The 72,089-nt window shown below is 32.4% G+C and overlaps 4 protein-coding genes across 5 annotated transcripts in view; 2 read left to right on the top strand and 2 right to left on the bottom strand.

Annotated features, from left to right (window-relative positions):
* Positions 1 to 848: 848 nt before the first annotated feature.
* On the bottom strand, positions 849 to 21,161 carry LOC143071904 (MAU2 chromatid cohesion factor homolog). Of its 2 annotated transcripts, none has more exons than XM_076246576.1 (18): positions 20,888 to 21,161; positions 20,081 to 20,098; positions 18,343 to 18,408; positions 17,791 to 17,886; positions 16,971 to 17,093; positions 15,926 to 16,405; positions 14,733 to 14,808; positions 13,698 to 13,771; positions 12,105 to 12,195; positions 11,552 to 11,655; positions 10,278 to 10,355; positions 9,454 to 9,519; positions 8,573 to 8,700; positions 7,437 to 7,514; positions 5,890 to 6,001; positions 4,742 to 4,832; positions 3,820 to 3,947; positions 849 to 3,242 (listed from the first exon to the last, which is right to left on the bottom strand). In XM_076246576.1, exons 1-18 carry the CDS (start codon positions 21,122 to 21,124, stop codon positions 3,201 to 3,203), a joined length of 2,088 nt encoding a protein of 695 aa, XP_076102691.1. In that variant the 5' UTR covers positions 21,125 to 21,161; the 3' UTR covers positions 849 to 3,200. The 2 variants fall into 2 exon arrangements, with proteins under 2 accessions (XP_076102691.1, XP_076102692.1); XM_076246577.1 differs by having other exon boundaries at positions 16,034 to 16,405; positions 20,888 to 21,160.
* A 19,632-nt stretch (positions 21,162 to 40,793) lies between these two features.
* On the top strand, positions 40,794 to 51,749 carry LOC143071905 (epoxide hydrolase 4-like). The gene is made up of 6 exons (XM_076246578.1): positions 40,794 to 41,131; positions 46,791 to 46,915; positions 47,478 to 47,590; positions 47,975 to 48,143; positions 49,321 to 49,484; positions 51,181 to 51,749. Exons 1-6 carry the CDS (start codon positions 40,925 to 40,927, stop codon positions 51,438 to 51,440), a joined length of 1,038 nt encoding a protein of 345 aa, XP_076102693.1. The 5' UTR covers positions 40,794 to 40,924; the 3' UTR covers positions 51,441 to 51,749.
* Positions 51,750 to 58,361: 6,612 nt separating this feature from the next.
* LOC143071906 (epoxide hydrolase 4-like) lies at positions 58,362 to 66,925 on the top strand. Its single transcript, XM_076246579.1, has 6 exons — positions 58,362 to 58,813; positions 61,534 to 61,658; positions 63,071 to 63,183; positions 64,566 to 64,734; positions 65,802 to 65,956; positions 66,492 to 66,925. The coding sequence occupies exons 1-6, from the start codon at positions 58,619 to 58,621 to the stop codon at positions 66,752 to 66,754; spliced, it is 1,020 nt and encodes a 339-aa protein (XP_076102694.1). The 5' UTR covers positions 58,362 to 58,618; the 3' UTR covers positions 66,755 to 66,925.
* LOC143071907 (protein Star-like) overlaps positions 66,762 to 72,089 on the bottom strand; it is a 12,746-nt gene continuing 7,418 nt past the window's right edge. Inside the window, exons 2-4 of the mRNA XM_076246580.1 lie at positions 71,769 to 72,089; positions 70,228 to 70,422; positions 66,762 to 69,570 (exon numbers count right to left, since the gene is read on the bottom strand). The exon at positions 71,769 to 72,089 is cut by the window's right edge and continues 99 nt beyond it. Coding sequence (XP_076102695.1) covers positions 69,208 to 69,570; positions 70,228 to 70,422; positions 71,769 to 72,089 — 879 coding nt within the window. The 3' untranslated portion in view covers positions 66,762 to 69,207. The remainder of the gene's footprint in view (positions 69,571 to 70,227; positions 70,423 to 71,768) is intronic.

A 72,089-nucleotide genomic window follows, 5' to 3' on the forward strand; every position in this document is an offset into this window, starting at 1 on the left:
ATGGTTTATCTGACCTTGACCCCATTTTTATGGTTTACTGGTAAAATTTTAAGCTTTCTTGGTTAATATAAGAAAGAAGATGTGGCAATCATTGCCAATGAGACAAATCTCCACAAGAGATTTCAGGGTCAGACCACTGCTGTTTCAAATTGCTTCCTGATGAGCATTTTATTCTATTAAGATTATCAGGTTAATCGAGATCCACTCATAGGATATGACAAGATTGTGTCCATAGTGAAGTTCCCCACACACAATTTTATTTTATATGTTCAGTGGACCTAGAAATTGGGGTCAAAACTATTAATTTGGCATTAAAACCAGAAAGATCATATCATAGGAAACATGTGAACTAAGTTTCAATTTGATTGGACTTTCAATTTCAAACTTTCATCAAATACTACCATGATCTAATACTTTAACCTGAAGTGGGTACTATCATTTTCTATGAAAAGTGGACCTTACTATTTTTAGCACACAGCCATTGTGTATGTTTATGATCAGGCTCCTATGATTAATAAATTAAATACCCCAAAGAAAAGTTTGATTTAATCAGTGGCTTGTGATGAGATTATTGTAATAATTTGACATTGATGATGGATGCCAGATGCTAAGGGATGGTAAAGGTGAGCTTATAATATAAAAAAGATGTGGTATGACTGCCAATGAGATAACTCGCCATAGAAGACCCTTGGTGTCAAGTCATTATAGTGAAAATTGACACAAATTTCACGATACAACCCTTTTTTACAAAGCACAGTTAAACTGATCAAGATTTTTTTAAACCATTACACAACCTTAAACTAGTGTTCTCCCACCTATGGATAAGAAGTTAAACAAACAACTGGAAATGATTTTTAAATTGTTTTTATTTTCATGTTTGTTTTTTTTATCAACAACACGTTTATAGAAAACATCTAAAATAATTGACAACATGCATTATTTGATGCATTCTATCAAAACTAAAGATACATTTCATTACAAAACTACACTATAATGTAGTCGTACATTGCACATATCAGAAGCAAACTTGACATATGTCTGAGTTAACAGTTCTGCTAGGATGATTTGCTGGAAGTAACACTTCTCAGAATATATTTCTCTTGTATCATGATCATTTTATACTAATTTATATGTTCACGAAAACAATTTGAAATCATTGTTCACAAAACTTATTGACAAATAATAGCAAAATAAACGTCCTTCCTCCTTGAGTTTTGGTGATAAAAAATTGAAATGAACTTTATTGTCATGATTGGTTACTTTATGCTAGTTTTAAAAAAAATATGGTTTCAATGTACTTTCAAAAATTACATGAAATCAATGAAAATTTGCAGTTTACCAAAGATCACTTCCAATTAACCTATTTCAAAGTCATATATTGTACATTCTTTGCATCTTGACCTATTCTTATCCATTTCTTTTTTGTCTACCTCACACAGTATTAGTGGAATAGGCATAACAAGATAAGATTTAAGCTCTCAACATGTAAGGTACCATCATACAGCTTATTTAAAATATTGAAGGGAAAATCTCAAGCCAGATGATTTATCCAAATTCAGTGATGTAGAATCCTTTTACCTTTTACAGTTTCTTGGATTATGAATGACAAGCAAAATCTAAATTTAAAATATGACCGTGACCTCAATTTTCTGCTAATGGACAAAGTACCACATATGTTATAAAATTAATAACAAATACTCTAAGCCCATGTACCTTTTACAGTTTCTCAGATTATGAACAACAAGCAAAATCAAATACCCCTAAGCCTATGAGTCACATTGATATGCATTTTTGTCAAACACAAAAATAACTTTTATCAGATATCACCAAATTGATTTGATGAAATTTAATGAATATATTAAGGATTGCTGAAGATAGGTGATTACAATAAAAATCATTTAATAGGGAGATAACTCACATAGGGAAAAAGTTTCGTCAAACAGGTTCAGTTTAAAAAGTACAGTGACTATTTGACATCATATACCAAATAGCTTATCTACTCGCTGGAAAACAAAAGCGATATTACAAGTCATTAAAATATTTATTAGAACAACACCTTGTTTGTAGACATAAGTTTCAGAAGTGTCAGAAAAAAATATTTCTTTTCAAATATGCTTGGATGAAAATCTAATTTCAAACATTTGTGTACCATTTAACTTGTTGACAGACATCACTCTTTACGAAAACAAATTAAAATCAAACAATAAAATGTTAAGGAAATAAAAGTGTATGTAAATGTTAACTTTCTTTTCTATACATGCTACAATTGTATAAAATAGAAATACAAGAATGTACAATTGTAAAATACTATACATAAAAAATATAATTATCAAATCTTCTATAATAATTCTTTCAAAATGTTTATTTTTCATCATGGACGATGTTTCTAAACCCATTTAATTCTTATCCAAAACTGTTTCTTAAACAAAATATTTTTACTAATCTATAATAGTGTACATATATTTTAAAGCATTTCCATCCACACAAAAAAAAACGGGGTATATATAACTGGTTTTATTTAAAAATTTATCAGTAATATATTTTTTTGGCTTTCAAGCTAAAAATAAAATTTTTTTTTGCAATAACCAAAACATTATTTTCTTAAATATTTGAAATATATTCATAGTAATCCAATAAAGTCGAGTTCTATTTTTAAGTTATCCTAATACATATAACTACTGATGAACTATCAAATATTGTTTTATAGTTCGCAAGTTGTCATGGACTTTAAAATTTAATAAAAGAAAAATAAATCAATATCATATATTGTTTGACTATATTTACAGTCTATTTAAAAACTTATGTCAGAATGTTTGCTTCATTGATTTTAAAAAGCACAATTCACTGTTCACATATTTCCTAATTTATCCCTGTAAAGAAATACAACTTTTAAAATGACTGTTCAAACAACTTTTAGACTTATGTTCAAAACTCAGTGAAAAATTTTCTTCATAGAATAACAAAGTTTTAGAACATATAATTTGTCAGACGAAAAATAAATCTTAAGATTAAATTGTTGACAACAAAAACCTAAATTGAACCAACTTCAACATCATTACTTCTTTATTATCCATGTTAACAACACATGTTGGGGAGTCATATCAATATATTTCACAGCAAGATATATTTTTTTAACACCTCATTTTTCTGTATGCTGCCCATGTTAAATTTACACTGATTCTGTGATTCCCTCTATATGGTTATGTTGTATTGAGATGGAACGGACATGCTCCTTCAGTCCACTGAAAAATATAGAACAACATTTTAATTTAAATATCAAAATATTCCATTTCAAAATAAAAGTAATAATAGCAAAATTAATCAAACATATTGAATACATTGTGATATTCTTGGCTGCAGTCCCTACTTGGGTTTAATCGACTAAAGGCAAAAGTACCAAAAATGAAAACACACTAAAATAACAAAATTTTCTCAGAACGATTAAATAATGACAATGTTAATCATTTAACAATAAAATAAGCACATTCATCATTTCATTTAACTTTACATGACTGTTGATTCATTTATATTTGTGCTTATCAATTTTCATGGATTAAGGAAAACTCACATGTAAGTGGATATTTAATTTCGTGGTTCACCTGTAGCTACGAAATGCACGAAAATTGGTATCCAACTAATAAAAGTGAATCCAGTCTGACAACTTGACAAAGTGAAGCATTTTCAGTCAATTTATCTATAAGTTTGAGTTTTTGATGAAACACAATTGAGAAATTTGAAAACAATCAAAAGAATAAAATAATGGTTTTATCATGGCCACCTCTATAAAATGAGATAACACAGAATTGCTAGAATACTAACATGAATAAGTCCATGTTCAGACAACTGTGATGACTGGAAATGATCTTTGAGTAATGACTGAGAGAAACTTGTATGTAACCTGCATCCTTCTTCTTCTTGGGCCTTGTCACCACTTAACCTATATAAATCTGTACACACACAAAAAAACATAGTAATATTTAAGTGCCTCACTGCTGTTGGTTCTTTTTTTTTTCATTGAGAAATTATATACCAAAAATAATTAAGAATTCAAAATGGTGGCTTTCTTAGTTACAGACTGGTAGAACATGCAATCTAACCCTTCAAAATATTTGTCAACTTCCAAAGAAAATTATCTTTACTTTTTACAATTGCATTAGAATATGAATAATTTGTCTTGGCTAGCATTGCAATTATAAGAACTGCCATTCTGAAATCCGATATGTATAAATGATTTTTTATGAAATCCCATAATCAATATTGCATTTTGTCCTTTCTTCATTCTTTTTGTTTTCAAATATCTAAATTTTCAAAACGTCATCTTGCATGAGATGATTTTAAAAAAATAAGTCAATCATAATCAAATTAACATTGGTGGCCATCTTTTCTCTCTGATTAAAACTAATCCAACATCCATGCTTTATTCCTTCAAATTTGGATAAAAAAAAAAAGAAGGCAAAAATAAAATTTGTGATAACAGTAGTTCATTTATTCCAAAGGGACATCCAAGGTAAGAACGTTATTATACATATTAAAATCAGGCATTTAATTTTCTTTTCATGATTTTTTTGACATTTGTCATTGCAGGGCCTTTTATAGCTGACTATGCAGTATAGGTTTGCTCATTGTTCAAGGCCTTACAGTGACCTATAGTTATTAATTTCTGTGTTATTTAGTCTCTTGTGGAGATTTATCTCATTAGCAATCATACCACATCTTCTTTTTTAATTTGCATTGATCCTACCTTTGAGTAAAGATGAAGCCCATAACTGGACATGAACATCAGGTATCTTTCCTGCTAACTTCATAGCTGGTGTTACCATGTTTAATGATTCCTAAAACAGACAAACATGTACGTTTAATATCTATAAACCAGTATACTATTCTTACAATATTACAGGAAACATGTACTATATCTATATAACAGTATACTGTGAACCAACTTATTTTCATATATATATACTTTATTTTGCTTTTAGCCCTAAATGGACTACTGTAAATTCAGAAATTATTGTGTGCATTTATTATTGCAATTTTGTCATTTTTGACTAAAATGCAATTTTAATTGTTGTGATATTGAGAACATTCCTGTTTGATACATGTTAAAAATTTCAAAGTGTGAGTTAAAATTATTGCGATTATGACACTGTCACATTTTTCACAATATCAAAACAGCACAATAATTTCTGAATTTACAGCCTTACTTAGACATTTATTTTGGGGATATTCTTATTATCACCATAATGACACCTTTTTGACGCCACCCCCTTTACTCCATAATGATGCCTTTTGACACCACCCCCTTTACTCCATAATGACACCTTTTGACACCACCCCCTTTACTCCATAATGACACCTTTTGACACCACCCCCTTTACTCCATAATGACGCCTTTTGACACCGGTGTAGTCTCTCAGTTGAAATACTTTGACCACGAAATGTCTGCATCTGACTTACAAAAGCTTGTATCCAATATGAAAAGGATATTCATAAGAATATCTGACTTAAATTTATTTGATGAAATATTTGTTTTTTGCAATGAATTAATACTTTAAAACATATTTTCAGTATTTTATTGGAATATCCTATGCAAATCATGTATGCAAAAAATAAAATTCCATTGAGGAAAGGGTTTAGTATAACATAATCTTAACATTTCATATCTCCAATTGGTTTGCAACTAGATAGTTTTGACAAAATATAATTTAGTTAATCAGTTTTGTTAAATTAAAGGATTTTGAATATAAATTCTACAGAAAATATTGTTTTATTACCGGGGTATACATATTGTGCTACCTAAATAATGCATCCAAAGCTGTTACATATCAATAAAAAGATTTATCTATATCAAGCATTTATCAACATACATACTTCTTGTGCAAATAAACTTACAGTATTATTACCCATAGATAAGAAGATATGGCCCAGTAAAACCAAAGAACAAGATGTCATCCTGTTTATCTCCTCTGCATTAGCCATCTTTAATGTTTCTCTTAGATAATGTCTGAAAAATAAAAATATAAATTAAAAAAAAAAACAAAAAAAAAAGCCAGGGTTTCTATTCATACATCATGTATGCTTCACATGTTTAATTTACACATTATCTTTTGATAGTTTGTGTCATTAGGTTGCTGTCTCACTGACATTTACATTAAATCTTCTTTAATGCACATATAATCACATATTTTTACATAAGGAATGGCTATAACCATTGAATGCTGATTACCCAAGCAACTAAAACAAAAGGAAACCAGAATGTACTTATAATGGTCAATAACATTATGTAATAAATTTTTGAAGGGAACACTTTGATTATAGTCAGAAACCAAAATTGTGATAGACTAAAAACAAAATGAAAAGTTCAACAGACGTAAAGTCATATGAAAAGAGTGACTTGTGAAACATAATGTCTATCCAATTCTTGAACCAATGCATGTACATGTATGTATCATAAACTTAGTCTTCTATGCAAGATTTTATCATTTTTTAAGCATCCATATCATATAATCATCAATATTTTTTTTTCTCTCTGTCTGTTATAATGTGCAAGTATGGCAACTTATTAATTTTCATGTTTTGAAGCTGTAGTTTACGGATTGTCACCTTATAGTAAACAATCAACAAAGAAGCATGGATATTAAGAATGTGTATAACATGTACATTAGATAATAGTTTATTTCAATGACAGATCCATACGTATTGCGATCACCAGGTTTTTACTAGAAATGTCACACTGAGTTCACTGCACACGGATAACAAATTGGCGAATGGTTTACTGGAAGCAAACAATAAAAAAAAAGTAAATTTCTTCTAAATTTTGGACAAATTATGGAATTTTCTGGAGAAAAAGGTATATGTACATAAGTTTTATAATAAAAACTAGCCATTTAGTTATAAAAAAAAATGTGCATTATTTTTTTAATGTGAAGTTTCATCTGACTTTAAGTTTGTAAGTGTAAATTCAGAAATTATTGCAATGTTATCATTATTGAGAAAAATATGAAAGGGTTATAATCGCAATAATTTAAACTCACATTTTGAATTTTTGAAATGAATAATACAGGTTATTATTCAATATTGCAAATATTAAAATCAGTCTAGTCTAACATGACAAAATTGCAATAATAAATACACCTAATAATTTTTGAATTTACAGTACATGGAGACCTTACCTAGTAATAGATATGTAAGGTCATATAAATAACACGAGGCTACTTAAAAAACAGTCAGCACCATAACTGCATAAAAGTAACCATTCATAGGAAGAACAAAGACTTATTGGGATTGATCTAGTGATTAACATATTGTAAATGGTTTAAGATTGCATGGTGCTCTATAAATATCTTTTTGGTTATTTTTATTGTAGGGTTTCTATCACATTGATGCATACGCATAACTTCTGTGCTGGTAGACACTACCCAAAGTATAAGTCAACTTACTTTGCTTCATTATATCTTGCTTGAAAAAATGACTGTAATCCTCTCACATAATTTGCTGAAGCTTTCAAACCATGGGATCTGAAAAGTGTAACATAACAAACATAATATGAATGAAATAACATTAACGGTACCAATTTTCCCGCACCAGATGTGCATCTCGACAACACATGCCTCCCCAGCGACGCCTGTGGCCAAAATATTCAAAATCCAAAGCTTATATAAAAGATGAAGAGCTCTAATCCAAAAGGTCCAAAAAGCACAGCCAAATCCGCGAAAGGAACTAGAGCCAACCACGAGGGAGACACACTCCCTAATTTATGATAATTTCTAACATTCCGTAACAGCAAATTTCAATAACACAAAAAATAAGGCGCAATAACTACATAAGTAAGCCGCCTACCAAAACCAATAACAACAACAAATATAATATGAATTTTCTTCTAAACCTGCCTTGTGTTTTATAAAAATATTTATCAAGGCATTTTATCATTATGTTCAGAGAATGTGGTTTTTCTCAGACATTTCAAACACAAAAATTGTGATTAAATAGAGTGCTTCTGCACACTGACGGGTAAAGATTGCATTCAATTTGCATGAAACAACAAAAATGCAACTAGAAATTGTGTTTTTTTAAAAGGCACTTAGAATAATAACTGTAGTTGGGTTCAACCACAACTTGTGGACAAAGGGAAATAAGTACAATTACTTTAGCAATGACATAACTTATATTTTTGAAACAGATACAAGATTCATTTACCATGCTATGTAATTTTCTTCACAAGTATGGTTATACACGCACATCATTTTGTAACTTCTTAGTATATAATTCACTGATAAATTTCTTGTAACGTTCCTGGATAGGATATATAGATTTTGTGCTCAATGCACTGGTTTTTTTTTTATCTTAATATAAGTGATAAAGTCTGGAAAATTGATAACTAGCAAGCCAGTCCAATAAGGGTTTTAGTTCCATGAATGCAATCTTTATCCCTAAAACAAGATTGGAATTCATTCATCCATTTGTACAACTGTCTACTTGTGACTCAACGTAGTTAATTGAAGAAAAAAAAGGATGTATAAATTGAGAGAGAAAAATAAGTGTGGATTTAATAGAATTAATATTTTTTAAAACTTACTGTGCCTGAAGTTTTTCTGGGTCAACTTTTTCTAAAATTTGAAGTAGTTCATCTTGTCTGTTTGACCTCATGTATATTATTGCTAAATTTAAATTGATGAATGCTGCCAGTTCTGTACCTCTTGATAACTAAAATTACAAAAACAATATCCTCAATTTATTTAGTTAAATATATACAAAATGAAATACAACACTTCACTGGGTAAATTCTTAAATAGAAAATTAAACAACACCTGTACTACTGTAAACCAACTAATTTTCATGAGTAGAATAATATTACGAATATGTAAAACTTGGATTTTCCTTACTTAACTATATCTAGTAAATATGAGAATTGTGAAATTATATCGCTGTGAAATGGGCTAGCAAGGGCTAAATGTGAAATAAAGTATCCGTGAAAATAAGTTGGTTTACAGTATTAATTTCATTACACATGGTAATTTGTAAACATATTCTGATTTTATTATCTTTTCTGTAATTTGTTGTTATGATGTGTTAATCTCAGTTAACATGGAAGCTATGTTTGTTAAAGAGGCACTATTTAATGACCATTCTATTAATATTGAAAAAGAACTGGTTCATACCAATTTTAATTTTAATATTGTTTACAACTTTTTTTTTTAATATTTCCTATCTTTGGTAATAATGTTTTAAGTGAGGTCAATATATACAATTCAATTAAAGAACCTGAAAAAGTTGTCTTTCAATTGAGACTTTTTATTGACATTTAAATCTCATTGACTAAAGTTAATTTAGAGACTATTTTATAGGGCTATAGATTGACTATTATCTATTTAGAGATTATTTTATAGGGCTATAGACTTGATCAACAATGCAATAAATTTACTGCTGATATAAGTGATTCATATGACCTTCACTGACCTTTATAGCTGTGTGAAACTGTGATTCTGCGGCCTCCATACAATTCATTGACATTGCATATAAACCCTGAAAAACACAAATAATGTGTAAATAAAAATTGTCAATACATCCAAACTTAAAATAGATTTTAATTTATCACTTATTTTGTTTTCTAATTCATGAACAAAAAGAGAATTTTGGATGTGGTACAACTGAACTAAAACTATGAAGGGGAAAAACTTTTATTACAGAATAAACAAATGGCTACATAGTAAAAAAGTAATTATCATAGTTGACATTATTAATCTTCTACAAATTGTTCAAGTTCTTTAGAAATTTAGAAGTAAAGAAGGTTTTGTCTCTCTGAACTAATATTCTTTGTTGGGATAAAAAAAGAAACTTTCTGTTTATCACAATAGGTAAGTTTATACATTATCTTGAACAAACTAACAAAAAGACATCATACATTTTTTTTTGAGAGATTATATGTTGCCATTGTGTTCTATCCAGCATGTATACAGTTGTCTTTGTTGTTTAGTTTGCTGCCTGACAATTGCCATGCATATATCATAAGAAAGATCATAGTAATGAAATTCAAATTGAAGTTACATTAAACACTATAAAGCCAGTTCTCTAATACATGTATTATCCTCCTCCTTTTTTTAATATTCAGATTGACATATACTCCTTATGATATAAATTTGCTAATACATTGAAAAAAATTAACCACTGGTAACTTTCCCTTCAGATTTCATTTATCTCTAATTCTATTTACTTGTCTGAACTGTAAGTTATGTTCAGATTTACATATAAGTTCACACAAGATTACATTATTTAATATTTACCAGTAATGAATGAATCTGTGCACCGTGAGTGGTGAATAATCTTGGTTGTTGCTGACAGACATGACAAACTTGAAATATCTGCAATTAATAATAAAAAAGAAATAATATGGCTATAACTTATGACATACCTTTAATTTGTTTAACCATTAAATATAAATGGGTAAGTCAGTGGCTATATCAAATATAAAAACATACTCTGAAACTTTTAACACAATACTGTAAATTCAGAAATTATTGTGAAGTTTTTATTAGTGTGAATTATGCGACTCAGTGAGTATAACTGCATCTATCTGCTATATCTATCTGTATGCAGGTTTTTACTGAAATTGCAATAATTAATATCACATTTTTGTCTTTTTCAAAAATGGCTTTAATAAATGCATACATTATTTCTTAATTATTGATTTGTATGTCATCCTTGAACATACATATATACATGCATTAAGTAATGTAAATATTAAAGAAAAGACGATTTAGTAAGCAAATGAGAATCTTTTTATTTGTCTAAAAATGTACTAATTGTTGAATGCCGTACTGTGACCTACAGTTGTTAATTTCTGTGTCATTTTGTCTCTGGCTATCAAACTACTTCTTATTCTTATCTCAAGATTAAGAGGCATAATTTAAAAAGAAACAAGAATGTGTCCCTAGTACATGGATGCCCCATCTGCATTATCACTTTCTATGTTCAGTGGACCTGGAAAATTGGGTAAAAACTCTAATTTGGCATTAGATTTAAAAGGATAATATCAGAAGGAATATGTATACTAAGTTTCAAGTTGATTGGACTTCAACTTCATCAAAAACTACCTCGACCAAAAACTTAAACCTGAAGCAGGACGGATGAACGGACGGACGAACAGACGAAAGAACTAACAGAGGAGCGAAAGAACAGACGAACTGACAAACAGATGAACGGACGCACAGACCAGAAAACTTAATACTAATAAATGGGGCATAAAAAAATCAATGCAGTGTTTTGGTTAATTTTCCCTATTTTTGAGATAGACGAAGTTTAACTGCATTTCTAAGGTTGGAACGGTAAAAATAACAAGGCATGAAATTACCTGTTTTACAGTTTAGGGTTGTCTTGAAAATGCATGAACTATTTGCCACTTGACATTAAGAAACAGCAATCAAGCAACTATGTATTGACAACTTGAAATGTAACACTAGTATAAACAGGCTCTATAGTTACTTGACTTTTTTTTTCATTTAATAGGTCAATATGTGTCAGTCTCATATTTTTTTATTTTATACTTATATTGTCTTACCTCTTGTATGGCGACTGTCTTGTTACCCATGATCAGTCGACACATTATTATATGTTCTAATAACATAAGTTGAAAGGAAGAGAGAATAGGGTGAGCATCCAACACTATAAAGTAAAATAAATATTAAACATAAGTTATCTTGTATAGTTTAGTTTAAACAGTATTTTATTCAAATAAATTGAATTAGATTGGACAACAGGCAGCCTATGTAAGCCCTCTCCACAAATCATGTTGTATTTTGCTATAAACAAAAGATTTTCAATTAAATAATGTATGGGAAAACTCAACATTCACAAATTTCACAGAGAACAGTATTCACATCTTTATCATATTATATGCAAAGGGGAGCAAGACAATAATTATAGAGATACTGAATACCAACAATGCAATCAAAATTTTAAATATGAACCTTTATCTGTCATTACCCAAAATGAATTTATAATATCATTTCTATTTTGGTAGTCATGTTATGCATAGAATAAATAACTGGATTTTTTCCCCACGTAATCCACTGGATCTTTTTTACTATGTAATCCAATCTATATCAACTTACTTTTGAGTTTTTCTATCTGCATGAGTGCTTTATCTGTGTATTTCTGTACCTTATCCATGTAACCAGCCTGCATAGAATGCATTACTGTTACCTGTAAACACAATAATCATAATCCATGTAAAACATGATACATTCAGGTATAAATTTAAATCATCCATATATACATTTCAATAAAAGCAATACAAATTATCAACTAATTTTATTTATAATCTTAACCATTGAACTTCGTCATGTACAAAATCACCAAAAAACAGTAAATTTTGTAAATAATTTAAAGGAAAACAACTCTTTAAGGATGTACACCTCTGACATGTCTGAAAAATTTCTAGAATTAAACTTTTTGTCTTAACCTGATTTTTGGATTTATAAGACTGTAAAAAAAAAAATTGGTGAAGAAAAAATTATATGGTGGTGCATTTTTTTTTTGATACGGACATTAGAAAATTTGATGATTTTCCCATTTTTCAACATGTTTTGGCTATTATCGTGCAAAAAATAACAGTTCCACAATTAAACTTTTTTTCTTACTTACAATAAAGATGAAGTGGAGCAATCTGCATAAAGTTTACTTGAAAAACGTATAGGTAGGTGTTAATATAAGAAAGTCTTATCATGTTTTGATGCTTTTTTAGTGTAAAATTTACCATGCTGTCAATTTTGTGATTTTTCTCAGTTTTAAGAACAAAATGCATAATATTTCAACTTTTTTGTTATAAATGATAGAAAAAATACATATCTAAGAAATTTGAAAAGACAAAAATTATATGGGATGTACATGATTTTTGTAAAATCATTTATTGTACCCCTCATCCATTTTCTCAAAATATTGGCTAAAAAGACTGACTTGACTAGTCGTAAAATTTGAAAACTGGATTACTCAAAAACTGTTCATTGCAAATACATAATTTTTTCACAGAGTTATGATTATGATATTTTTAAAATTCATTGATATTTTCCCCTTGTATCACATGTTTTGGAAATAATTCAAGAACGAGTTTTCAACGAGACTGAAACGTCAGAAGAATACATCATTAATAGTATGATATCTCTGACCCTGTTGAGAATAACTAGCATTTCAATATTAAGACTTTAACTACCACTTCCCATCAGATCAATAGGCTAACATGTAGAGCAGTCAAATTATGAATATCAGAGATATAAAATGATATATGTAACTACAGATATACAGTAATCATGGTAATGTAGAGGTACATTTCTGGCATTCATGTAAGTTAACAAGTATCTCTGTAGTATACAAATGTGTAGGAGTGGTTAGATCTATTTCTGACCTAAAATATTTCACAATTATTGTTGCTTTACCGATAAAACATAAATAAAAAGATTAAAGTTAAAGAAAGGAAACAAATTTTGAGACGTACGTACGGATGTATGGACAGAGGTACCTACATTTGTACAAGGGTAAAACTTAATGCCCCTTCCCTACAGCAGGGGGATAAAAATATCTATTTCATTGCACTTTTCAGCTATTCATCCTTCCTCCTCTCCTCTCTTTGATTTTTAATTTCATGAATGTATGGTGCACCAGTAGATTAAGGCTAAAAGAATCTTACATCAAACATCATAAGTACTCACCAAATATACCAATACACACATATGTTCTATGGGTAACCATTGGAATAAGTCTACTGGATTGGTGGAGTCAGGTTCTGTAATGAAATATAGGTTGCGTTAATAATAATAATAGTTTTGATTATATCAAATTAGTGCAAAAAGAAAAAGAAATTTCTAGGTTACTATAGCAAAATGTTATTTTTTTTCTTACATATCTTTTAATGGATAATGGTAATATATAAAATAATCTAAAATACAGAATTAAAAAAAAAGATTGACTTGCAAGTTTCATGTTAAAGTTAACCTGCAAGGGTAAAAAAGGATGAGGTTTTGACAATTCTACAATAGCTTTTAAATTAAATAAATACATGTAATAGAGGGTATCATCTTTGTTTGTGATGACAAATTTAAAGCCCACATTTCTCAATTGGTGTTATCTTGAAGCCAAAAACAGAGTTCTTGGGACTTTGATGGAGAGTTTTCTAATTGGCACTAATACCACATCTTCTTATATTTACTAGCTTTAAAGCCCAAAATATATTTATACTTTGAAATGCATTTCTAGAGTAAACTTCTCAGACATTTTCAACAATTTTTTTAAAAGTATGTCTGTATGCCTATTCAAAGTATTTTTCACAATGCCTCATAACACATAAGAGTACCATGTAGCATTCTGAAAAGATTTCATAATATAATTGAATGTATTTGAATTATGATAAATTAAGAGAAACAGTGCTTTATCAAATCCCAAAATGCTATTGGAAAATGCTTGGGAGAACACAGTATTCCTTTTTATTGAAAATATACATATTTCTCAAAATAATTAACAGTAAAAAAGTGGAGACATCTGCAAACAATATAAGTAGGCGGAGTTAAACCTGTGTGTATGTAAATTTGATGTATACAATTTTAAAACGGCCTTTTTATGCTGTTTTCAGATGTCAATCTTAATTACAATGCTTGAGCAAACATTGATACAAACACAGCAAAGCAAGCCAAACAAACCTTTGTCTTGCTAGCATTAAGAAAAGGCTGTAAAGCATGAAATGTTCGTACCTTCATCTGTATGTAACTGTGTAATTGTCTGTATAATCTGTTGTAAATTCTTCAATGCTGGTTTTACACTTTTAACCTAAAATGATTTAAATTTGTAGCAATTTGTTTCATTATTTAAACACTGTAATTAATATAATTGATATAAACATGCACCAACAAAATGTTTGTTTAAGGTTAAGCTTAAATGGACAGCTTAACTATAGAATTGTGTACAAGGATGAATTACATGTTTTTTTAGATTGACTATGAAATTAACAACAAATGGAAAATGTAACAAAACAATGTGTGCACAGCTTGTTGAACAGATCTATATCTTGAAAAACTACCAAATTTTGTTTGATAAATTAACAATTAACTTCACTTAAATTCTGTGACTTACTACATGCTCAGGTACCTAAGCTGTAACAAATAAAATGCCTTGCTGAGTCCTGCCTGATACAACCGCAGAGGGTGAATCCTGAACAGGATACAACCGCAGAGGGTGAATCCTGAACAGTTGGGGCAATTTTGGAAACAATATTCAAGCTTGATACTGTCTGAATTTGGATTGGGTTGTGATCATCTATTGCCCAATACTGTACAATTGAAGACTTCTTCTTGAATCTTCTCAAAATTCGAATTTTCAAAAAAAATATGAATCCCTTACCCCCCCCCCCCCCCCCCAAATTTTTGAAACCCCCCTTGTAGCAATTATTCTCAAACTCAATCCCAGCCTTCCCTTTGTGATATGGAACCTTGTCATACAATGTCAGAGAGATCCATACACTTACACACAAGTTATTGTCTGGAAACTAGATCAATACTTGTTTTTGGCCCTTAATTCATTCCATCCTGTTGGCCCTATAACCCCTTAATTGAATCCCAATCTCCATTTGTGGTATTTAATATTGGGGCACAATTTCAGAGCAATCGAAATACTTATACAAAAGTTATTATCCTGAAATCTACAGTTGTTAATTTTCGTGTCATTTGGTTTCTTGTGGAGAGTTGTCTCATTGGCATATCATACCACATCTTCTTATTTTTATATCTAATTTGGTTACACATTTGTACTATAAGTTCCATAACTGTTTTTATTATCTTACCTGACCAGCCATTAGATAATGACAAACTTGTAATATAAGGAAGAAGACTTTAAGAGATTCTTTCTGTATTGTGGGTCCATTATAAGTGTCTATCAATGAAGATCTTACCTGACCGGCCATTAGATAATGACAAACTTGTAATATAAGGAAGAAGACTTTAAGAGATTCTTTCTGTATTGTGGGTCCATTATAAGTGTCTATCAATGAAGATCTTACCTGACCAGCCATTAGATAGTGACAAACTTGTAATATAAGGAAGAAGACTTTAAGAGATTCTTTCTGTATTGTGGGTCCATTATAAGCGTCTATCAATGAAGATCTTACCTGACCAGCCATTAGATAATGACAAACTTGTAATATAAGGAAGAAGACTTTAAGAAATTCTTTCTGTATTGTTGGTCCATTATAAGTGTCTATCAATGAAGATCTTACCTGACCAGCCATTAGATAATGACAAACTTGTAATATAAGGAAGAAGACTTTAAGAGATTCTTTCTGTATTGTGGGTCCATTATAAGTGTCTATCAATGAACTGACTGTTGTTAGTGTTTCATGGACATCACCAGTCTTCTTATCTATTAACAGTAGCTGTAAAAAAACAAGATATTAATCATTCTTAAATCCATATTTTGCAAAGCTATATTTTGGGGATTGATTGATTTTTGGTGTTTTAACACCATTTTTAAGCACCTCTTTAGGGCTATTTTGTGGGCGGTCAGTTTTAATTGGTGGAGGAAGCTGAATTGCCCAGAGAAAAACAGCAACTTCGATAGGAAAACTGACAATCCTAGTCAATTAAGATTGGAGTCGAGTGTACCCGCATGAACAGGGTTTGAACTCCCAACCTCAGTGTTGACTGACTAGTGATTACAGTAGTAACTACTTAGACCACTTGGCCACTGAGGCCCGATATATTTTTTGGAAGCTTTTGCACAATATGATTTGTAAACAGCCACGATTGAAGGAATGATTAAGTTACTAAAAGATTATGCTTACTTTCACATTGAATATGACATCTTTTTCACTTAAAAACTGCATTGGATTCAATTACCATGATTACATGAGTATGTTAAACTCTTGACTACTCAATTAAATTCTATTTTGGTCATTTGACCCATCTTCAAGTTTTAACAGACACACAGTAAAATATTACCATTCCTCTGCTGAGCAGGAATAATAGTTTTGTATATTCTGATCTTGACTTCCCTGCCACTTCAATTCCTGTAGTCAATAGTCGTACAGCTGATGGGAAGTCTCTTTCTATGGCATGTAATTGCTGAAAAATTATAATAAAAAACTTTTTGGAATGTAAAATCATAAAATGATAAATTAACCTACCAAAAAGTATTAAATATTTCTGCACCTTATCATATTTATTACAATATGCTCATATAATCTAAGATATCTTAATGTCTTTTTTGTTATTCATGAGGAGAATAAGATGTTTAGTCATATCTAAATGTCTTTTTTATTATGAGGAGAATTAGATGTTTAGTCATATTTAAATGTCTTTTTTGATATGAGGAGAATATGATGTTTAGTCATATATAAAGGTCTTTTTTGTTTATATGAGGAGAATAAGATATTTAGTCACATCTAAATGTTTCTTTTATCATGAAGAGAATAAGATGTTTAGTACTACTTAAGTGTCTTCCCTTATTTGCCCTCACTCCCTCATGGCAAGAAGACATTTTCACAATGAATGTGTTACTTACAGACAGTTGGAAGAGTATTCAACAATGCCAGTATAGTGACTGCTGTGACAATGAATGTGTTACTTACAGACAGTTGGTATTCTACAATGCCAGTATGGTGACTGCTGTGACAATGAATGTGTTACTTATAGACAGTTGGAAGAGTATTCTACAATGTCAGTATGGTGACTGCTGTGACAATGAATGTGTTACTTACAGACAGTTGGTATTCTACAATGCCAATATGGTGACTGCTGTGACAATGAATGTGTTACTTACAGACAGTTGGAAGAGTATTCTACAATGCCAGTATGGTGACTGCTGTGACATATCCAGTGCAGTCTGTAACAATGGCTTAGCCAATTCATACTGGGTCTGAATCACAAATTGTAAAATATTACATCTACAAACATATCTAAATCATAGAAAAAAAAACCAAATATATAGTGACTATGCATGAGATAAAAAGAACCTAATCCTATAATTATATTTTAATCATTGTCCAATATGATGTAATTTATCAAACAACCAAGAAAATACACCTAAATAGCAATAACCTGTCCTAGTAAAGCAGTTTTTGCTCTTATTTCGACTCCTAGCCAATCTGTCTTTGATATTACTCCTAATTGATGTGTGGTTATTGAGAAGTAGCAAATACAAATTTCAAGGGCTTTGTTTTGACTTGCCTGAAGATCAAAATCAAACCCATAATCTTGAGACCACTGAGGCAGATCTTTGTAATGAAAAGATACAGTACATGTATAGACTAAATTAGTAAATGTCTTACTTAAATCAAAATGAAATATTTAAATACAACTTTTCTAGACTTACTTGTTGTTCATATATCTGTGCTAAGACACTTGCTGACTCAAATTTAACATCATCTACATCTCTAGTCTGTTAAATATTGTTAAAGAAATTCATATTTCATGTATTGTTGGACTAAATTGTTGGAACTTGCGTAAAAGTCTGTCCAACTATAAGTCAGATGCCCTGTTCAACTTCAACATAATGCCCCTAAACATTCCAAATGGGGCATAAAAATATTCATTATGTGTAAAGTTAAAGCTACATGTATCTTTTTTCAAAATAGTCCTTGAATGAACTGAATTTTCTTAAAAGGTAAAAAAAATACAGTTTAAATGAAAATGAAGATATGTCACTGAACAACAATGCAATGAAGGCAGATTTAGACATCTGTGATGACATATTCAAGTAAAACAAGAAAGTAATGTGCATAAACATTATACATGTAAATCTAATCTTAAATAAGTATGTGTAAGGTAAGGAGGTTTAGAAACATATTGTATACATGTACTTTTGAAAACACATTCAATAAAAGCATTATTTTCTAGCGTACATACAAAATTGTAGTTTAATACTTTGAGTATCAGTACAATGTAGGTACATGTAACATTATTTGTATCCTTTAAATTGTTATCATTTACAAGATTTATAGAATAACTAATCAAATTAAATAGAAAAAAATCATATCATTCCTACAGTCCATTTTTCCAGATTACACATGGATTATGGCTGAGATAAGTTATGTTCAAGTGCATTTTTCCAATTCAAGTCTCAAGTGTTAACATAGTTAAGTTGTTACAATTCAATATAGGGGCTAAATTGCTTTTTTTCAGATAATTATCACACTGGCTTTTTCATATCACTCTACACAATGTTCACAGTCACTGATTATGCACAAAAACATGTACATTTAAATTAAAATCTAGATTTCTTACTTGTGAATTCATTGTACATTTTGTACCTATATCAGTCAGAGATATAACTCTATAGGGTTATTACAGAAAATAACTTGCGTGTGTTATTGCAGATACTTTCATGAGTTGTCTACTCTTTATTTCTTAAATTTTCTAAATCTGTAATAACATATGTTTGTTATTTGTAAAATATTTTAATTTATAATGGGTTCTAGGGAACTCTTGAGACTTTGCGCAGAAACTAAATGCATAGGCTTGATAACTAATTTGTTAATTAAATTAATACATTTTTGATTAACCATGATAAATCAATGAGACGGAGGCTTTTAAGGGATAAACTTAGCTGTAATAACAAGGCTCAGTTATTAAAGGAATGTAACTTATTATATGAGACACTTGGGAATTACTGGGAAGCTTGCGCAGAACCTCATTACATGCTCTGGTCATTATTTCTTACAATTAAATTAAAATACATTGTAATTAAGCATGATGTATGTTTGAGCAAATGCTTTGGAGTGATATAGAGAAACTGTGATAACAACCTTTAGTTATTACAGGCATATTTGTTATGTAATAACATAGGTGTACTATGCAAAATTGGCAAACTATGAACTGTTATATCTTTCTATAGTTAAGTTTACATAAGGACAATAGTAATACCAATAGAACTTGTATACATTTTAACTAAACTAATGATGTATATTGTCCCTTTGAAACATGTAACATACATATGTTATCACAGTTCTTTGATTTTTTAGTCCACAATAACAAATGTATGTTATTTTTCTGTAATAACCCTATAGAGTTATATTCCTGACTGTATATCATGAAAATATAAGAAAGGATACATTGCACGCTAATTCCCACTGAAATGAAAGAAAAACTCAATAAGTACATGAACATGTATATGCATATCAATTTTCAATAAATATATCATCTTATTAAAAGTAGGATTCATATACATATTCATATGATATTTGGGGAGGTGAGATAAAATACTTTGTCTTTGATAATTTGTCAATGAATAGATTTAAATATTAAATTTGATACAATTTGTATACAATTATTGAATTAATCAGAAATACATACAATCAACATATTTGTTTTGCATTCATTTTTTGTACATAAATTAGGTTGTTAGTTTTCTCGTTTGAATTGTTTTACATTGTCATTTCAGGGCCTTATATATAGCTGATTATGTGGTGTAGGATTTGCTCGTTGTGGAAGGCCGTACGGTGACCTATAGCTGTTAATTTCTGTGTCATTTTGGTCTCTTGTGGAGAGTTGTCTCATTGGCAATCATACCACATCTTCTTGTTTTATAAATCAAAGCCTTATGTGGATGTATTTAATACCAGACTGCATCATTATACATGTAGAAACTTTCTTGTTGCTTTTCATTGCTAATTAATGTGTTTATAATAATTTATCAGCTTTTAATGGTATTACATTAACCTGTCAAAGCACAGCTGTGTTAACATAACCTCATACAGAGTGGTGTCAAGCACATGAAATGAATTTGACCTGTAAAGTCGCTGTAACTGTTAGGTTAAATTGACAGAAGTGAATGTTTTAACTATTCAATAGTTTAAATAAATGGAAAAATGTATATACGTTATGGTCCTTTTGTTCAACTTAAGATATATTTTGTTTACCGCCTTTTCCAGGTTTGAAATTGCCAAATCTGTATTTTTTGTATGTGCAATTAAGATATTGCCCAATTGTACGCGTGTCCGGGTTTCTATTTTCGGTGCTAACTGTAGTGTGAGAATACTTTGTAAACAATGTATACAAAGTTTTATATTTGGGGGGTTTGATGTCCTGAAATTCTCTGCTAAACCTAGAAGAGCAACATAGCAAGCTTCTGTGTTCGCACTTGACGCCATTTTCATAATAAATATACAGGTGCCTCGGGACTTTTCCTCTTCTCGAAAGGAAAGCGACAAAGAAATATTTTAATATACTAAACATAACTGTAGTGGGCCATGATCAATTTTCCGGAAAACCATTGCTGATTTAAACAAAGACCTCCATTTAGCATACATGATTTGCAGTTTATATACTAAATCGATTCCTCTCAAATAAATAGTTGATACTAAAATTAAGATTTAAAACTATCAATTAAGATATGATACAAATACAAATACAAATATAAAATATAAATACAATAACTATAGTCATTATAATGATATAAACACATTTATATCATATGATTACAGTGACTATTCCTTATATTCAGAATTTCTGATATGTAAGAGAAGACAGCCTAGGCAGATAAGAAATCATGGGCCATCATATTGATTCGGAGTGCATTAAACAATAAATAATGTTTTATCTAAAAAATATATATAAAAACAGAGTCTCTTATTTTGAAATCGTATACCAAACTATTAAAGAAGACAAGACAAAAATTATGAATATTACTTAAACGTCCGGTTAAGGGAGAATCTAATTCAGCATTCAGTTCCAGACCTGACTGTATAGGCTGTATATAAGACTTTTAGAAATTAAAAAAAAATACTATCGACTAACTGGAGCTGGATGATAGGTATTACTGTTTCTTTTACACCACTCATTTCATACTAACATTTTTTCACTTGAGCAAATTGTTAAAATATTTTACCAGTTGATCAGTTTGTGGGAGAAGAGTAATGAATTCGAACTGCAATTTGGTAAACTATTTTAGCCATCCATTATGTGATACCACAAAGGTTACCGTGACTGGATAAGCACATTAATAGGATGTATAATCTTTGATGTATAATCTTTAATATGATACCAAATCATTGAATTATACGGGTGCTATCTTTTTATAATGGCAGTTGCTTCTAATTCGTTGTTCGTTGGATACTATTGCTAACCGATTTGGTAAATTGCTTATACAACTGTGCTTTAACACCGGTCTAACAATTTGCAATGGAAGGCTTGGAAATGATCGAGATTGAAAATTTACATTTTGTTCACCTAATGATCGCAGTTTAAGTTTGAAGTTGGTATCACTGTTACAGAAGAAAATTTGCCAAAAGTATCCAGCTTTATAAAATGGGGAAAAGATAAAGTGGAAGAATATAAAACTAAGTTGAACTTGCACAAAAACGTTATGACGCGGGAGATTGTTGAAAATCTACAACAAATCGGCGGTAAAGTCATTAACGGATTTTATTTATAATTTTGCGTTTGAGGTGTTCGGTAGTTCAAGATTGACCCATGAAAAGGAAATTAATCAGACAGTAAAACATAGTGAGTGGTTCAACCAGAGATGTAAATTTGAGAAAGCTCAGTTTAATTCAGTTCGCAATACTTTTTTACTTAATGGAAATGAAGCAAACAAACAATTATATATACAGGCACGAACAAAATATAACAAGACTAAACGTTCTGCAAAATTTCAATATAAAAAATCGAAAGGTATTGAATTGTGCAAACTGGCAAAAACGGAACCAAAAGCAGTTTGGTCAAAAATTAGACGAAAAACTAAATCATCGTGTAAAGTTAATGCGGACAGTATGTACAAGCACTTTAAAGCTGTTTTTGGGTGGTGATCAAAAAGAAATATCGTCAGATATTAGAAAATTAATTAACGATCCATATGTGAATAATCTTTCTATTGAAGAACTTGACTGCACTATCACTGATTTCGAAATTAAAGACGCACTTAAAAACCTTCGATGTGTAAAAGTCCGGGATTCGATAAAATCATAGGAGAAATGTTCATGTCCGATTCCGAACTTTTTGTGCCTATTCTACTGACGCTTTTTAACTTTCTGTTCGATAATGGTTATTACCCTGAAAATTGGAGTGATGGAATTGTTATTTCTGTGCCGAAATAGGGGGACTTGCCAAACCCGAATAATTATAGACCAATCATACTTGTCAGTATATTTTCAAAACTTTTTACTTATATTTTGAACATATATAAGTTCAGCAAACCCAAAAGAGATTATCCCAGCAAGCTAATAAAGCTCTTGCGTCACTCTTTAATTCATTTAAGATGTTGTACATATCAACTCAACAGAAATGTGAAATGTTCGATAGTCTTGTGGGCTCGATATTAAGCTATGGTTCTGAGATATGGGGGTTTCATCATGCCAAGGACATTGAACAGGTTCATAATAAATTTTGTAGATTTGTACTGAAAGTTGGAAAAAAATCACCTATATGTGCTGTTATCGGTGAACTTGGACATTTGCCCATGCATATTATTAGAAAACAAAGAATACTTAAATATTAGTTGAAAATTGTTACCAAGAAACCTCCTTTGTATTTGATGTATATAAAATGTTAGTTAATGATGCTGAGAATGGGAAAACAAACTGGGCGTCAAATGTTCGTACCTTGTTAAATGATCTTGGTTATAATTGTTTCTGGTATAACCAAGAAAATGTATTTTTTTTCTCATGATGTTTTGCAACTACGCCTCTATGATCAGTTTATACAAAGCTGGCGTTCTATAGTATGTTGGATTGTGAAAAATTGGATATTTTGAAAATGTTCATAAAATTGACTTATGTTTGGAAAAATAATTACTTCTTGATGTCAATGTTAAAATCTAAACACAACTTGAGACTATGTCAATGTTGCAATATAAAAGCTATTGAAAATGAATATCATTTTGTAATGACATGTCCAGCCTATAGACATTTGCGTTTAAGACTTTTGCCTAAATATTATTGTTCTTGGCCTAATATGTCAAAATGTGTATCACTTATTCAAACATGTTCAAGAACTTTGGTATTAAAACTTTGTTGTTTGTTAAATGAAAACTGGAAACTACGGTCACAACTGATAAAGTAGATTATATATAATGGTACAATAACTATTAGTTTAATATGTTTGTTTGTTTTTTTTGTTTTTTTTTTGCTATTATTTTGCTTTCTATTTTCATTTATATTATGTCGCTTACTATATTATATATGTTGTTGATGCTATAGCATTATGTTATATGCTGATTTGCAATAAACTTATTACAATATTACAATTACAATAGTTACTTACCTATATCATTGACTAGCATGTGGGTGTAATTTGTGCTTCATCCAGTCAATATATTACTTCCATGATCCAGTATACTTCTACAATTTACTATGTCAGTTATCAATATCATTAATTGCCTCTCTTAGGGACGACATCATAAGATCGATGTAGGATAAAAAAATTTAAATCAAATAGTTTGGGGTGGGGGTCAACATTGCTGCAAGTTTTGTTAATCTAAAATCGATTTTACATATATCCCTATTGGTCAATCATTTTTCCCAAATTAAGTTAAGAGGAGGGTGTGGGGTCAGTGAAAAAAACTATGTGAATTAAGTTTTTTATCCTTCATTGAACTTTTGATGTCGTTCCTTATTGGTGTAATTTGTGTTAATTGGTTTTATTCTACAATTAACCGTTACGAGTCATTTCTGTAAAGAAAATTTTGTTATGGAATTTATGGTCATCAAAGACTTTTAACTCATGCAAGAACTAGCTTGGTGGAAGAGTTATTAATATACTTTTTATCGTAAAAACGTACATTTTTAGAAGGGACGTGAACCGGATGTGAAATCTTAAGGCAGAAACATTGTGTTAAGAAAAACCTATTACATCCCGTGGGAGGACTGACAGTTTATCCATTTGTGATTAAAACTTCAATTACTATTTCCTTATTAAAAGATTTAAAGCGATTTCTCTAAAATTCATTCAAGTTGTTAAATATTATTTACTATATATATATATATGAGATATATATATATATATATACGCATCCTGTTGTTGACTTTGTAGACATTAGGGTAGATTTGAAGTGGAGTATGGCGTGTGAAACGTTGCAATATTCACAAAACACAAAATATATGTTTATAAAATTAACTGATTGTTCGTAAAAACAAATATGTGTTCATAAAAATAAAATATAAACAATAATGCAAATTATTGAACGTATTTACAAATTTTAAGAACATATATATATTTTATTTTGAGAATACCATTTTAATTTTATGCCTGTAGATTTTGATTTCATGAATGATATTTTGATTTTATAGATCAATATTTTGTTTTCATGAATACATATTTAATTGTAATGAACAATTATTTCTTTTTATGAACAGTTGTTTGTTTTTATATATATATATATATGTATATATAGATTATTACAGAACAAACAAGAATGTGTCCCAAGTACACGGATGCCCCATCCGCACTATCATTTTCTATGTTCAGTGGACCGTGAACATGGAATAAATAGACAATAACTGTTTAGTGTCTTTAAATATCAGCTGTATTTGTACGAGGCTAGGAAATAAGGTGTATGCGAGCTTTTAGCGAGCTACTACACCTGTTTCGAGCCGAGTACAAATACAGCTGATATTTAAAGACACTAAACAGTTATTGTCTTTATCCTGCAATTAATTCTGTATATTGTTTGTGTTTTAAAAGACACAAAAACTAACATATTTAGTATTATTTTTTTTTCGATTTGTAATCCCTTGAGGCCCGCGTAATAATATCAAAATCACACATTACGCTGGAGACGGGTTCGCAAAAAAAGAATCTCGAATGATCAACAATAATACATCGCTCAAGGTGAATAATTATCTATTTTAACATAACAACTAATTTCATCAGTAAAAACAAATAACAAAACATTGTCAAATTTGAAACAGAAGTGTACTAGTTGTCCTACGCTTCAGACTTAAAATTGCTGAAATTGACATGGTTGATTTTGTAACACAATCATACACATTCAAGTTTTGAAATCGACAATTGTCATCGTCATTGGGCCATTCCAGTTAATTTCTGACAGGTGGGGATGGATGGGGAGAATTTTGTTTATACGCATCAGAAAAAAACATCATGAAAAACTACCTATCAGATCTAAAAATTAAACCTATCAGATGTGGAGTTTCTGTCCATATTGGGTGGATGGGCTTTCATGGGAAAAAATGACCTATCAGAATTTTTTACTGTAAGGATTGTACTCATCAGAATTTTAAATACAATACCAGATAATGCATAATACGTTACTGTCTACATTAAAAAGCACCCCCTAAGATCTGACATAAGCATTTTTGTAACCCCTAAGATGTTATTGTAACCCCTAAGATGTTATTATTTTAAATTATTTACTGCTGCAAGACCCTCAGAAGTTTTTTGCGTATAAGTGTACGTGTCGGATGAAAAAAACAAAATTTTCACCCCTAAGATGTATAAATTTTACACCCCTCAGAAAGGACCATCCAACCCCCTTTAGCAGATATTAACTGGAATGGCCCATTGGAATGCAACTGGAATACACATTCTGAGATCACAAAGGTTCAAACAATACTCAGTCCGGCAGTGGGCGGAGCTTTACAGCGATATCTGTATAGTGTGACAGATACAGCACAGCGATATCTGTAGGGCTGTATCTGTATAGTAGGACACCCAATTGCAGGATAAAATCTCTTTTATCATATACTTAGACTAAATAACATATGATTGTTACCGTATGATAATAGCATTAAATTAAAGTATTTTCCATATTTTTCGAATTGGTGCTTAGCGGGCTGATATGAAAAGTTTATCACATGCTTCGATTGTTATCACATGCCTTTCCGTAACGTTATCACATGGCATTCCGGTGATAATCGGCAAATTCCGGAAAATACACCTCACTGCTACGTTTTCAGTGAAAAAAACATTACAAAGTAGTGTACAAAACAATTATTTGAATGCTGGAAAGTATATTGTGTAAAATAATTAAATTAACTTTAAAAAAACAAATATAAAAAAAGTTATTAAATAAATGCATTTTTTAAGTTTTTCTGAAACATAATTTAGAAAGTTCCTTTAAAAAATTATTAAATAAATGCATTTTTTAAGTTTTTCTGAAACATAATTTAGAAAGTTACTTTCGGTCAATATCAGCACTCGAGCCATGCGGCTCTTGGGCTGATATTGAACCTAGGGCTGATAATACATGCGATATGAAAAATGCCATGTAATAATCTGATAATATGGCATAACAATTAGAAAGATCATATCATAGGGAACATGTTTACTAAGTTTCAAATGGATTGGACTTCAACCTCATCAAAAACTACCTCGATCACGGCAACGTTTCACACGGCCCCATAGTGGCGACACATTTAAAGATTCCACTGTATTATGCATGACATATCCGCTTCTCCTTCCAAACGTCGAAATAAATTTTCCCATCCCATTTTTGGTTGGTTCGGTTCGTTAATGACTTCAGTTTTGACAACGGAAACTCAAAGGGGTTTTATCTGAAACCCATGAAGTAAATTCGCATGCGCTTAGTGCATCAGTTTTACGAAGTTTCTGATGATAAAAAAATCCCTTCACAATCAACTTAATACAAGAACAAAGTTAATGTTCCGTATACGTTCATTTTCTGGGGCGCGAATTTAGTTAAAATTATTGAATTGAAGAATATCCTGAAATGGAAGCATTACATTTGGCAATGCGCGCATTTGCGGATTAAAATTGCGGATATGCGCAGTATTTAAATTCAGTTTTCAGATAACACAGGTAAAGATAATTCCCAATGATAAGTATGACAATATTTATCGTGAATTTTGAACATACTTGTTAATCTATATTTTTCATAATTATAGAATTATAAAACAATATAAAGTGATTATGAGGAATCTCGTAATAGCGTAACACATACATGTAACTTAATTGCAATATTTTATCGAAAAGTGATAGCTTTAGAATTTTATTTACTGATTTTATTTTGTAATGTCGGTGCGTTAAGTCAAGCTGGGAAACATATTTATCGTGAATAATTGCAAAGGTATTTCAGTAAATTCGCCATTTCCTCAATAGGCATAATTATCACTACCATCAGCAGAATCCATGCGTACTACAAAACCCGGAATCATTTCATGCTCACAACAATGAGCAATTATATGCAGCACTTTCATGTTCTACTCAGGGGCGGATCCAGCCAATTAAAAAAAGGGGGTCCCATCCCAGGACAAAGGGGTTCCAACTATATGTCCCCATTCCAATGCATTGATCGTACAAAAAGTGGGTTCCAACCCCCGGAACCTCCTGGATCCGCCACTGCTAATAGTATTTTTGTTTTTAGTGTTTTCTTAATTGAATATTCAGATCATTACGACATGTAAAATCAGAACTTAATTTTTTTATATTTCCAGGACTACGTGCCTGTTTATATAAAATAAAATGGACTTATCTTGGTGGAAAATCATGTAGTTAGATATGAAATAAATGAGTACTTACTGTATCTGTGTTGGTATTGTAATGTAGGCAAAAACATTACAGAAATTGTGTGTTCATGTAACCCCGACTTACAATAAAATGTTCTTCTATTCTATTCTACGTTATGATTTTTGAGCGTAAACAATTTAGCTTATTACGTATACAATGTGACATTACCCAGAGAAACTACAGTGCCAAGTAGGAATAAATACCATTAAGAGACCAGTTGTGTCAAACTAAATATTGACATTAGGATCAAGATCAGGATCATCGGTTACATTTCATATATTTCTGAAAATATAAATGAATTGGTGATTAACGCATTATTTGCGTATTTTATTTATTTATTTTGTAGCTAAACATATGTTATATATCAGTATGTATGGTCAGATTATGTTTCTGTATGTGAGAGAGAGTTGTTACCCTTTTGTCAGTATTTTGTATGAGGGTCTGGATGGGGGGGGGGGGTCTGTTATTCTGTAAACATTTAATTTTCACCCCTTTTTTCTCTAATCTTCAAAAAATAAGTCTATTCTTTAAAAGTGTTTTTTACGCATTATTCTCTAATTTATTCCCCAGTTTTCTTTAATCTTTAATTTCAGTTTGTTCATGTGTATCATGGCTATCATCACTACTGCTGGATGAGTCATATTCATCTGAATTTTCGGAGTCATCTAAAATTTCGTCAACTAAAATTTCGTTTGGTTTATTCATTGTCTCTTCTGTAACACGCACTTCATTGCTTATTCTGAATTCAATATGCCCCCTGTTTTGAATGTCCTGATTCCGGTATAAAGAAATTGGTAAAGTGCCAGCTTTGTCTTTGGTTGTTTCATCTCTGACACTTCTTTGTCTAATGGGTCGGTAATTTTCTATCCACGATTTCATTGCAACTACGTCAGTTTTAGATACCTTCTCAGGCCTCTACATTATCATTTTTTCTAACTTCGGACAAGTTGCAAGAAAATCAACTTGTCCGAACTCTTAACTCACTTGTCCGAATTTATAATTGAAAATCCTCCATATTGATTATACATGTTATATGCAATAATAACACTTGCACTTTGATTGTACCTAATAAAGATCAATAAAGGGAGCATTTTGTTATGTTATATGAATACCACATCAAAATTCATTTTATTATTTCAGACTGAAAGATTATTTGCAAGACTGAGCTGTCTGACTCATTGTCACTATCATGTGTTGATCATTAAATCATATCTCTTCCCATACCACTAGGTTCTCCTATTCATGGACCTATATTCATTCTGAAGTAGTGGTATGGTTTAAACAAAAAAAGCACCTTGTTTATAAATAAACCTTTTTGATTTATTGATGGTGTCAAACAAGATTTAAAAATTTATTTAGATTTTTCACTAGTTCCCGTTTTAGCCAACCATTTGGACAGAAGGAAACTCTGTCTTTGTGACGGATCCAGCCTGCGGAAGAATAGCTGTCGTGTCGGATTTGTTCGGAACAAGGATGTTTTTAAAAAGTCTGGGTTTACTATATAGGGCCTTTGGAATTCATGAGAAGGGAAACAAATATCCAAAGATTGATGTAAAGTCAACAGTAGAGCGTGTGTACGATGCAAAATCTTTTGTACAAGAGCATGTCCAAAATGCGAAAAACGTCCAACAGCTTCATGTTAACGTGACAAATGGCCCACAAGGAACCGTGTCTAACAAAACCTGTAGATCCATACAGATACTCCACTCCGGAATAAGCGAGTTAACTATAAATGTTCACGTGTTGTCTTCCGGTCAGTATCGCACAGAAGCCTCTACTTTGCTTACTTCTATTGTCGAAAACCTCCATGCCGTATCGCACCTCCGACACCAAACATTTTCAATGCTGGAATATGCCAGGGATTTCAGCACTATCATTCGAGAATCTCTTAAAAGAGTATCTGTTTGGTCTGTAAAGTATTTCACACACCCAACTCCTACTATCCCGTTCCTAACAGCAATATGCCTTTATCAGACGTTTTCGACATTAAATTTGAATTGGAAATAAAGAGCTGCTATTGGTTTTAATGTGTTATTTTCCGTGTTAAATACACTAACACTGTGATTCACCTCATCCCCAACAACAATAGATTCTCTCAACAATCCTAATCCATTTAAACCTTGCTTTGCAATAATGGTCTGTTGTGCGCCTGATTCCAAGTCGAATGCCACGATTCCACATTAGACCCCTTTTGTAGTACATATTAATTTGGTGTTTGACTTGATGATTCCATTTACACACAACACGTCATCCATTTGGTGTAACAATATGGCATTCCCGTTAACACCAATGCCGTCAAAAGATAGATTAATTTGGAATAGGCATTTGGTAATGTCATCAAAGCAAAAGAGAAAATCCGACTCACCACAAATTGCTGTTGGAACAATGTTTCTACTTAATAAAATGTGGTTAATCTTTGGGTGTTTCTTTACAATTTGCTTCAAGTGGTTATCCAACCGTGCGCGTAAAATTGGCATAGTACCAATATTTGACAGATGTCGAATCTCCAAATTGTCTTCCAATTCCCTTTTCGACCATATCTTTGAAACTTGCAGCTTTACTTTATGTTGTATATCAAAGTATAAAAATTTTCCTGGTCTGTTTCCACATATATATACAACTCCATTTAAGTAGCATATATCACCTGTTAAGGGTCCGTCAAGTATTTGCAACACCTTAACATCTGCTGGGTAATGAAGCCGTATTTCCAACAGCCTACCACATGCTGTTTCCTCATCCAATATGTCTATCGCCAGCAAAAAGCCGGAAGGACCGGTGTAAATTCCTACTGGGTGTGCATACGTGTTGGAAAGATTACTCTTCCAGTACTTATATGTTTCGGGAACAACTGTGTGAATCACATACTCCACATTATTGAGAAGTTCATTTATTTGTGCTGCGGTTAACCTTAGTATTGGATCGACAGCCATGCGGTCTTGGTTACGAACACACTCTAGGGAAAGCAACTTACATAATTCAGCTTTCAGATGCGCATCACCATGATCACGTAAAGTTCTCATAAAGACCAGGTTTGTTCTACAGTTTTCAACAATTATGAACCAGTTTGCCCAGCTACACTTAAGACTTTTCCCTACATGAACGCAATCAGGTATCATAACTGCCTGGTTTAATGATGGATTTTGTAGTTTGACCTCATCAAAAGACTCAATGACTTTTTTATTGTGCTCTTCGCAGTCGGTTACTAGCGAAAACACGGCTACCTTTACACATTTAATGCCTTTATCGGTACATTTACTGCATGATCGTAGTGCGGGATAGTAACTTACATGCCCTAGCCTCGTGCATTGCTCACACAATTCTTGTGTATCCCAACAAGATTGACAATGACTAATGCAAACATCTTGCACAATATTCTTATTCACAATGGAAATGTTGGTCTTAATGCAATCAACAAGACAAGACGCACAAATTTGAACCGATAAAGCAGTTTCAATGAACCTGTTTACCTGTTTACCTGTACTGCAACTCCCTCCTATGTCAGGAGAACCACCAATCCTATAATCGGAACATGTCTTTCATTTGTTCTCCGCTAAAAGACTTTGGTAAATAATGTACACCAATTGGCATACTGGCGCCGTTGTCTAATGATGTTAAAAAGGAAACATCTGCTTCAGTTACCATTTGTGACTTCAAATGTAGATTGTTGGCAATCGGGTTTGCTTTAATATAATCTGCGTTCAGAGAATCTGTCAGACCAACGACACAGTGGTGCGTGTTGTCATATTCGAGCCCAGGCTTTAACGCTGTACCGTCAGCAGCCAAACAACAAGGAATTATATGTACAGTATCTGATGAAAACAAAGGTGACACCAGAGCCTTTTCTAATAGTGTATTTTGGTAAAATGCATTCATTAGAGATGAATACACACCACTTTGTGTTGAAAACCCAGCCTGACATTTACGAAGTGCATGCGTTGAGGGTCCACAGAGGTTAAAATCTGAGAGAGTGTTAATTAACATGTTTGATACCTCCTCTGCCTGAACCGAGAAATCCTGGCCCTCTAACGAAGTTGAAGCTTTTTTGACCACCAAGATATTTAACTGTGTTAAAAAATTCAATGACTTCTGAGTCCCACTGAAAAGATTCACTACCATTTTTCATAGCAAACTTGAAAACGTCGGTCAAATATTTGTACATAAATGATTCTTCTGTTAGCTTTCCTTCGGTGATACAGTCTTGAAGCTTCTTCGCAAGTGGATGTGCATCTTCAAATACGCTGCAAGATGAAAAACATGTAAAACGTATCATCTGTGTTTAATTTCAAGACGAAGTATAACAACAAATAACCGAATTATAAAACCAGTGGTCAATTCAAAAAGAAACGTAAACAACAAATTGTCTGTTTGTCGGGTGTTTTACGACCAATAAACAGTGTTTAAGGTATATGATGACGAGAACAACGTGTAGTGCATTTAAACTGTGTGCTTTGGTTAAACCAGCACACTGAGCTGAGTTTTTAAGAGTGCTAGCACACTGGAGAGCTGCCCACAGTTGGACAGACACTCTGCGCAGACACATTATTCTGACTTCAATGCACTAACACTAACACTTGAGTGCAACGTGTTTAAGGGATAAGCAGTAAGTACCAATTTTAAAAATATTTGGTTTGACTCGCCCGATGATCGAACCTGGGTCTCTTACTCCTAAAAGCAAGCACGCAACGGAAACAACAAATATAACAACTGTTTAAACCAACACCATTCACCACAAAACAAGATTTTACAGCAATGATAAATAGTTGAAGTGTACGTTGTGAACGATGTTTTTTTATAGTTTTTTTTATAATATTTGTATAACGTCCATGCATACCATAGCATTGTATCCAAATTGAATGAAAGATAATCATACTAAATGTAGTAATACAAATGCAAGTATCTCCAGATAAGCTTACTAGTATTAAATTTTATGAACTATTATAGCCCAAATAGAAAGAACAATACCATACGTGCCTTGAATGATTATATGTTGTTTTATTATCTATGTATAAAGCAGATAATGTTATTGTTAAATTTTGAAAATGAATATGGAAAATTGAAATGTGTACATTTCTAACCAATTAATTTCACATATGTTTGTCAGCCATACTTTTTTAATGCCGTCCCTTTCTTTTAATTACACTAAAATAGATATAACTTTTTTATTAACATACTGTGGCATTAATAGGCTCTTATATTCTTCTTCTGAACATACAGACGAATCGTCACCGCTACAACATGATCCATCCATTGATACATCAGAGATTACTTGACGTTCATCACTAGTTAATTCTTGAATTAGGTGTCCAAGCTGGTCATGCAGTGATTCGTGCACGTCCTCTTCTTTTCCGATGTCATATAGATTGCTATAAACATGGTACATTGAGAATATAGTAGAACCACAAACGAGACATATTCCACTTATGTCAAACATACTTTTATAAGAATCAGTTTTGCAGAATCATTTGTGATTTATCGTTGGCACGTTGATCTTATAAACTATTATCCAGTGTCAATTTTGTATATACATCCGAAGTCTCTATATTAAAGTATAATGAATTAAAAACTCTAAACAAAATGACAGGATCTGTCGGCAGCGCTACCGGCCCTCAGTAGCATGTTTTTTTTCTGTAATATATGTCATACGACAATGCATATATGATCATATATAGGAAAACATTAGAACCGACTTATTTCATCTGCATGAATGTAATATAGTTTTGACCTCATGTTAAGTTTCCCGTTATTATAGCAGGCAAGAACTACCCTTAAGAAGCATCTTGTAAAGCAATTTTATTTCATGCTTTCTTATTTGTGGGTTCTATACTTTGTGCTGTTTAAGAAGTATAAAGATGTATATCAAGATTGATTTATTTCATAATGTTTAATGGTATTAATAACAATAACATACTATATAATTTACAAAGTCTACAGAGTTCATTGGTGTAGTAGAAAGAAATTTCACTAGGTCAAATAAAATGAATTATTTATGTTAACATCAAAGTTCAGTAGTACAGTCAGATTTGAATATCGTTCTTACTTATCCACAATTTTATTATCATAGTTTGATGGGTCAACGATGGCTGCATATGGGTCTTCCTCCAACGTCTCTTCTTTTTCGTTTACGTGTAGTACGTCATTGTTGTCAAATGCATCTCCAACTATTGGCTTTGTAAAAAAGTCTGTTATTTTCTTGCTCTTTTCCACGTCTTTTAAATATTGCTCTTGCTTTGTAACACATTTGTTATAGTGATCTAAAAAGAATCAACACATTTAAAAATTATTGAGTTGTTTTAGTTTCAATCTTTTTCTTTGAGCATTTTTAAGATCTAAAATAAAATGACCCGATATGATTTGATATTGAAACTACATTACAGGATGTGTCTATCTGTTGCAAAACACGTCGTATATTTAAATGTTTCTTTTTATGTTTTGTTATTTGCATACCTCCTCAACAATAATAAAGTACAAAAGACTAAATCAAGACAGCATATCATGCATGACGTGTAGTCCAGGAAATTGAAACAATTCCAACAAGTTGTGTGTAAACAGAGCAAAATTATATGTCCTCCTGGTGGAGTATCAAGGTGTTTAATCATTTAATCATGGCCACAGTAGGATTTTGTTACTCATTAGTTGTTTTTTTTACGATTAGTATTGTAAGTTATATACTTGGTGACAAAAATATTCAGAAAGGTTCCAAGGGACCTGATGTCAGATGTCTCATCTGACGTTTTTTATTTCTTGTATGACAATGAAAACTAGTACAGGCTGCATATTCCTACGCTTGCAAATGTGTTGTGTTAAACCACCACAGTTTGGCGAGAACAAAATGTTTGAAACCTTTGTCCTTAAATACTAGTCAATATAACCATCAATCCAACTTTCTATGTCCAAATCAAAAAAAGTTTAAAAAACTACCTTGGGCTATATTATAAGTATCTCCCCAAGGGACAAAATCGAAATTCTGAAAATCACTAAAGGCCACTAAAACAAAGTTCTCACACAATATAACTACATGTATCAAACCCAACTTGCAATGTATAATTTCAAAAATAAAAAAAAAATGCCTGAGACTTATTTTTAGCATCTTCCCTGAGGGATGAATCAAAATTCTGAAACAACTGCCGCACAGTATAATTATGAATAATAGCACAATGGAGGACGACTACCAATCTGAAAATGTTTTTAAAAATTTAGTGGGTTGGAGTTAAATCTCATTTCAATCCACTTATTTGATTTTGAAAATAGCATATAAACATACTTTTCTTGAAAAAATCTATTTTGCCACCTGTACTTCTTGCTTCATTGACAACAAAAACGTGTGAACAGACTCCACATCTCATATGGATTTCATCTGTAGGAACCGATTCAGACAAATTTTTCAGTTCTGAAAAATAGAATTTATTAAGTATATGGATTGCTGTAATTAGAAATTACCTTGTCTGATACTTTGTTACAACTGAAAATATGTTGTTTCGTGTCACTGAAAAGAAAAATTGTATGTGGATAATTTACTTTCACAGCGCCCTTCACTCTTGACCAACAACAACCAAGAGAGGTTGCAACACCTTCATGAGCATTTGATGAGCTTTCCTTTAAAAAGATACTAGTATATGTCCCGCCCCTACCGACCACAGGGTGTGACGAAAGTATATTGTACGAGAATAAGGTGAGATACAGCAACAGGTAAATGTGGGTTTTTTTAATGGTTATTGAAAACCTTTTTACATTTTAAAATCTATCTTTGATGTGTTATACTTCCTCAGCCATAATTGACCTTTCATCTCTACCAGATTTTCATATTTACCGGACTTAACATAGAAACAGCACGACGGGTGCCGTTAACGGTACAGGAAGAAATGCTTACCCTTCCGGAGCACATGATTTCACTTCCGGTTTTTAGCTAGTTCGTGTTGTTTATCATATTTTTTTTTTTTGGTATTTTTGTGTTAATTGTTGTTAAGGCCTTACGTTGTCGTTAAATTTATTAGTTTCTGTTTAACCCTTGGATTTGGTTGTAATCATCTCACCTTTACAAAAAGTCTCAAAGTCTTCTTTTTGTCTTTCAGTTCTTTCAATATTTTCTCCAAGTTTTATTTTCTTCACAAGAACGTTGTATTCTGCTTCCTCTTGTTTGGAACGACGTTTCCGGAATGGCTTGTATGTCTTTAATTTCCTGTTTGTACTCACTGGCAATGCCTCACATCCCTCAACCAGAACTATTGTATTTCCAGACCAATTAACAATTTTCTGAATGACATGGACTATAAAAAAAATATTCAATATTAAGATCACAGTATTGTTGTTGACACACCATTAATTTGGATATATGAAGAATTCATAGATTTCCAAAGGTCGTAAATATACAAACAGGCAGTTTTTAAGACATGTTTTAATTTTTTTTACGAGGAACTCAAACTAAAACTAAAATGAGAAAACAATCTTATGAAAATTGAGTTCAGAGTGTGTGAATTAATATATGAAATGTAAAAGTAGGACACCGTGACCTACATTATGTATTGTCCCAAAATCATTGACCCCCATTCCCACATCCTCGCGATCATATTTACTAAATTTGAACTTTGTAGCTTTTGCGGTTAAAGATAATCTAGCTAGCTTCGATAGATGACACCAGAGACATATCATACAATATTATATGTCTCTGATGACACAGACGGCCGACAACGATGGACAATATGACGACTATGTATCCCGAATTATCGTCAGGATAAACATATAATTTATATATTTAATGGACCTATATTATCTTTTTGAAATTGCAAATAATTTATTATTTGTTTATAGTCACCTTATTAGCCAACACATAGAAAACATAATGGTGTCACTGTGGTAGAACAAATTAAACCCGTTTTAAAACACCGGCCCTCTTCACCTTTACTGCTACGTTAGAAAGTTTCTGTTGTAGGAATATCGTTTTAAACCATGTCACCGTAGAGTCACATTATATTCGGCATATGGGCTTCGCTCATTGTTGAAGGCCGTACGGTGACCTATAGCTGTTAAGTTTCTTTGTCGTTTTGTCTCTTGTGAAGAGTTGTCTCATTGGCAATTACACCACATCTTCTTTTTTATATATGCAGTTGTCCCATTGGGTCGATCCAACAGACTGTCATGTGCCTATTTGGGTGTTCCAGTAGCAGAACCAGGAGCGGGTCCCAGGTTTGAAACCCTCCCTTTTTGTTTGACAACATTGTGTCCCTTCTCTGTAATAAATCTTTCCTTCGGCACTGCTTATTAGTGATCACGAACAATAATTATTTTGTCTGTCAAGTTTATAATTTATAACATGCTTTTCAATGCCAAATGAAATGTAAATCCTCAATAGATGATCATAGATGTTTTTTATAATATCTCATGATTTAAATGTCTTCAATTATTCATGTTATATATACGTATGCCTCTTTAAAACTCAACCTTTTTCTTGTATTTACCCTGCAGTTATTCTAACACTAAATACTATTTGTTAGCATACTGTCATAGAGGAGATATGGAATCATTCGATCAGGAGCATGTGAAAATGTGAACACGTAATTTTCGGCGCTTGGTAATTATAATGCAGTGCCGGCTCTGGTTTAATTAGAGAGGACGATATGCAAGATATGTTCGGACGGGCAATAATGATCCATACAGTAATTAAATGAACTTGAGAGATTCGCGTTGTCAATGTTATGGAGGTTTATTTGTCACTAACACAAAAGGTGGGGAAAGGGAGGGGGGTGCAAATGGCAATGCAGTTGATCGAGTATCTCAAAGTGCTTACCATTTATTTCACTCGGAGAACCTACTAAAAGTGGTCTCTCCAAATCCCACTGACTTTGGGTTTGTATAATGTAGTTTGTATTTGTTTTGGTGTCGAGTCTGTATAATTTTAGTTCAAAAGAACCCACACCTATGGAGGCTGCGTGTTCTTTGATGCGAGCAAAGTCTATTAAATGTTGTTTAAAACCATTCAAAGTGGTGTGCTTCTTGAAGCATATTGGTATTCTAGTGAGGAATCTCTCCTTCACAGATTGTTCATTTGAATAAAAGCTTAACACACATGGAACAACAGAATTTTCATCAAATTCGTCTGCTATGACCTCTGACATCTTTAAAGATAGACGATAACCCGAGTAGAATGAACCGAAAAGATCCGAAATCCGAGTAGAAGTATCGGAAACCAGTTCATATTGACTGAACCCTATAGTCTGCATGCGCGTAGCTACGTTTACGTCAAAACGCCCGGGCGTACACTTGAATTTTGAAAATGAAAAAAAAAAAAAAATAAAATCAGAAAATGTGGTTAAAAGCACATCAGCCGTGTGATTCTTTTTGCAGTGGATTGTAATTGTGAATAAAAAGGGACTGAATTTACTTTAATCAACTAGATCCTATTATAGATTTCTTCCAATTTTCTGTAAATGTCTGAATCTACTTTGAATTCTGCGTACTTTTCTTATATTTATACAATTCATTATCTGCTGAGATTCGATATGCGGTTTGCATTTTTTGTCGAGCCTGTGATTTATGTCTAAAAAGCGAGTCAAAGCGTCGTCGGCGGCGTCAATATTAAGATTTCGAATTGATAAAGTGTTTTGAATGGCTCTCCGTGAAATTTTACGAAAGTTGGAAGAAAAATGTTCCTGATCAAAAGAGTATCCAGAGCAATATAATAATGCTTTAATTTTCCCGCATTTAACGGATAAAAGGTATTCTTTCTGCAATCAATAAGTGGTCACAGTTTGGGCTTAAAGTTTGTTTATTCTTAATTAAACATTTTACTACTTTGTCAAACCTTTATCGAATTTGATAAAAGTTTGAAAGAGGTTTTTAAAATTTTGAAAGCATTTGTTTACGTTTATTTTCTGATCTTTACTCATAGCCGGACTTTCTTTACGCAATTAATTGTTTTTTTAATGATCAATTTATAAAACATCATAGATTGTCATGAAATATTGGCACACTTAAATATTCTAGATCAAGAAAAAATATAAAAAGAGAATTTTAGGTTTTTTTTAAAACAATTTAAGGGACTGATAAACTGATTCACTTTTTGTGGGAAGAAATCATAGGTGTTCCAGGGAATTTTTATATTGCACCTGTTAGAATTATATCTGCATGTCCATTAAAAGGTGCTTTTGTCGATTGTATGCTCACTCACGGCTCTCTTTAAACATATTTGAAAGTAATATTGGTTTGGACGTTTTCTCTAAAACCAATGACCACTAGCTTCCAGTTTAACACGATGAATAAGTTAAACATATTTCAAAATTAAACATAAAAATAAACCAATTAGATTCAAAAGTATGTTGCTATTAATGAATTTTTACTGACAGGAATGGTAGATCTCATTCTCGATAACTCGATAGCTTTCGGGGACTTCGTCCCCTCGAAACCACTACCAGCAGGTGCTTTGACATTGAACGGTTGGCACCCCCTTAGACCCTCGCCAAAGCTCGGGAGTACACGTAAAAATGACCCAGCTACGCCACTGGTCTGTTATCACGAAACCAAAAAAGGTTTCACCAAGTTTGTTTTCACTTTTATATTTTTACAATGATAATTTTGATAATTTTCTTTAAATTTTAAGAAGGGAAAATTCTGTAAACACTTAATTTTTATCGTTTTCTTTTATTAATTATTCAATATTCATTATATTTTTAGACCACGCATTTCTCTAATCTTTATTTTTTTGGCCCGTTATTCTCTAATCTTTATTTTTTAAGGGCATTATTCTCTAATCTTTTAACCCCATCCAAACCCTCTTGTATTAATGTTTCTGACGTCATCTTTGTCTGATTAAAATGTAGAAAATGGAGAAGATGTGTTTTTATGTGTCAGTTTGTTATCGCCTCCATCCATGCTACCAGAGCTATTCCCCTAGTCTGTAATACACTCGGTAATACATATCCCATTTAAATATAAAACAATGGAGGTCAGGACCTATAGCAGTTACTGCCAATTGTACTTCCATTACTTTGCAGTGGCGGATCCAGAACTTTTCCTAAGGGGGGGGGGGGGGGGGGGGGCTGACTGACCTAAAAGGGGGGGGCGCTCCAGTCATGCTTCAGTGATTCCCTATATAATCAACCAAATTTTTCCCACGAAAGGGGGGGCCGGGCCCCGCAGGCCCCCCTGGATCCGCCTATGCTATGTTATAACATACGGGTCTTTTACAAAACGGTTAATTTACAATTCTATGAACCCTGGTCTGTACTTTGTATTTTAGAATAAAATGGGAAAAATAAATTCATATGATCCGGATGTTTGATAAAACCATCAGTGGTCCGAGTTTTACTTTTTCTCATTCTAGAAATTGACCCCAGAATACTAGTTCCCTGTTTATCTTTGTAACCTTGTATGAGACTCCTTTTATTGATAGTAAAGTCGAGTATCACGTTCTTTTTAATACGGTCCAAAGTACACAAAACGTTTTTTGTTTTCTAGTGTTTGTTGAAAAAACTAACCCGTTGACTATGGGGTGGGTTACGCACAAAATTCAATATTGTGTGGCACTAACGTTTGGAATATTTTTCGCTGCCATGTCAGTAATGGGTCTTATTTGGAGATTTATTCGACATCCAATTAAATCATTCACGACTGCATGGCCAAAGACCAGAGATGTGATGCCAGCCTGTTTGAATGACCCAACATTGGGTTCTCACGGCTTTATACATTTAGAGGCAAGTATTCATTTTAATCTGACTTTCTGTACAGTAGGTCTGTGCTGAGACTACTATAACACATGTGTTATAGTAGTCTCAGGTCTGTGTTATTATGTACCAGTCGCATGACAATGTCACTTTCCGATATCAAATATCAATGCCAATGGCTAACATTTTCAACGCTTACTAAAAGACGAAAGAAACGATTTTAATTCTTTTTTTAAGTTGCATTCTCCATATTTTTTATCAAAATTCTTGTTAGTGTTAATATTAAAGTTACAGTACAGTTAAAATGACAAGTTGAAGTTATGTCACAGAGCATATTGTTTTCTACGGACGGTTGACCATGTTGAACTACTTGAATACAGAATAGATCTTTAAAATAGACAAGTATTTAACTGAAAATCGAAAAAAAACCCACTATTTGCTCTCATGAAAGAGCCTGTGTCGCTTAAATTACCTGATTCTACTTTCGTTTTGAAAAATCATAATAATAAATGATAGGTTACAACCATAACCAATACTCTTATAATGATTGGAGCCAAATTTTGTTTAATATTGTCCCTTTAATTTAGTTTAAAAAAAAAACCACAAGAATCAATACATTCTGCTGAATTATATAGAATCTGTAAAGTTATTTTTTTTTATAATTTTTATTGATATTTCTGCCTTTTTTAAAGAGTTATTTCCCTTTTCAATGCAAATCGCCGTAGGAATTTTAAATTTTCAGTCTTCCACAAGTTATATTTTGTTGGACTTTTTTTCTGTGTACGTTTGGGATATAATGCTACCTGTAGATTAAAACTTAACAAGATGCTCCACAGGGCGCAGCTTTATACGACCGCAGAGGTCGAACCCTGAAGGTTGGGGACAGTATGGACACACCATTCAAGCTGGATACAGCTCTGAATTTGGATTGTGATTAAACAGTTGACACAGCATAGGTTTCTGACACAGACTGAATGTGGTCTAATGAACTTAATTTTTTTTTCTATTGAGCAATTTACTTTGCTGTTGAATATTAATACTCTCAAAGAAAAAATACTAAGACATTTTCTTTTTAAATTCTGAAATCTGAAATGAGGAAAAAAAATTGACCCTCACCCCAATTTTTTTTTTCACTTCCCCCTTTCCCTTATTCCAAAAATGATCTCAATTCAAATTTCTAATGGAGTTTGCAACAATAACTACTCATTAAATATATCATAAAATATTAAAATATAAAATGTCATATGTAGTCATGGCTAAAATTAATATGATTAATAGTAACTTCTAAAAAAATAAATGGGAAATGTGTCCAAAAGAACACAGATGATGCCCCCACTAGCATATAACGTTTTAAAGGGATATAACTCAAAAAAATTGAACTTTAACTGAGTTTAGAGGTAATAAGCATTATATATACACATTTCATTAAATTTAGTTGAGACAAACTTAAATTATAAGAACAGAAACGAAAAAAATTGTCCACTTGTAAAGGGGCATAACCCTGGAATGGTAATCAAAGTGTTTGTAATCACTGAATGGTAAAGATTGCTTTAATTTATCAGTTGGTAGTAAAGTGAATATTGCATTGTATATATTGTTTATAGCATTGATTTAAGTTGATTCAACTTCTATTCTGGACAAAGAAAGATAACTCTAATTTTCAAAGAAGATTATATAAAACATTGGTTTTAGGTGATTCAACAACCATTCTGGACAAAGAAAGATAACTCCAATTTATTGACTTGAAACTACAAAAATGCTTGTTTTTGGCCCCTTTTTGGCCCTTTATTCCTAGACTGTTTGCCCCATAACCCTTAAAATATATCTCAACCTTCTACTTATGGTATTAGCATTGTGGTACAATTTCAGAACAATTGAAATACTTATACAAACTTATTGTTCTGACACTAGATAAATGCTATTGTTGGGCCCTTTAGGCCCCTAATTCCTAAACCTTAACCCCCCAAATCAATCCCAAGCTACCTTTTGTGGTTATAAACATTGTGTTAAAATTTTATTGATTTCTGTTTACTTATACTAAAGTTATTATCCGGAAACCATAGGTCTTCTGACGACGACGACGACGTGATACCAAAAAGGACCGCAAAATGTTTTGCGGTCGTATAAAAATCATCTGTCAAAAATACTTTAAGGTTAGGGTCAAGTATATGCTAGATTGACTGGACTATACCAATTTTAAACAAATAAAGTCGTCTTGAAGGCCTCCAGATTTGGAAAATTTAGTGATCACCCATAGAACCGGTTTGACCACAACATACATGACATAATAATTTCAAGTTTATTTACAATTTACAGTGTCTACATGTTAAGCATATTTAAATGAGCATATGTTTTAATAGTTTAGGACTTAGTGTGACCATAGTACACGGATGCCCCTATCGCACTATCATTTTCTATGTTCAATGGACCGTGAAATTGGAATAAAAACTCTTATTTGGCATTAAAATTAGAAAGATCATATCATAGGGAACATGTGTACTAAGTTTCAAGTTGTTCGGACTTCATTCAACTTCATTAAAAAACTAATTTGGCCAAAAATTCAACCTGAATCGGGACAGACGGATAAACAGACGAACGAACGGACAGACGAAAGGACGGAAGAACGAACGAATGAACGGACGAACAAACGAAGGGACGCACAGACTAGAAAACATAATGCCCCTCTACTATCGTGGGTAGAGCATAAAAATACAGGCAAAGTTTAGATGTTTGTGAAGTGTCCTATATTTTGACTTTAGTGGAACTTTAATCTAAGTCCCTCACTGGCGGTCATCTTGGATGATAGTTCGACTACAAAGTTACAACACTTGGTCAGCACCTTAGGAGGAACATCCATGCCATGTTTGGTTTCATTCTATTCAGTGGTTCTCTAGAAGAAAAACACGTGTATGTATTTCCCATAGGGCCCTATGTTAAACTTACTCTCCCTGCTGACAGCCGGCATCTTGCATGAAAAACCAGCTACAAAGTAACACCACTTGGTCAGCCCCTCAAAAGAAAACTTTTAGGAATTTTGGTCCTCAATGCTCTTCAACTTCGTTCTTTATTTGGCCTTTTTAACTTTTTTGGATTCGAGCGTCACTGATGAGTCTTTTGAAGACGAAACGCGCGTCTGGCGTAAATACAAACTGTAATCGTGGTATCTATGATGAGTTTTTTTTCATACCATGTTTGGTTTCAATCCATTAAGTAGCTTTGTAGGAAAAAAACCATTTGTGTATATTTTCCATAGTGTCCTTTGTTAAACTGTTTAACTTAGTCCCCCGTTGGCAGCCATTTTGGTTGATGGATATGTGTAACAAAATATTGTCCCCCATGAAATATTGTCTGTCGGACAAAATTTCATATAAAATATTGTCCACTGACAGTATTTCATAATGAAATATTGTCCTGGACAATAATTTATTATGAAATAGTGTCCTTGTCCATGAAATTTTGTCACCTCCTTCTGGACAATATTTCACTATGAAATTCTGTTCATGACAATACTTCTCTATGAAATACTTGCTTTAAAAATATTTTGTAGTCGAATTATTACACAATTTGAAATAGTACATAAGCATGCAGCATGCACATTTTAAGATTTATAATTGAAATGGTTTTGTATAGCAAGGAATTTCTATTATTACTAATAGTGAGTTTCAAATTTGCATAGATACATTACAAATGGTTAAGTATATATTAAAGAATTGTCTAACGTGTTTGTTTCATTGTATTACATTATAATATACAAATATAAGTTATGCACTGACAATCACTTATTTTGTAAATCTATACACAGGCACATGCCGCAGTAAAAAAATCCTATATACCATGTATACCTTCTCTAACATGAATATATGTTAATAACCTCCCCTTCATGAGACAAAATTCAATGACAATCTGTCTACGAAATATTGTCTCAATAATCACAAAATATAACCAAAATATAACCTCCCTTTAACAGGACAAAATTTCATAGTATTCATCTGTGAAATATTGTCTCAATTCACACAAATATAACCTCCCTTTAACAAGTCACAATTCCATAGTATTCATCTACGAAATATTGTCTGTATAGAGATAGAGACAAAATTTCACTATGTAAATATGTCCTTCTCTGGACATTTTTCCATAGACGAGGACAATATTTCATGATACATAGTTATGAAATATTGTCTTGTGGTACAATATTTCATAGGACAATATTTTGCTTTACATATGCTACAAAGTAACAACACTTGGTCAGCACCTCATGAGGAACATTCATGTTTCTTGCCATGATGATATTCAGTGGTTCTTCAAAAGAAGACTAACGTATGTATTTCACATAGGATTTCCCGCTGGTAGCCAGCTTAGATGATTGATTGGCTACACAGTAACAACACTTGGTGAACATTCATGCCATAGTTGGTTTCATTCCATTCAGTGATTTTTCAAAATAAGTCTTTTGCATGTAATTCACCAAAGGTCCTTTGTTAAACTTAGTTCCCCCGCTGACAGCCATCTTGGATGATTAATTAGCTACCAAGAAACAACACTTGGTCAGCACATCATTCATAACGGAACATTCATGCTAGGAAGAATTTCAAAAAATGTAAAAAGTTAACGACGACGACTGACGACGGACGTCAAGTGAAGAGAAAAGATCACTTAACATAGTTATTGTCCCTGATAAGTCAGATTGTAATTGATCTTCTCTGAACAATCAAAGGTGATGTCTTTACTTTACATAGAGTCATTGTCCGTGAAAAGTCAGATTACACGGACAATAACATGTATATGTATGGTGCGGGAGTTTCTCGCTACATTGAAGACCCATTGGTGGCCTTCGGCTGTTGTCTGTTCTATGGTCGGGTTGTTGTCGCTTTGACACATTCCCCATTTCCATTCTCAATTTTATTAAAGATAGACCTCATTAATCTGACTTTTTATGGACAATACACCGACATTATCTCTTTGTTTAAAGAGAAACCTGAGGTATTTCACTTTTCATATGGTAACTTTATGTTTAGGAGAGACCATATTAATCGAAATTTTCACATATTTTAGAAGAGACGTCAATAATCTGACATTTCGCGGGGTAACTCTATGTTTATGAGAGACCTCGCTACTTTTCGCGGGTTAACTCTATGTTTAGGAAAGACCTCAGTAATCTGAATTTTCGCGGGGTAACTCTCTGTTTAGGAGAAACCTCAGTAATTTGACTTTTCACGGGGTAACTCTATGTTTAGGAGAGACCTCAGTAATCTGACTTTTCACGGGGTAACTCGAGATCTATGTTTAGGAGAGATCTCAGTATTCAGACTTTTTACAGGGTAACTGTGTTTATATAGGAGAGACGTCAGTAATCTTATTTTTCACGGGGTAACTCTATGTTTAGAAGAGACAATAGTAGTCTAACTTTTCACAGGGTAGCTCTATGTTTAGGAGAGACCTCAGTTAACTGACTTGTCACGTTGTAGCTCTATGTTTAGAAGAGACCACTGTGTTTATATAGGAGAGACGTCAGTAATCTTATTTTTCACGGGGTAACTCTATGTTTAGAAGAGACAATAGTAGTCTAACTTTTCACAGGGTAGCTCTATGTTTAGGAGAGACCTCAGTTAACTGACTTGTCACGTTGTAGCTCTATGTTTAGAAGAGACCACTGTACTCTTACTTTTCACAGACAGTATCTCTATTTCAGGAGGTACGGTTGCATTATGTGGCATGTGGAGATGAATCTAAACCATTAATGCTATTTCTGCATGGTTTCCCTGAATTTTGGTATTCGTGGAGACATCAAATCAGAGAGTTTAAGAAAGATTACAGGTATTTTAAATTTTTAATTGGTTTTGATTTTCTTATGAAAAGATCAAATGAAACTTTACAAAAAACTAGATGAAAAATTTAAGGAAAACATAATTTTATGCGACTGTCATACAAGTGAGAGGTTAAGCTAGCTTTAAAACCAGGTTTAATCCACCATTTTCTACCTAAGCAAATGCCTGCTCCATGTCAGTAATATGACTTGTTATCCATTCGTTAGCATTGATGTGGGTGAGCATTTGAGTTTGCCATTTTATTACGGACTTTTCGTTTTGAATTTTCCTTACAGTTCGGTGTTTTTGTTATTTTACTTTTTATGTCATTTTGAAAATGCTTGAATATAACACATTACTAAGATTATACAAATAAGGCAGCAATCATTTAAATCTTAGTCAAGATCATGATAAGTGTAAGTCAGGATAAAAATCTAAATCAGGATACATTTTAATACTAAAATGAAATTCGCACAAATGGAGAGATGGACCAGGACTGCAAAAAGTGTGATATAATAATTCTGCGCCTAATTCAGGCGTGGTTTTGAATATAAATGTGTTGTTAATTCCAGATGCGTGGCCATCGACTTGAGAGGATATGCCGACTCTGACAAACCAAGTGGTGTAGCAGCCTATAAGACGGAGAAAATGATTGCAGATATCAAACAACTGATCCCAGCGATGGGTAATTAGCTAATAGTATAACTTAGGAGCTAGGAGACCAGGCGTCACTCTTTCAGATGATCTGTATGACTTGGTATCGAAAACGAATTTTCGACGGATTTTCACTTATAACAGGCACCAATACGTGTGCTGGAACTATACCCGATAATACCGGATTAACGGTTGTAACATATTGATTTTATCTTGGAAGGATATCGCTTGTTCTTTCTGTCTTTTGGATTGTGACCGTATAATTTTATCCCCACTATTAAAATTGACTATACTCCCTTGTATCACCAAAAGTTATTTCAAATATAAAGACATAAAACAATTAATTTATATCGAAATTAGATTGAAAAAGTGAAAATGTTTTTAGCCACAATTGTTTTCTTTTCTATTTACAAAGGCTACAGCACTTGTGTATTGGTTTCTCATGACTGGGGTGGCGTGCTTGCATACCAGTTTGCTGCTAAACACCAGGATATGATAAATAAGCTGATTGTTATGAATGCTCCTCATTCTGGATCATTCCAAGAGTATATGAGGAAAAATAAATCACAGGCCAAGAAGTCTTGGTAGGTTAACCATTTAATAAGAAAAGGGGGTTATTGGAGTAAATTTTATTTACAATACATTATATCTAAACATTTCAATAAAAACTGTGATATAGAAAATGTTTTAATTCAATTTCTCCATACTCAAACTTCGTGTCAATCAATTCTGTTATCAGAAAGTTGTACCATGAATTAAGAACAAGCAACCGTGATTTCTTCGTCATATCAAACTTGAAATCTAGAAAGGATACTGAAAAGAACCAAACCTCTAGAGCCCACGCCTTATTGAGGTAAAACGATAATAGACACAACTGTCACGGAAATGTCCAACTTGATCGATTTAAGTGACAAAGCAAAATTCCTTTAGCAGAAAAAAGAAAACGAAGTAAAACCTTCAATTACAATTATTTATAATTATGTTTTGATAATTATAATATTTTGTATATATATGTTGTTTAAATACAACTTCAACTGAGGAAAGGCTTGATAGTATCATGCATGTTAGGGGTTATATAACTTCATATGTCTACAGCGCTGAAGATAAAACCTTAACCGAGGTACGGATCTAAGTTCAATCATTTAAAGCATGTGTAAGAAGTTTACCTGGAGTTGAATTCAACAAAACAACAGAAACAAACGTAGGGTTAATTGTTATTCCATTGTCACGATATTTAACTCAAGAATAAACGACAGGATCGAGGTCAGATGATTGCTGCTTGATTTGTTGGCGTCCTGAAATTCATGAAAATTTCCTGAAGTGTTTGCCACTGCATGGTCGCAAGTCATAATACTCAATCAATCAATCCTACTGAGCGAGGGCTTACCAGCCTCTCAATGTTGTTCAGAACCATTAGTCAATCAATCAATCCGACTGAGCGATGGCTTACCAGCCTCTCAATGTTGTTCAGAACCATTACTCAATCAATCAATCCGACTGAGCGAGGGCTTACCAGCCTCTCAATGTTGTTCAGAACCATTAGTCAATCAATCAATCCGACTGAGCGATGGCTTACCAGCCTCTCAATGTTGTTTAGAGCCATTAGTCAATCAATCAATCCGACTGAGCGAGGGCTTACCAGCCTCTCAATGTTTTTCAGAACCATTAGTCAACCAATCAATCCGACTGAGCGATGGCTTACCAGCCTCTCAATGTTGTTTAGAGCCATTAGTCAATCAATCAATCATTTTTAATTTGTAGGTACATAATGTTTTTCCAAACACCCTGGATTCCTGAGATAATTTTCTGGCTGTTTGATTATGAAACCGTAAAACAAGTGTTTACTGGTAAACGTAGCGGCTTAGCTGTAGCAAAAATGTCAGAAGAAGATGTTGAGGCATATAAATATGCATTATCTAGACCAGGTATGTACTATATTGTATACACGACAAGCTATATGGCTGTTAAAACACATTGTCGATTTGTTTCTGCTTAAACATGTTACATATTTATAAAGTATAACACTTTTTAATATAAACACTATCATATGTTTGAATCTTCTTAATCAGTTACAGAAAACCATCAACGTTCTCATGTGTATTTCTGGTGCATGCATGGTAAATGTTTCAAATTTATAATTTATGAAATTTTATCAAAACATAGAATAACACTTTTTTAATGATTAGTTTGATGTTGGTATTTCAGTTTGTTTTGTCATATTTTTTTGTACTATCATTTTCTATTTTTACAATATTTCTTCGTTTTTCTACGACTGTTGCTGGGAAGTATCATGGTAAGCTGATGTCCGTCCGTCATCAACATGTCGAGACAATAACTTAAAAATGCTTTAACCAGTTTGGTGAAACTTCAGTGAATTGTAATGTTATGTCTATTGATGTAAACTCCCTTCAGATTTTTATAAATATCAGATTTTCAGTTTGCAAATTTTGTATTATTCATTAAAAAAGAGGGATTTTCTAGTTTTCTTACAATAATTCAACAATGCTTTTAGCAGGTTTAATGAAACTTTTGTTAATTATTTAAATGTATTGAGGTTTTCATAAGTTTTATATTTTAAAATTCTGATATGACATTGAGGAGATATGGAACTTTATTCCTTGAAAAGCGACAGGCGAATCATGTGCTCTTAATAAGTTTATAGTATACATTTTTTTCAAGCACTACTTTCACAGAAAAATATAAATCTTAATTTCAGATTATTTGATTTTTTTCATATTGTTTATATTATATGTTTCTCTAAATGTACAAATTACATGTATTCAATAAGACGCTGGTTTAGTTATTCTAAACATTTCTCCTGTCTCCAAAAAAAATGAATTCTTAGCATCAGCACTGTGTCACTTAAATATAGTTCATTGGATCCCGTTAAAAAGTCAGTTTAATTCCAAATCCCTTTTGAGATTGAATCTAGTATCCAAAGAGCCCTACGAATTACAATGCCACGTTACTGGTTGCAAAAACTAGATTTGTTAAATTGTTGTGAAACGTTTTTAGATTTCTCCCGAGGTAACAGTAGCGACAACAGATGCAAATATAGAACTTCTGTAATTGCATTTTGTTTTGATAAAATTAGTATACTAGTAATAAATTGAGTGGTGTAGGGAATTTATGGTCCCTATTCGGATATGCATTCGACAACTAATCTGTCATTTTGACAGTATCACAAATAAAAAAAAGTACAATGTATTGATATTATAAATAATAAACATTAGATGAACCCAATACTCCGTTGTAAATGTATCAAATATCTACATTATGACTATATAGAAACACACTTTATCCTTAGTAAATTAATTTACCTCGGGACACAATGCATATGACTGTATAACTGATTTAATATGATACCAAATAAAATAGATGTGAGCAAAATAGGTCACAATTTTTTCTTCAACAATGTGCAAAACACATACCGTGTAGTCAGCTATAAAAACGACATTACTAAATGTAAAACTATTCAAACATGAAAACCAACGGCTTGATTTATAACAAGATAATATACAACGAAAAACATAATAGCAACCAACAACAAACAAGGAATTACTGCTCCGATATCAAGTTACATTTTAAAACATTGAATTAATCATTTAATATCATTTATAGGTGGACTTACTGCACCAATTAACTACTACCGAGCAGCCATGCGATACCCAGTGGGAAAGTTCATTAACAATATCATAGAGACACCAACATTGGTAATCTGGGGATGCAAGGATACTGCTTTAAACAAAGATCTGGCTGCGTTGCCAGCCAAATTTGTCCCCAATCTTACCGTTAAATATGTTGAAGATGCCAGCCACTGGGTACAGATGGATAGCCCGGCTGAAGTGAACAAATTGATGCGGGAATGGCTCAAAGCCTAAGGCTTGTGTCAGGATAGAGTTGTGAAAGGTTCTGACAGTGCCTAAGGCTTGTGTCAGGATAACTTTGGTTACAATCATAACCTAAAGGTTGTACATATAAACGTAGTTTTAGTGAACTATATTTCATAGGTTGATTTTTTTTACTAGTATCTGACAATCACTATCATAAATTTTATTATAAGAGTAGTTGATTGATTTTTTTATATTGTGATAAAATTATTTAGAGAAATTTGCAGCATTTATGGTGATGAAGAAAGTTTATCTTATGTTTCATTATTTTAGTCTTTGTACAATACATTTGTAATTGAAGCAACAGTTCCATTTTCATCTATGACAACAGTTTTAGAACACCAAACACAAACTTGTGTGACAGTGCATTATACATTATAAATGAAGAATGTTTCTTTGACTACCCGTATATAAACTAGTCTATACAATGATTGAAGCTATCTGAAACATTCTATGTAAGCTGAATACAAAACATTTAATTTAATCTCAGTGTGGGCAGATCTGATTTCATTAGCTGAAGGATAAATTAAATTCATAAATCCTACCAAACGCAACTGTATATTGGTTCAACATAAACCATTTGTTTGATATTGAACAGCCAGTGGTAAATAGTTCATGCATATATAGGACGTTGTAAGTAAACTAGAAAAAAATGTCCAAAAAAAATAAACAGAAATGTTGAAGAAAAGTTCAGTTTAAATTTGAAGGGGAACTGTTAGACTGGTTATGCTCCCTGTGTGACGTGTGCTTGTCGACTCATATTTACTAGTACTTGTGGTAAACATTCAGTAAGTAATTCACAAATCAAACAATCTAAGATAAATGATATTGATGTAAATGTATCCTTATATTGTTGTTGTGACAATTGTGAACCAAGGTTTAACGTATATCCAATTGACTTTCCCTCTGAGTATGCATGAAATATTTGTTGCTAGAAGTTAGCAAACAACAATCAATCAATCAGTCAAAATGACTAGGTCCTTGTTACTTTGTGACAATACTCAAAACACGCCTTCTTTACTTACCATTGATTTTATGTTGATAGTCCTAAATAAAATACCACAAGTATCGAATAAACTTTAATATGATCCAAGAAAATGAGGTCATGGTAAGAGAGGTGGGCAAGGGGGTTCCAATAACAGCAAAACAGTATGATTGATTTGGCTTAAAACAGATAACAAGGAATTGAAAAGGGATGATAACAGATAACAGTAAATGAAATCTTAAAATCAGCAGTTCTAGGACCAATACAGTAGATCTTATTATATGACTGGTTGTATGGACGTATAGCGATATATGGGGACTCTTTCACACGGATATGGATATTAAACTGCACATTGCTAGAAAACAAAGAAAATTAATATTGATACCAACGTTAAAAAAGTTAATAATGTAATACAAATAGACTGGAACTACGAAAAAGAGATTGAAAAAAACAGATAAAAAATTTTTGATCTACAAACCGAGTCCCTGTGTACAGAATCGCGAAAATCATGGATTTTAACAGAAAAAAAATTAATTAAATAACGGACTTTGGAAAAAAGAGAGAGAGCTTAAAATAATTGTCCTGTCTCCAAGTACTATATGACTTTTGATACCTTTTCTGAAATTCTCCAGACATAAAATCTTTTACAAAAATTCCTTCTACAACAGTTTACATACTTTCAACCAAGTACTAAATGCCCGCAATTTCGCAGGTGTGTTCTAGTAGAAATAGAAATTAGCTCAAGTGACTATTCTGATAGCATAATAGATATTGGCCGGAGTGACAATTTATTTGGATGAAACCAAGTGAAACACCAATCATGCATCTTATGTAAAATTATTGAATATGAAGAATTTGGGTGCCGGATTTGAACAACTGTTAGATTTTTAAAAGGATATTTGTCAATACATTAAATTGAAGACCCTTCTAGAGCTTCAACTTTCACTATGTGAAGCAGTTAAAAAGTTTTAAAAAAATTTGGTAGTCAGGGTTCTCTTTCATGTATATACAAAGAGGGGGAGTAGCACTTCTAAATGTAAATGATAAAAGCAAGAGGTGTTGTGTAATTCCTAAAAGGCAATTATATTTCACTCACATGCTCAAACTATTTTTTTTATTTTGTAAATAAGTATAAAGGAGATGTGGTATGATTGCCAATGAGACAACTCTCCAACAGAGACAAAAAGACACAGAAATTTAGCTAATCATGCCGCCTTCGACTATGAGCAAACCCATACGTCACCACAAAATATGTGACTATTATTGTTGTTGTTACAGATTATGTAAATAAATTGTATCTGATTTTATGCCCTTTATGAGCCCTGTAATTTGGGAAATCAAAATATTCTACAAAATACTGAACAAAAAAAATAACAACAAACAACAACCACTAAATTACAGGCTCCTGACATGGGACAGGCATATACAAAATGTGGAGGGGTTAAACATTTTAGTTGGCGCTCAACCCTCCCCTCAACTAGAACAGTTATATAACAGTACAACATAAGGTTGATTATGTGTTAGATAAATTATTGTAAAAGTTATAAGTGAATTTTAGTCAAATTTTGTACAAATTGAAATTGTTTTTGTAAAAAAAAATGTGTAGTAAGTCAAAATACAAATTAAATTTTTGTAGGAAAACTGTACAAAGTCAAAAATTATACAAACTATAATTCATACACATATTTTGTACAAATTATGTGTATACCAAGTTATACATCTAAAAACATGTTCACATGCAGACAATGGAATTTATTACAACTTGAGAATAATAATATGTACTGGAATGGTCCTCCATAGACTTCACTGATTTATGTTTATGTGATGTTAGTTTATAATGAAAAGCTTCTGCAAATACGTGACCTCCATATCACCAGTGGAAAGACACCAGTAGATATAAGAAGATGGGGTATGAGTGCCAATGAGACAAATCTCCATCCAAGTCACAATGTTCACTTATCTTCAATTTCTACTTAAGATTGACTGTCAAAATGTTAACATTCAAATTTTCAATAACAGTTAACATCAAATACAATCTCACAATAACAGATAACAATAAAAATAAAAGTCCTATGACAGCTAACAAGGAATAAGACAGTTACAGCTAACAGCAAATACATTTTCAGAATAACAGAAAACAAAGAATTAAATTACCAATTACCCCATTGCCCCCCCCCTCGTACGATAATCCAAACTTGAAATACAGCTAATAATCATTCAATACAACAAATCAAGTTGACATTGACTTATTGCTAAGAAACAGACTTTACCAAGAAAACTACATTGACCAATGAACCCTGAAAATGAGGTCAAGATCAGATGAATCATGCCAGACAGAAAAGTACACCTTACCCTCAATCTATGCATTAAAAATACTTGACATAATGCTTACAATATCTAAGAAACCAACTTAACTTAACATGAACCAATGAACCATGAAAATGATGTCACGGTCAGATGATACCTGCCAGACAGACATATCCACCTTCAGATCCTTCCATGCAACACATATGATAGACCTATTGCTTATAGTTATATAGAAAAACAGACCAAAACACAAAAACTTTACACCGGGCAATGAACCATGCAAATGAGGTCTAGGTCAAATAAAACCCGCGAGACTGACATCTACATCATAAAATATTTCCATACACAAAATATAGTTGACCTATTTAATATAGTATTAGAAAAAAAAGTACAAAACACATAAACTCAACTTTGACCACTTAACCATGAAAATGAGATCAAGGTCAGATGTTACATTCCATACACCAAATATAGTAGACCTATTGCTTATAGTATTTGATATATGGACTTGACCACCTTGTTCAGTGATCCATGAAATGAGGTCGAGGTTTAATGAAAACTGCCTGACGGGCATGAGGACCTTGCAAGGTACGCACATACTCCATATAGTTATCCTAATACTAAGAAAGAAATTAACATTACAAAAAAACATAACTTTTTTCAAGTAATCACTGAACCATGAAAAGGAGGTCAAGGAAAATGGGCATATGTAAGACGAAAACTTCGTAACATAAGGCATAAGTATGAAACATCCAGGTCTTCCACTTTCCAAAAATATGAAGCTTTTAACAAGTAAGCCGCCGCCGCCGCCGTTTCACTTTACCTATTTCGAGCTTTCTGCAACAGAAGTCGCAGACTCTATATATAAAAGTGGTTATTGTCTGATATCACTGAAGAGACTGCCTTTAAAAAGTTGTCAATGTATCACATGTATCATTATAAACTCACCTGACCCAAAGGGTTACAAACTCTTGCCATCACTTGGTCTAACAACAACCAATTCACCAACAAACAAAACCTAACACCTGTATACATTTGTAGATAATAATAAAAATGGTCTGGGAGAGTTGAAAGAATCCTTTCGTATAAAAAATAAAAATGAACGTTTAGTTTTGAAACCTTTTCCAATTAATATTCAAAAGTTGTCAATTTTTATTCTATTACTATTTTTTTTTTTAAATCGTATTCTTTTTTGTTCATATGACTAATAACATGATAATTTTACATGAATGACAAGGCGGGGAAATACACAGTATGGGAAATAGAATATCGCCTTTTTAATTATATACTTCCCGATTTCAATTTACTTAGATAATCATCAGAAACCAAGGAAATTATGAATGGTTTTCTAACCCATCCCTCTTCTTTTTACTGAGGAATTCTCTATAAAGATCTATAAACGATGCAGTCGATTACAAAATAAAAAACCCATCATTTATATGATGTAACATAATGGGCAGCTATACTAAATTTAATTGCAAAAGTGCAGCTACATCTTGACATACGAGTGATTATTGGCTGGGGAGTTTCCAGGATATTTGAAAAAAGGGGCGTAGAATACACTTTTTGCCGAGCGGAGCGATGCGAAATTTTTTTTGGACCTTTTTTTGGCTAAAAAACATAAAATAATTGTGAAATGCACTTATGTAACGGTTCCTGACATGGAGCATGTATATTTAATAGTCACTTAACTTAAAGTATCAGGGTTTTGATATTGTGTATGCGGAATTCTCTCAAATAATTGTCTATGGTATATTAAATTGAGTGGAAGGATCTAACCAGCAGTAGCCTGACCAATAACGAGAAATTCCAAATTCACGGGTATAAGGCGTTACTTTACTTTTCGATAGTCCTAGGCCAGGAATTTAAGAACGGTAGGAGTAATTCCGTTTGCTATGGTATAGGATCCATGGGGAAGGTCAGAAGCTCCTGGATTTCAACAATTTAGCAACAAATTATGAAGTATTATAACTGCCTTCATGATAGACAAATTTGTAAAAAAAAAAAAGGCCTTTGGATCATTCAAATTATATATTGATTGACATGTGGATATCAAATCTTTGGTAGAAGTTGTAAATTCAGTTAAAAGGTTATATGAAATGGGCATGACAAATGAAAAATAAATCTTTGACGATAGCTTTTTCTGAACTTTTACTCGTTTTGTTAAAACATACCTTTTCACTGTTTTGGTCTTTTGGAAAATGTTGTTTGTGCTGTATTTAGACCCTTTTACCAAGAAATTTTATCAAACGCAATCCTAGGTTTGAACGCTGTTTTCAATTTAGTAGATATAAAAAGATGTGGTATGAGTGCCAATGAGACAACTCTTCATCCCAGTCACAATTTGTAAAAGTAAACCATTAAAGGTCAAAGTACAGTCTTCAACACGTAGCCTTGGCTCACACCAAACAGTGAGATATACAGGGCCCCAAAAATTACTAGTGTAAACCCATTCAAACGGGAAAACCAACGATCTAATCAAACAATATAAAAAAAAACGATAAACACTTATATGAACCACATCAACAAACAACTATTGAACATCAGATTCCTGACTTAGGACAGGTGCAAACAATTGCAGTGGGTTTAAACGTTAAAATGCTACCAAACTTTCACCCTTATCTGTAGCAATAGTGTAACATTATAATACCCCGTTCTGAATAGTCAAATCTGACTCCTTCAAATGCAAGGGCGAAAAAACATAACCTCATTTCTGATATTTTAGCTGAAAATGCAATACCGGTTGTCGGAAAATACCTGCCACGGTATCATATATATAGTGAGTATCCCCCGGGTAGATGTAGAATGGCTATTGGGAAAATGTCACACCATGTATTACTTATACCGTTTTGGTTGTTAAAAAAGGTGTCCAAGTCGGATAGGGGAATCAGTATAAACAGAAATCAAAGTACGTGTTTAATCAATGAATATGATAAATTTCCATAATCAATACAATATAAGCAAATTACGATAGTTTTTTTTTCTCTTTTTTTTTTATGAAAAAGGGTGGGGGGGGGGGGGCGTACGCCCATCACGCCCTTACGTGGACCTGCCCCTGATTGGATTGTCTATAATAAATAGTAACTATAGTAAATTATATTTTAGTATAAGAACAATAAGAACAATACATTTTTTAAAAGTCTTTTAATAAGGTGGTAGTATTGATTTGATTTATAAATAAATTTTACGTTAATGTTACTGCATGGTTGTTTCCTTGCTAAGTTTATGTATATGATGATGAATCGACTTATCCAGCATTGTCAAAAAAGAAAGAGCGTTTAATATATTTAATAGATACGGATTCATTATTTGAATATAGAATTAAGTCAATTATCGTTTTGACATCTGAAGGCCTTTTTAATTATTTCCTGAGGCCGTGGGTTATAGTTGTCAGCGGATTTTATCATGATTCAAATGATTTTCTTACTAACTTCTTCATACATTAAAAATATAATTCTTTGTCACATGTGCGTTTCATATCTTTCCAGGTCAATTGATACATGATTTAAACATACAACAAATATTTATCAGAATAATAACTATAACAACACGTGTTTATATCTTGTAAATGGAATGTTGAAGAAAGTAGATAATTTATGGGTAAAACAAATTAACCCATCATCCTTTGTAGGAAGACATAAATCATTGTCCTTAGGGAAACTTAGAAAAAAAAATACACAATGCATATTGATTTTTGTTCTTCCGACGAAACTACAATTTTTGTACCAGAATGGAATCTGGATTTAATTGGTTAATCTTGTATAGACATCTGCGAGTATGAGAGATAACATGTATTGTTTCATGAGTCGTCCGAGAGGATGGATGTAATTTATCAACATTTATCATTTTAGAAGTACATTTCGTATATAAGTCTAGTATGACTGGCATTCAAAAATATGTGTACCAACTTGTCGGCATTAATTATGCAATTTGTGTGATATTTAAATTATTATGGAAGTTTGCTCGGCATCCTATTCAATATTTGCGTCTTTTAAACAAGAAGCCACCAAGTACTCGCCCGGATTGTCTTCTAGACGAAAGTTTTGGTACGCATGAATTTGTTCAGCTTAAGGTAAGCAAATCGTCACATACCTTGTATATTTGCTGTGGAATAAGTGAAGGGTAGACTGGCAGTCACTATTGTGAATTATATTACACCATGTTACAAATGTGTAGCATGAAATGAAAAAAAAGCCCTAATACGTCAACAGTTAATTCTTGTGAGTGAGTATTGCGTACTAAATCCTTATCAAAATTCTAAAAATCACTCTAGCAATTTGCCAATCAAAAGGAGTATGTTTTTTGGGGGGAATTCCAAGAGCCTGAACACGCATTTGAAGGAACAAATTTATTTATAGTTTTTGTTTTTCTCAAACACGATTTAAAGGTATTTAAACGGTTTGAATACATAAATATTGATTGTTGCTCCGGGGTCGTATAATCCATAAATAGCAACATGCAGAACTTATATATAACAAAAACAACTTTAATCGACCCTCATAAATTTTCCGTGTTTTCTTATACTTAAAGCTTTTAATGTTTGTGTCATATATATTTGCGCATAAACTAAGTGTAAAAATAAACAGATGTTATTTGAATGATTTTCTTAGAAAGTTGAGTTTGATTATTTTTAGTTATAAAGCCAAAGATTTGTTCTTACTTATAAATCCTTGGTTAAGCATACATCTAGTATACACACTTTAATCCAGAGATTATATTTGTTGATCACTCTTTTCCCTATAAATCGGCAAATGATATTCATGTGTAATAAAATTCATTTTTTTTATAGAGCGTAAGAATGTCATTGTCTTGAAAGTTGGTTTATTTGAACTTCGAAATTGGATGGATATGTTTTTGTGCGTTTGTTAATTTCTGTTTGAAAATCCGTATTTTAATATCCAAACCGGCCATAAGTCCAGAAATTATTGGAATGTTTACACACGCGTACTTTTCAGTGCAATTTTAAAGAAAATTATACTCATGTATACTTCTTATACCAGTATCTTACAATAAATATAATAAAAATCCCCTTACGTCTCATTTTTCGTTGAATTCCATTAAAATGTTCGTATTTGTCATTTTAATTTTCTAATTTTTTTTTTTGGGACAATTTTAAAAACACAGTTCTTTGAAGTTCTTTAAAAAGAAAAGTATAAACTATTTAAATAAGCATGGTCTACCAATTATTGTACATGTTGTACAATCTGTCAAATGGTGTCCTAAATATAACACTTTTAACGATTAAATCAGTATTATTGTACGTGAAAATTACTATCGTACATTATATATAATCATGTAAATATATATTGTGTATGTTATTTGTTCTTCCCTGTATCCACTTGAAAAAGAAAATGGGTTATCATCTAGGAAGGAAATTCAAAATTCAAAAATCTTTTGATCAAGTAAATATTGATGCATTTACTCGCGAGAAAAAAGTAATCCCTGTCAAGGAGTGCGAAAGGTTAAGGTTTCAACCCAAACTCTAAGTTCAGATTTAAAAAATGGTATGTGGGTCCACATCTGCAGCTCCTCTGGTACACTGTACACCATAAACAGGATAACAGTCAAGTACATGTCTGTAAGGTGTCTTTATGTCAATAAGAGCATCCTCGTATTATGAGTTTTCGTGCTAGTTAGACTTTAACGTCACAATTTCCATTGAAAAAGTATGCATAGCACGAATTCATATGACCATATGATCTGACGATATATACACGATATATATATATATGTTTTACATGCACACGTATAAAAATTGCGGTTTTTATCCAACGCAATCATAGGTTTGAACGTAGTTTTCAATTTAGACTCGTGTGTATGTACGTAGCCTGAATTGGCCGTGTGACACCTTTATATAAATATTATTTGTGAAACAAACAGCTTTCGGGACAGAGGAAGCAGTGGAGGATCCAGACATTTTCACAAGTTAGGCCCACTGCCTAAGAGAGAACCCGTTCCAGTCATGCTTCAGTGATGCCCTAAATAATCAACCAATTGTTCCCATAGAAAGCCCCTACCCATTCGGCCTCTGGGAGGTGTACTGATGGTTTAAATGCACCCATTCCATTACCAGAACAAACAACGACTTTTACTTAAAATGATCCAAAAATGGCGATTTTGATATTTCCAAAAAATAGTAAAACAACTGAACATTATAATTTGGGCTGAAAAATACATTCCAAGATTTCAAAATCGCTCCTAAAATCAGTGTATTTATATAGGAAGGTGTGGTATGAGTGCCAGTGAGACAACTCTCCATGCAATTGTCCTAAGTCAATAGTCAGTGTTTTTCGTTTCTTTTGTTGATAGGTGTTTCTCGTTCCTTTTTCTTTATTGATAGGTGTTTCTCGTTCCTTTTTCTGTATTAATAGGTGTTTCTCGTTTCTTGTATTGAATATAGATTAAAACGTTGGTTTCCCTGTTTGCATGAACTGTTTTACACTTTTCATTTTGGAGCCCTTTATACCTTGCTGTTCGGTGCGAGCCAATGCGCTGTGCTGCAGGCAGTACTTTGACCTATAAGGGGTTTACTTTTTACCAATTGTGACTTGTATGAAGAGTTGTCTCTTTAGCACTCATATCACATCTTCTTATATCTATATAATACTTCTAGCATGTCTAGAGAGGAATTTATGTTTTTGTTAATGATGGTAGAATTTGTGTTTTTGTAAATGATGAAGAATATTCACAAACGAAATAGATGAAAAGCAGATGCTGAAAAGATATTAAGCTCTAATTATCAATAAGAAGAGCGACTCTTATTACTAGTAACATACTTTATCTAATTTATAGGATGTTAAATGGCATTGCGTTAGTAAAGGAAACAATGACAAACCACTGATGTTGTTTCTACATGGTTTTCCTGACTTCTGGTTTGTGTGGAGACATCAAATTAAAGAATTCAGTAAGAGATACAGGTAGCGTATAAAGTTTTCAGTCAGAGATATCGGAAGAATATAAAGTATTCAGTCAGAGATATAGGTAGGATATCAAGTATTCAGTCATAGATATAGGTAGGATATCAAGTATTCAGTCATAGATATAGGTAGGATACGAAGTATTCAGTCAGAGATATCTATAGGATACAAAGTATTCAGTCAGAGATATAGTTATCATACAAAGTATTCAGTCAGAGATATCGGTATAATACAAAGTATTCAGTCAGAGATATCGGTATGATACAAAGTATTCAGTCAGAGATATAGGTATGATATAAAGTATTCAGTCAGAGATATCGGTATGATACAAAGTATTCAGTCAGAGATATCGGTATGATACAAAGTATTCAGTCAGAGATATCGGTATGATACAAAGTATTCAGTCAGAGATATAGGTATGATACAAAGTATATGCATTGATACGAATTAATCACTCTTATTTATAGGTGTGATACAAAGTATTCACTATGATATATATAGGTAGGAAGTGAAGTATTCAGTCAAAGATATAGGTAGGATCAGATATATATGTGGGATACAAAGTATTCAGTAAGAGATATAGGTAGAACATAAGTATTCAGTCAGAGATATCATACAGTCCGTATAACAAGAAAATATATCTCTTATATATTTTCATGCATTGAACATGTTGAAGAAACACGTGTCGTAGCAATAAAATCTCTATCATTCTTAACATGCTTTTTTTAAAAACAAAAACAGATGTTTCTCATGGAAGCCATTAGTTGATGACATATTGTTTTATACATTAGATGAATTATATGATTTACAAAATATAACAGATGTGATTATGTCAGATCATAAAATGGGTAATACTCGTTAAAGCACACGAAATAAAGTCTGAATGGGATAAACAAAACAGAAAATTAAAGTGCAAAACAATAAAGAATCAATAAAAGCAGGCAAATAAATAAAGAACAAACTACTTCTTACGTCCCGGGTTAACTGTTGAAATACTGTTGAGTAGCAGCAAACTCGATGACACGGAATTAATACAGCAATGATTAATGTTACAGTACAACAAACCTTCTGCCAATCCTCGAGATGTTGTTCCTACATTCCTACATTAAATAATGCTTTGTTTTGTTCTGAAAATTAAAGTACACGTGAAGATAAACAACAATCAGGCAATTATTTCGTTTGTTATCTATTTGCCCGAAAGACTTACAAAGACAGACAACAACGTACAGCACATTATACAAATAGTTCGACTTAATGCAGGCATATAAATGTGATGTCTTTAATAGTGCTTGTCCCCTTGAAAAAGGTACACAATTTGTATAGCAAGATGAACATGAGCTCGTTACAAAAAGCTAGTAAATGTATCTAAAAGCTGCTGGTTAACCATAGTATACATTTTTTTTATTTAACAGAACAGTTGCTATAGACTTGAAAGGATTTGGAGATTCTGACAAACCAACAGAAATCACTGCTTATTTAACTTCGAAAATTAGAGAAGACATTTCCAACCTTGTACGAGCTTTAAGTAAGATATTGTTATAAATGATAATATATACTGGGCAAAACAGCTGAGGGTTGTCGAATATTTTCCATTACAATTTAGTACATTGAAATGCATTTTCTCTTCTCAACGTATCTATAGAGTTAACATAGCTGTTCTCTTTCTGAACTGTGATGATCTTGTTAAAAGCTTGAAGAAAGATTAAGTTATCAGTTCTGCACCTGTGCTCTTTTTCTCATAGAATGCAAGTTTCTGAAGTTATATTTTCTCTCCACAAAAGTTTGACCCGACGCGAAATTGATAGCATTTTTCTGGAATTTAAGTACCATTAAGCATTCTCTATCGTAATCTATAAAAGAAAAAAATAAACAAAAACTGCCTAAACGTTTCTTAAAGAATTATCGAATCTAGTAAAACTGATCTTCTCAGATCTTATATCCATATAGCGTTTAGTGAAATTGTCAAAATAGCGATTAGGGATAAAAAAAAAATAATAATAAATGTGCATGTGTATAGAAGACACATAATGTGAATGGGAGTTGCAAAACGGGTCCATTTTTGCACATAAATATTTGTATTACTCTTCATGTAACGAAAAAAACTAGGTCATGTCAAAATGGCAGTGTCGAGTGGTGTGATTGGATTTCAATCCAAGATTTTGTAAGAATTTTTTTTTTTAATTATTTGATATAATTTAGCGAAATACAGGCAAATCAACGGAATTAAAATCCCTAAGCTTTTTATACGTTTTCAATAAAATTAAAAGTGAATGTGTTGCCTCTAACATTTCGTACTAGACTTTATAGTTTCGTTTGTTTTGGTATATCTTCTACACTATTTCCTCAAAACCGTACTGGAAGTGGTTTTACATTATTGAGCGAGAAAATTAATAGTATATACCTGCCACATTGACCTAAGGAAATTATTATTCACTGCAACGGATGACATATGGCAGGTGTAATATACTACAATTTCATGGTTAAATGTCTGGTTAACCGTCTACTTTTAAAAAATATATCGTTTTTAAGACATAATTTTTTGCAGTTATAATGTTCTATTAGACAACAGTATTCATTTTGATTTATAATTAATCTGCACAAGGTATAATGTCCGTCAGACAGGGTTTACCTGATTTCAGTGACATAGTGGTCAACGTTATGGTCTGTTTATCAATTCCTATACAGGCATGTCCGTCCAGAACATGTTGAACATAGCATACCACACTTGAAGACCGTACTTTAACCTATAATGGTTTACATTTACAAATTGTGACTTGTATGGAGAGTTGTCTCATTGGCACTCATGCCACATCTCCTTATATCTATATACTCATTTGCTATTTCGTGTATACTTAAATCAATTATAATGTCTATTACACATTATTTCATGAAGATTTTTTTCTTCAGATTACAAGTCGTGTATATTGGTAGCCCATGATTTCGGAGGAACAGTAGCGTATCATGTTGCTACAAAATTTCCAGAATTAGTTGATAAATTGATTATTTTGAATTCCCCACATCCTGCAGCGTTTTTAGAAGCAATCAACACAAGGAAGTCACAGAAAGCAAAGTCTTGGTAACTGTTTTTTAACTTTTTTTTTCAGTGTTTATATATTACTTAAATCTATCTAAGGTGCGGCCACTTAGAAGCAATGGAGTACGCAATATTTATGGTTCTGCTAATTCTATAAGGTATTAAGAATGAGTAGTATTAATCAAACGATCATGTAAAACTGTGAAACCAAGACAACAATGCTATGGTTTTAAGGGAAAACAAAAATAACAATGTAAGCTAAAAACTAGAGAACCACTTCATACTGCAAGAACCTAGTCACATGGTCACCAGGGTTACCTAAATTTAACGAGATTAGAACTAAGGTTTCGGCCGTTTGTCCGACTACTTTGACACAAAATCGCATCAAAATTGATCCTATCTCTTTGTTACAGAAGAGAGATGTGTTCCTGGCATGGGAAATATTTTTTCAACACCTTATCAGGGTCTTATAATATGACTTGCAAGACAAATTGTCGTGCCCTTTGTATTAAGCCAGCTTCTTTTGTTGTATTTGTTATCGTTCTTAATATGCATTAAATATTTGACACTGGACTTCAGCAGGCAACACGTGTACACAAATACAGTATTTACTCTAACTTGCATCTAGCAGTTCCAAAATTGAGATGGTTATCTCTATCATTTATTCATCACTCATATGATCTTTTGGTCATCCGAGTAAACAGTGCATCTGTACTTTGATACAGAAATATTAGAAGATACAGCACAAGGAACCTTAAACCAAAGCCAATAACTATTTTGAGACCATAATATGGGTATCATCATACATTAGGAGATAACTTATTGATTTTCGGGGTAGGGTAGGGACAGGATTGACTGATTGAATAGACTGGCCTGGTATGAAATGAAGAAGAATAATCAATCAAGATGAATTATGATATGATTACGCAACTATTGGATAAGATTCGCATCTCTTCATACAGAAAATTAAAAATTATGGTATCGTGTAATAGTTTTCCAAAACAAACATTCTACTTTCTACACTGAAACATTTCTCAAATCTAAATAGCTTGACAGATATTCCATATTAGACAGTTAATATATAATTAAAAACATTTGTTTTTGCCTAGGTATATGGTGCTGTTCCAGGTCCCTTATCTTCCTGAGATTCTCATTCGTGTGTTTGATTATGAATTTCTACGATGGATGTGTGGAGGAGGTAGACTGGGCAGTGCTGTAACAGATGACGAAATACAGGCTTACCGTTATATGTATTCAAAACATGGTATGTTGGATAAGGTCATAGATATTTAAAAAAAAAATTATATATACAAAGAAGATGTGTTATGATTGCTAGTAAGACAACTTTCCACAAGAGACAAAAAGACACAAAAATTAACAACTATAGGTCACCGTGCAGCCTTCAACAATCTGCTAAACACATACCGCATTCTCAGCTATAAAAGGCACCGAAATGACAAATGTACAACAATTCAAAGAGAAACTAATTGGAACCTTCAACAATTGGTAAAAACCATACATGAGCATAGTCAGCTATTAAAGGCCCTGAAATGACAATACAGCGAGAAAACTAACCGGACGTGACAGGGTACTTATACTTCCCTACAACAAGACACTAAATACATCTGAAAGATAGTGTTGCCAAAAATCAGACTTACATGTAAGCATGTCAGTGTAGAAACCTTGTTAATTACCAGTCATCAAAATAAAGTTGCGTTAAAGCAAGTATCAGTTAATATAGTTAATACAGATCACGTGATTTCTACATTTTACTATGTTTTGTATCCTTTCTGTTTTAGGGTTTTCAAAGCAACTGAACATGTACAAAGCTGCATTGAGTTACAGAAAGTTTTGTGATACCGTATCAACAGAAATCGATATTCCATCGCTGATTATCTGGGGTACAGATGATTCATTTCTAGATACAGAACTAGCAGAAATGAACAGAAAATATTTACCAAAAATGAAAATCAAACTTTTAAATGAGGTTGGACATTGGCCACACATTGATAAAGCCGATGAAGTGAACACCGCCATTCAAGATTTTCTGGATGAAAAATAACTAACACTTTATACATGTATATATCATATATATATATTATATTATAATTTTATTCTGTATGTCAAGAATACTCGTAGATTTGTTATTGTTTCTATCATAATTTATTAACCTTTACATAATGTACCATTTAAATGTATATAATGAATATAATGATACTATAAATGTTGTTTATATTGAGTATTAATACGTAATATAATAAACTAGCTGTTGACACAGAGATATGTCTTGCCTTTCTGCAATGTTCATAGTGTAATACAAATGTTGAAAATAAAATTTAGAGTAGTAATCGTAGTAGTTATTTTAAATTTGAAAAAAAAATCTCTAAACTATTGCCTATGTTTAAAAAATGTCCTTGCAATACTTTTTCCATATTTTTTTTTGTATTTGACTTTTATGTTTAATAGTATTACATGTACTTAAAAAGGAAAATAAAATTTACTGAATGTTTGCAGTTCATGCAAAGTTGTTTAAAATCTATACATATACAATTACTCACAAACTGAAGAAAATATTCATTATGAAAATTGTATCCTATACAAATATATCATGCTTACAAGGGGTATTTGCCAAAAATACCGGTTGAGAGGTACAAATTTCCAGAGCCGTTAGGCGAGGGAAATTTGATTACCTCGAAACCGGTATTTTTGGCAAATACCCCTTGTAAGCATGATATAATTGTTTAATTCCACCGAATGTTCCACCTCAGAAAGTTTATTATAATCAGGTATCATATGAAATTTTGACTTGAATGTATAATTTTTGTATACACTGTAGCTGTGCTATTTGCGCAATCAAATTGCATTGACTGTATAATCATTTCTTATCATTTTTTTTATGTACAGTCACTGACTGTATATATATATCTCCCTTTTTAACCGGATTTTTGTGACAAAAATGTCGGTTATTGATTTGGGGATGTACGGCGGGCGGCCGGGCAGGCGGGCGGCAATCAAATGTTGTCCACGTGCATTAACTCATGAGACGTTCAACCAAAGCGTTTAAAATTTTAATATGTTGTTCCTGACAACTAAATGAAGGTCAAGTTCAATAATGGCGATTTTGACTTTTACCGTTCAGGAGTTATGGTTCTTGAAAGATTGAAAAATGGTTTTTCCAGTCGTGTCCGTGCATTTACGCATGAACTGTTCTACCAAAGCTTCCAAAATTTTAATATGTTGTTACTGATGACAAAATGGAGGTCAAGTTCAATAATGACGATTTTGACTTTTACCGTTCAGGAGTTGTGGTTCTTGAAAGATTGAAAAATGGTGTTTCCAGTCGTGTTCGTGCATTTTCTCATGAACCATTCAACCAAAGCTTTTGAAATTTTTATATGTTGTTACTGATGACAAAATAGAGGTCAAGTTCAATAATAACGATTTTGACTTTTACCGTTCAGGAGTTATGGTTCTTGAAAGATCGTAAAATGGCGTTTCCATTCACTTTATTGCATTTACTCATGAACCATTCAATCTAAGCTTTTCAAATTTTAATATGTTGATACTGATGACAAAATGGAGGTAAAATTTGATATGGACGATTTTCACTTTCACCATTCATCAGTAATGGTTCTTGTGATATTGCCAGGACACAAATAAATGTTAATAAATCCGGTTTGCTGTCGTTGTGACAGCCTCTTGTTATGATAATAAGCTGGTTCTCGGCAGACTACTTCACTTTGTTCATCAGTTTCAGTGAAGCGTAATACCAGTGGATTCCAGTTTTATGCGACCGTTTCCGTTGAGTTTTATTTATGACGTCATTCCTGGAGTTTTTACGTCATTCGCTCCAAATTCAATAATGATACTTTTTATCCTAAATATTCCATCTGGAACCATATATTTAGAATGACCATGAATTTGTCATATTAGAATAGAAATAATTCATTGAGTTATTTTTAGACATGGTATTCCCCATCTTCCATGGTATTTGCTAGGGTATTTCCCGTCTGCCATGGTATTTGCTAGCAAATACCATGGCACATGGAATTCCCTAATGGCAAATATCCCGGCAGAGAAAAGAAAATCTCAATATATAGAAATTGGTGCAAAATACCATGTTTCTCATCCAATTAAAATGCAGCATTATTATATAAGGTGGAATTATGCATGAAAACATTCACTAAGTCAAGAGCCGAAATCTTCAACAAAATTTAAACATTTCTTACTCAATGGAAGACAAGTAGCTGGTTGTCTGAACACCTTTGGCGAATTAACATTTTAAAGCTTGTCTGAACATCTTTGGTGGAGTAACATTTTAAAGCAACAACCAATATAAAAAATACTGTGTATTCATTTATTTTCGTGGGAACTAATTTTCGTGGTTTTGTCCAAATTTAGCATTACAACTTAAAGGAAATTTATATTCTGTTGAACGTTCGTCTTTTCCAAAGATATCAATGAAAATTGGTTACCAACGATATAATTATAATGATTCCACAGTACTATCTGAAATTACGTTTTTCTCTTTTTAAAAATAATATCATTAGCCCACTGCCTATAATGTCCTATTTTGACTAGAGAATCATATCCTTTATTTTCTACATAATTTTTAAGATAATCTTCGCCTAGGTCTATGTGTTTATACTCAACAGTCATCATTTCTATGTCAACTTGATCAAATGGCAATGTTTGTAGAACTTTGAGTTCGTCCCCTTCTACGTCCAGGCTAAAGAAGTCTATGCGAGTGACATTAATAGCTAACAGTATTGAGTATAAAGGAAAGCACTGGACCTCTATGATGGTACCTTTCTTTCCACCACGATCCCTTTCATTTTCTATCAGTTTACCTTGGCTAAATCGCTGTTTAAACTCCATCTGCAACACAATAATAAATAAATTACAAAGTACAGGAAATTTAAAAATAAAAAAGGCTTTTTAAACGAATAGGACACGTATACCCTTCAGCCATATTCAACATATATATATATGTTAACAAGAATGTGTCCATAGTACACGGATGGCATGCCCCACTCGCACTATCATTTTAAATGTTCAGTGGACCGTGAAATCGGGGTCAAAACTCTAATTTGGCATTAAAATACGAAAATCATATCATAGTGAACATTTATACTAAGTTTCAAATTGATTGGACTTCATCAAAAACTACCTTGACCAAAAACTTCAACCTGAAGCAGGACAGACGGACGGACGGACGAACTGACGCACAGACGTCATCAGAAAAATTAAGAAATTTTGTTATGATAAAAAAATCGGTATACTTTTAGGATCATTCAGATTGAGAACATGTCTAATTTGATTGGTCAAACAGTTTCAAAGGAGAAGGTTTTTGATAATTTTTTTTACCACAAACATAATAGCGCACATCGCCCATTTAGAAAAATTAAAGAAAGTCTGTCAAATATTTCTCTGATATTTTGACTGAATGAACATATAAAGAGAAAAAAAATCTGAGGATACAACCTTGTAACAGTATATCTAATACATACGATATAACTTATCTGTTGTACTTACTATAACCGGAAAGGGGTATATACTTAGACAGGCGTTGATGCTAAATGCTTTTCTATGCTTTTCCTTCAAATTTTTGTAATTTGATGGATCAGCCTCTATCAACAGTCCGTTCCATTTCCGTAAACGTTCTAACATCAAAGTGTTCGACCTTGTTTCTCCGTCTAGAGCACCACATTCAACGTAAAATCCCCTTTCCTGAAATGTGAAAAAAATCTCAGTTAAAATTCTCTTTATCTGTACAACTTTCGGTCACTCCAGAGGCACTTGTCTCAGATTTTTTTTCTATATATAATACTTGGGTAGCCTGTTACGAATGATTCCGACAACAAAGGTACTCGTGTTATAGACCATTGTGTAGATACATTAATTAAGATTTACGGCATAACAAGTGGGGTTGACAACCGAGAAATTGGCATTTAACGGAATTTCGCGACCGGTTGTCTTTTTTCAAAAATGCCCCCCTTTTTCCCCCACACATTATTTGTATTCCTGTCTCTCAAGTCAGGAGCATGTAAATCAGTGGTTTGCGTTAGTTCATGTCTGCCATAGTTTCTTTTTGGTAAATTGTTTTGTCACAAATCAGTTGTTAGTTTTCTCAACTAAACTGTTTCACATTTTCATGGAGGGGTTTTAAAGCCGACTATAAAAAATAAATATACAGGTGATGGGGTTTTCTCATTGTTTGAGGCTGTACGGTTGCCCTTATTTGTTAGCATCCACAGCATTTGAACTTTGATGGATAGTTGCCTCAATGGCAATCATACCTCATCTCTTTATTTTTATCTATTTATTAATTTCACTTTGTTGTGTACAAATTCAATAAACAGGAGGTAACACACATAAGGTTCCGTTGAAGATTGAATGTTCCAATGCTCGTATCAGCACTTTAAGGGAGTGTGATACATTCTAGTGTTAGTAACAAAATACCCACTTGTATGCAGCTCTGTCGAAGCTGTCACTCGGCCCGAGTGTATGTTTTTCTCTCATTAGATTTTAATTATCCAAGACAATCTATTGGTATTTGTAATTGAAATTCAGCCTTGTTGTCGTGTACTTCTATTTAGAATGAAATTCAAAACAGTGTAGCTGTGGCCATTGATTGACACATTAAAATCACCCATTGACTGGGACAATTTAGGTGAACGTATGTATGAAACGACCAATGCTCACTATGTACTTTTTAAAGACACTTAAACTATGGGGTCACCAAAGGTTCTCAACACCTAAATAAAGTAACTCGAAAAATTAATCAGAAATAACACGATATTTTGATTTATATCAATTATATAAATCAAAACACAAAGGTTATTCCTGATTAATTTTCCGAATATTTTATAATTAAAGGCGTTAAGAAACCTTTGGTGATCCCACAGTTTAAATGTCTATCGTAGGTACGTCGTGAACAGTGGTCGTTACAGACAAACGTTCACGTAAATTGTCCCAGTCAATGGATGATTTTAATGTGTCAATCAATGGCCACAGCTACACTGTTTTGAATTTCATTCTAATACTAGTATATCAAAGTAAAATAGTACACACACCTTGAAACCCATTCTATTATCCACGAAAGGAGCCTGTCCTGCAGATGGATCCAGTAAATCCGGGAATTGTAGGTTATATTCTGCATCTGATGGATTTTCAATCCAGTGATTACGTATTAGTTGTATAAGCCTCGGGTCGTCCATGCTTACTTGTTCTCGGTTAAGTTGATCCATTTCTTTACTGTAATCTGTTTGGGATTTGTCCTGTTGTATATACATGTGTGGATTCATCGGAATATAGAACTTTCCATCAGAGGATTTATTAGAAACTCGGTTCAAGAAACGATATACAAATATTGTTAACACAAAGAAAACCATGAA

This window comes from Mytilus galloprovincialis, chromosome 4 (assembly GCF_965363235.1).
Source record: "Mytilus galloprovincialis chromosome 4, xbMytGall1.hap1.1, whole genome shotgun sequence".
Classification (NCBI taxonomy): Eukaryota; Metazoa; Mollusca; class Bivalvia; order Mytilida; family Mytilidae; genus Mytilus; species Mytilus galloprovincialis.

Bases quoted from the DNA above. Each gene is read 5' to 3' on its own strand.
- LOC143071904 (XM_076246576.1), bottom strand. From the start codon at position 21,124: ATGAAAATGGCGTCAAGTGCGAACACAGAAGCTTGCTATGTTGCTCTT. The intron at 16,406-16,970 runs GTAATATTTTAC...GTTTTTTTACAG, and splicing joins TCCTGCTCAGCAGAGGAATG to CTACTGTTAATAGATAAGAA. The intron at 13,772-14,732 runs GTACGAACATTT...ATTTCATTACAG, and splicing joins ACAGTTACATACAGATGAAG to AACCTGACTCCACCAATCCA.
- LOC143071905 (XM_076246578.1), top strand. From the start codon at position 40,925: ATGGGGTGGGTTACGCACAAAATTCAATATTGTGTGGCACTAACGTTT. The intron at 41,132-46,790 runs GCAAGTATTCAT...TCTCTATTTCAG, and splicing joins ACGGCTTTATACATTTAGAG to GAGGTACGGTTGCATTATGT. The intron at 46,916-47,477 runs GTATTTTAAATT...TGTTAATTCCAG, and splicing joins GAGTTTAAGAAAGATTACAG to ATGCGTGGCCATCGACTTGA.
- LOC143071906 (XM_076246579.1), top strand. From the start codon at position 58,619: ATGACTGGCATTCAAAAATATGTGTACCAACTTGTCGGCATTAATTAT. The intron at 58,814-61,533 runs GTAAGCAAATCG...TCTAATTTATAG, and splicing joins ATGAATTTGTTCAGCTTAAG to GATGTTAAATGGCATTGCGT. The intron at 61,659-63,070 runs GTAGCGTATAAA...TTTATTTAACAG, and splicing joins GAATTCAGTAAGAGATACAG to AACAGTTGCTATAGACTTGA.